This window comes from Mobula birostris, chromosome 14 (assembly GCF_030028105.1).
Source record: "Mobula birostris isolate sMobBir1 chromosome 14, sMobBir1.hap1, whole genome shotgun sequence".
Classification (NCBI taxonomy): Eukaryota; Metazoa; Chordata; class Chondrichthyes; order Myliobatiformes; family Myliobatidae; genus Mobula; species Mobula birostris.
The window spans coordinates 31,265,805-31,337,893 of record NC_092383.1 but is presented as its reverse complement, the minus strand read 5'-3'; the positions used below and the strand labels follow the sequence as shown (position 1 = coordinate 31,337,893).

The 72,089-nt window shown below is 43.8% G+C and overlaps 1 protein-coding gene across 4 annotated transcripts; it reads left to right on the top strand.

Moving 5' to 3' along the window:
• Positions 1-22,667: 22,667 nt before the first annotated feature.
• Positions 22,668-55,530, top strand: LOC140209475 (uncharacterized). Of its 4 annotated transcripts, XM_072277721.1 has the most exons (5): positions 22,668-23,973; positions 24,675-24,750; positions 25,995-26,308; positions 33,374-33,527; positions 55,515-55,530. In XM_072277721.1, the coding sequence occupies exons 1-4, from the start codon at positions 23,106-23,108 to the stop codon at positions 33,388-33,390; spliced, it is 1,275 nt and encodes a 424-aa protein (XP_072133822.1). In that variant the 5' UTR covers positions 22,668-23,105; the 3' UTR covers positions 33,391-33,527; positions 55,515-55,530. The 4 variants fall into 4 exon arrangements, with proteins under 4 accessions (XP_072133822.1, XP_072133823.1, XP_072133821.1 ...); XM_072277722.1 differs by lacking the exons at positions 25,995-26,308; positions 33,374-33,527; positions 55,515-55,530 and adding an exon at positions 25,444-25,719; XM_072277720.1 differs by lacking the exons at positions 25,995-26,308; positions 33,374-33,527; positions 55,515-55,530 and adding an exon at positions 25,444-25,719 and having other exon boundaries at positions 22,668-24,580.
• Positions 55,531-72,089: the final 16,559 nt, after the last annotated feature.

Here is a 72,089-nt window from a genome sequence, read left to right as displayed (position 1 = left end):
GAGGCAGAGACTGAAGACTGCAGCACCAGTAGCGAGGACCAAGAAGGTTTGGACAAGGAAAGCACAGGTGCGCTTACAGGACTGCTTTGAGTCAGGGGACTGGACTGTTTTCAGGGATACATCTTTCAGCCTAGATGAGCATGCGATAATTGTCACTGCCTTCGTTATAAAACCTGTGTGGACGAGTGTGTACCTACAAAAACCTACTGTACATTTCCAAACCAAAAGCCGTGGATGAACTAGGAAGTTCGTAGTCTGTCGAGAGCTAGATCTGTGGCATTCAAGTCTGCTGGTCCAGATCTGTGTAAGAAAAGCAGGTATGACTTGCAGAGGGCTATTTTAAGAGCCAAGAAGCAATTCTGGGAGCAATTAGAGGCAATATCAGATGACGTCAACTCTGGCAGGGTTTGCAGGCCATTACTCCTACAAAGCAAAACCCAACATCATGAATGTCAGCAACGCTTCACTACCAGATGAGCTCAACACCTTTTATGCTCACTTTGAAAGGGAGAATAAAACCACAGCTATGAGGATCCCTACAGCATCCGATGACCCTGTGATCTCTGTCTCAGAGGCTGGCATCAGACTGTCTTTCAAGAAGGTGAACCCTCATTCTGAAAGCCTATGCCAACCAGTTGGGGGCGGGGGGGGTATTCAAGGACATTTTCAATCTCTCGTTGCTACAGTCAGAAATTCTCACCTGCTTCAAAAGAGCAATAGTTTTATACCAGTGCCAAAGAAGAGCAGTGTGAGGGCCTCAATGACTATCGTCCAGTAGTGCTCTCATCTACGGTGATGAAATGCTTTGCGCGGTGGTCATGGCTGGAATCAACACCTGTCTCAGGAAGGACCTGGATCCACTGTGACTTGCCTATTGCCACAATAGGCCTACAGTAAACATAATCTCTATGACTCAGCTCGCAGCCTTGGATCACCTACATAATGCAAGTACCTATGTCAGGATGGTGTTTATTGACTATAGCTCAGCATTTAACACCATCATTCCTCCAGCCCTGATCAAAAAACTACAAAACTTAGGCCTCTGTACCTCCTTCTGCAATGGGATCCTCGACTTCCTAACCAGAAGACCACAAACTGTGCAGATTGGAAATAACACCTCCATGTTGCTGACAATTAACACTGGCTCTCCACAGGGATGTGTGCTTAGCCCAATGCTCTATTCTCTCTACACCCATGACTGTGTGGCTCCGCTTAGCTCACTCAAACAGCATCTATAAATCTGTTGATTAAACAACCATTGTAGAATTTCAGATGGTGACAGAAGGGTGTACGGGAGGGAGATATATCAGTTAGCTGAGTGGTGTCACAACAAGAAACTTGCACTCAGTATCAGCAAGACCAAAGACCTGACTGTGGATGTCAGGAAGAGTAAGATGAGGGAACACAAACCAATCCTCATAGAGGGAACAAAAGTGGAGAGAGCGAGCAATTTCAAACATTGCTGAGGATATAATTTTGGTGCAACATATTGATACAGCTATAAAGAAAGCAAGGGAGTGCCTATATTATATTAGGAGCTTGAGGAGATTTCATTTGTCATCTAAAACACTCAGAAACTTCTACAAATGTACTGTGGAGAGCATTCTGACTGGCTGCATCGCCATCTGGTATGAGGGGTGGGGGCTACTGTACAAGATCGAAATAAGTTACAGAAACTTGTCAAATTAGTCAGCTCCAACATGGGTATATAGTCGCTTCCATAGTATCCAAGACACCTTCAAGGAGTAATGCCTTAGGAAGGTGGTATACGTCATTAAAGATTCCTACCACCCAGGACAAGCCCCCTTCACACTGTTAACATTGAGAAGGAGGTACCAAAGCCTGAAGGCACACATTCAGTGATGTAGGAACAGTTTCTTCCCCTCTACCATCTGACTTCTAAATGGATGTTGAACCAGAATTAGAATGTGTCGTGAAATTTGTTAACTTAGCAGCAACAGTTCAATGCAATACATAATATAGAAGAGAAAAAATTAAATAATAATAATAAGTAAATAAGTACATCATTTTACAGTATTACATATATTGAATAGATTTAAATCGTGCAAAAAACCAGAAAAAATGTATATTAAAAAAGTGAGGTAGTGTTCACAGGTTCAATGTCCATTTAGGAATCAGGTGGCAGAGGGAATGAAGTTGTTCCTGAATCGTTGAATGTGTGCCTTCAGGTTTCTGTACCTCTTACCTGATGGTAACAGTGAGAAAAGGGCATGCCCTGGGTGCTGAAGGTCCTTAATAAAGGACGCTGCCTTTCTGAGACACCACAATATTAAGATGTCCTGGGTACTTTGTAGGCTAGTACCCCAAGATGGAGCCGACTAAATTCACGACCCTCTGCAGCTTCTTTCGGTCCCGTGCAGTAGCCCCCCCCCCCGCCATATCAGACAGTGATGCAGCCTATCAGAATGCTTTCCATGGTACATCTATAGAAGTTTTTGAGTGTATTTATTGACATACCAAATTTGTAGTATACTGAAGTATAGCCACTGTTTTGCCTTCTTTATAACTGCATCGATATGCTGGGACAAGGTGAGGTCCTCAGAGATCTTGACACCTAGGAACTTGAAGCTACTCACTCTCTCCACTTCTGATCCCTCTATGAGGATTGGTGTGTGTCCTTCATCTTACCCTTCCTGAAGTCCACAATCAATTCCTTCGTCTTACTGATGTTGGGTGCAAGGTTGTTGCTGCGACACCACTCCACTAGTTGGCATTTCTCACTCCTGTACGCCCTCTCGTCTCCATCTGAAATCCTACCTACAATGGTTGTGTCGTCAGCAAATTTATAGATGTTATTTGAGCTATGCCTAGCCACACAGTCATGGATACAGAGAAAGTAGAACAGTGGCCTAAGCACACACCTGAGGTGCACCAATGTTGATCATCAGCGAGGAGGAGATATTATCTTCAATCCGCACAGATTGTGGTCTTCCATTTAGGAAGTCGAGGATCCAATTGCAGAGGGAGGTACAGAGGCCCGGCTTCTGTACCTTCTCAATCAGGATTGTGGGAATGATGGTATTCCCATGAACAATACCTCACTACTTCTTATTTCTGTTTTTGCACTGCTTATTTTAATTTAACTATTTAATATATAAATATACTTTATGTAGCTCAGCTTTTTTCCTTTATATTTATTTATGATGTATTTTATTGTACTGCTGCCATAAGGTTAACAAATTTCGTGACATATGCGGGTGATGTTAAATCTGATTCTGATGTCAGATTCAGTATAGTAATCTTGTGTGGACCATCCAGAAATCTGATAGCAGAGGGGAAGAAGCCATTCCTAAAACATTCAGTGTGCATCCTCAGGCTCCTGTACCTCCTCACTGGTGGCAGTAATGAGAAGAAGGCATATCTTGGATGGTGATGGGACAGTCCCTTATGATGGATATCACCGTCCTGAGACATTGCTTTTTGAATGCTTTCTCAGTGGTGGTGAGGCTAGTGCCCATGACGGAGCTTGCTGAGTTTAAAACTTTCTGCAACTTTTTCCAACCCTGCACATTGGCACCTCCATACCTGACACGATGCAGCCATTCAGAATGCTTTCCATGGTATATCTGTAGTAATTTGGTGACAAGCTCGTAATGAAATTTAGATACTGGCATGCCTGCTTCATAATTGCATCAAAATGTTGAGCCCAGGAAAGCTCTTCAGAGATGTTGCCAGGAAATTGAAGCTCCCCAAACTTTTCACTGCTCACCCCTTGATGAGAACTGCTGTGTGTTTGCCCAATTTCCCCTTCCTGAAGTCCACAATCAATTTCTTGGTCTTACTGATGATGAGTGCAAGGTTGTTGTTGTATCACCTCTCAGCTAGCCAATCTACCTCACCCCTGTACGCCTCATCGTCACCATCCCAGATTCTGCCCACAACTATTGTATCATTGGCGTATTTAGAGATGGCGCATGAGCTGTGCCTAGCCACACAGTCATGGGTACAGAGAAAGTAGAGCAGCGGGCTAAGCGCACATCCTTGAGGTGTGACTCTGTTGATTATCAGTGAGGAGGAGATGTTATTTCCAATGCGAACTGTCTGTGATCTCCATAAGTCAAGGATCCAGTTGCAGAGGGAGGTACAGGGGACCAGGTATTGACGTTTGTTGATTAGTGTTGAACTGTAATTGATGAGCTGTAATCAATAAACAAAAGCTCGACGTGGGCATTAGTATTCTCCAGGTGATCTAAGGCAGAGTGGAGAGTCAGCGAGATTGCATTCACTGTGGACTTTTGCGGTAATAGGCAAATTTCATTGGGTCCAGGTCCTTGCTTGGGCAGGAGTTGATTCCGGCTATGACTAACCACTCAAAGCACTTCATCACAGTACATGTGAGTGCCATCAGGTGATAGTCTTTGAGGCAGCTCAAACTGCTCTTCTTGGGCACCTGTATGATCGATGTGCTTTTGAAGCTGGTGGGAATGCCTGACTTCAGCAGTGAGAGGTTGAAGATGCCCTTGAACACTCTCACAGGTTTTCAGTTTCTTGCCAGGGAAACCACCAGGACCTAACGCCTTGCATGGGTTCGTGTTCTTGAAAGATGTCAAACACTGAGATAAATATCACAAGGCTGCCAGATTCTGCAGGGATTCGCACATCTATAGTTTTATTCTTTCTTTCAAAGTGCTTATAAAAGGTGTTCAGCTTAGCGGGGAGTGAAGCTACACAACCATTTATAATGTTAGGTTTTGCCTTGTAGAAAATAATAGCCTGCAAACCCTGCCAGAACTGACATACATCTAATTTAGTCTCCAATTTCCATCGGAATTGTTTTCCCACCCTTAAGATAGACTTCCATAGGTCATACCTGAACTTTCTGTATGTAAAATTATGAGTGACATGAAAAGGGGAGATATTCAATGACTATTAGATTATGAGAACATTCAGTCCTCTTTTATTGTCATTTAGAAATGTATATATGCATAAGGAAATGATACAATGTTCCTCCAGAGTGATATCACAGAAAAAACATGACAAACCAAAGACTAACACTGACAGAACCACATAATTATAACATATAGTTACAGCAGTGCAAAGCAATACCATAATTTGATAAAGAACAGACCATGGGCACAGTAAAAACAAGTCTCAAGTCCAGATCGTCTCCCGAGTCCCCAACAGCAGGTGGCAAAAGGGAGAAACTCCCTGCCATAAACCTCCAGGCACCGACAACTGTCGATGCATTGGAAGCACCCGACAACAGCTGACACTGAGTCCGTCCGAAAACTTTGAGCCTTCGACCAGCCCCTCCGATACAGCCTCCCGAGCACCTTCGACCTCGCCAAAACAAGCAAAGCCGAGGATTCTGGGCCTTCTGCTCCAGAGATTCCGGTTACCACACAGTGGCAGCGGCAGCGAAGCGGGCATTTCAATAGATTCTCCAGGTGTTTCTCCATACTCTCACGTCTGTCTCCATCAAATCAGAATTGTGCATGGTACCCTACTTGACAGATTACAGATATCATTCACCGGAGAGGCCGCGAGCACTGCATTGTGCCGCCATCCCTCCTCCTCCTCAAGGCATGATTACACAAGGCATAATTATCAATACCAGAGGACGTAGGTTGGGATGAAGGGGGAAAGCTTAAAGGAGATGTACAAGGCAACCATTTACACAGAGAATAACTGGTGCCTAGAACATGCCGCCAAGGAAAGTGGCAATAGCAAATATGATCTCAATGTTTAAAAGGCATTTAGACAGACCCCTGAACAGGTAAGGATGCAGACCATGTGCATGAAGACAGAATTAGTTTAGATTTACAATATGGCCAGTGCAGACGTGGTGAACTGTTCTATGTGCCATTATTAGCTGGCTCATTTTCCTCCAAGTTGTCCCCCACTTGCAGTTCTATGGGTATGTACTGACCTCTTCTGGTGATGGAAAATATTGTGGATTTAAAATGTACTTAAGATACTCAGAATCAGGTTCGGTATCACTGGCAAATGTCATGAAGTTTGTTGATATGTGGCAGTGGAACATTGCAATACACAATAATTAAAAACTATGAATTACAGTAAGTATATATATCTGAAATAGTTGAATTAAGTATGTAATGCAAAAGAAGTAGCGAGGTAGTTTTCATGGGTTTAATGTCCATTCAGAAATCTGATAGTAGAGGGGAAGAAGCTGTTCCTGAATCATTGAGTGTGTTTCTTCAGGCTCCTGACCTCCTTCCTGAGGGTAGCAGTGAGAGAAGGGCATGCCCTGGGTGATGGGAATCCAAACCTCCTTCTGCGTTTCAATGAACCAGAAGTATGTACAGTATTAGGGAAAATGTGCGAGAGATTTTCACCACTTACAGAAACTTTCAAAATATCTTAATGAAATATTTTTTGAAGTCTGTGTAATATAGGAAACATCACCATCAATTTACCTATAGCAAGCTTCTTCAAATTTTACTGTGACAAAGAAAACACTTAACTTGATTAAGGATGTTGGTTGAGAATTCAGTAGTGATGAGGACACCAGGAAAGAGGCTCTCACTGTTCATTAAAATTAGATCATTAACATCTTCCTGTCAGAGCAATATCTTTTTGATAAAATACTTATCTTTTTGCAGATGTATAGTTGTTATTTGTTAGAAGGAGGTGGTGGAAGGAGATACAATCACAACATTTAAGGCAAGCGCATGAACTGACAGAGATACAGACCACGTGTAGCCAGATTGATTAGTTAAATTCAAGTTTGTGACCAGCACAGACATTATGAGCTGAAGGGCCTGTACTCCCGTGCATTACTGGTCTATGTTCTATGCTCTGTAAGAACTTCGGTAACTGTTCAGAAAGAAACATACTGCTATGTTTTTCAAGGAATAACTGTTATGCTTTGTAACTTCAAACATTGCGACTAATTCAAAAGAAGACTCAGCAGGTCTAACTTTCAGTTTTACTTTAAGCAAGGTGTGCACATATCACATGGTAAGGTGATGATGTATGTAATTCATGTATTTATACATATGACCCATAATTAATTACTTAAAGGAACAAGAATGATTGATCCACCTATATAAATACATATGGGGTGTATGGGGCATCAGGGAGGGGTAGCACCTCTGGTGGGGGAACATGTCACGTCATTTTCAAGGTGGTTTGTCCACCTTTGGTCCCCACCTGGCACTCAGCTCTCACCTGTGGCTCCCCGTAGCTGTTTGCATGCGACAGCGGCCAGACCCTGGGCAACGGCTTCGACAAGCCGGTTAAACCAGATGAAGGTAGCGACAGGTCTCAAACCCTCGGTGAGATAGGGAGTTGCCTAACCCAGCATGTGAAGGAAGACTCTGGCGGATTGAGCAGATGAGACGAATGGAAGATCCAACGGTCAAGAAGGCGGTCTCTGCAAGCGTCGTGGAACGTATAGAGCAGAACAAGACACAGAAGACATCCTGGTCATCCACTGTGCCTAGCCCCATCTCCAGCCTTCTCAACTCTTGCCTTGCCACTGGATCCAGATGGGAATTAGGAAGAGAGAGTGAGGCTGACTCTCCCTCACTTAAATCCAAATCAAATGCTAGTCTCGACACCATGATAAAATCCAGCTGGTGGTGCCATGACATCAGCGCCAGACTCCGGAGCGCAGGTTCCTGAGTTCGAATCCAGTCGAGTCGATCCCGGGCACGCTTTCCATCCGTGCCGGGTTGAGTGTCGAGCTAGCAACTTGACCTCGTAAAAAGTACTAATGGTGTTGAGGTCTTCATCGATGACAATGGACGAACCTTATATATACATATAAATAAGATTACTCAAATTATTTTGAAATATTAAGTACACAACAGTAATAATTTTACATAAAATTTTACAAATGTTTATCAGATTATGGTGCTTACTGAATCATAAAAGATAAATTAGAAGAAAAAGATCATTTAAAATTCTGCTTTTACATTGAATGTGTTCTTCAGTGCTGAGTAAATACAACTACTTGTGTTTTGTTTATATTTGATCAATCATATATTTAATTAATGCAAACACAAGAAAAACTGCAGATGCTGGAAATCCAAGGCAACACACACGAAATGCTGGAGGAACTCAGCAGCCCAGGCAGCGTCTCTGGAAAGGAATAAACAGTCGATGTTTCGGGCTGAGACCCTTCAGCAGGATAGTTAGTTAATGCAACTGACATTGTCCATTATCATTGACTGCAATGTTGTGTCCCATAGCTTCCTGCCACCTTGAGGGGTGACACTTGGAAATGGTGACTTTTTTTTAAAGTCCGATCGTTTTTGGTAGGAGACCTTCAAGAAGCTTGTCCTTAATCATCACAGAAGACTCAAATTTCAAAGGTCAAAGTAAATTTATTATCAAAATACATAAATGTTACCATATACTACCCTGAAATACATTTTCTTGCAGTAGAGCAGAGAAATACAACAGAATAAATGAAAAGCTACACACAATCAATGTGCAAAAGACTCCTTAATTATGCACTTCACATCAAAGTTGTTGGTGAACGCAGCAGGCCAGGCAGCATCTCTAGGAAGAGGTACAGTCGACGTTTCAGGCCGAGATCCTTCGCCAGTCCTGACGAAGTGTGTTGCTTGAATTTCCAGCATCTGCAGAATTCCTGTTGTTTGCGTTTTAATTATGCACTTGTTAAACTTCTTTATAAAAATGTATAATTTATAATATCTTTCCATGGTTTTGGAGATGTAGAAAATATACCTTTAAGAATGTGCTAACAAGATTTAGACATGCTTGCTGCTGTAAGATAGAGATATTTCTGGTTTAAATCATGCGTATTCTGTTCAATAGCTCAACCATTGGCAGAACACAGCTGCTGTCTAATCAGTTGATGGGTTATGTCAGATTGTGAGACAGATTGAACAGGCTGCCTGTGTAAGAACTATTGTAAATGGATATGCAGAACCAACAACGGCTTGAACCCACGATCTCCTAAGGCCAAGCATCAAGTTTCAGAATTACTTTCTAAAAAGTGCCAAAGACATGTAGTGAAAACAGGGCCCAAAAGGGTGGCAGGGACTGTAAACTTGTAATTCAGGTTAGATTTTGGTGGGCCACTGCATTTCATTGTAACATAATTTAAGACTGGCTGTTACAACAGGATCTCAGCAACTTTAACTGAAACTTAACAGTTCAAAATTTAAATTACATTTATAATCAAAATTATTTCTGTAGATGTTATCATATACAATTTTGCAGGCATTTATAGGAAAAAAGAAATACAGTAGAAATTTATGAGAAATTATTCATAAACAGCTATGACCGACAAACAACCAGTCTGCGAAAAAAGACAAGCAATGCAAATAAAAATAATACTGAGAACACGGGTTGCAAAGAGTCCTTGAAAGTGAGTCTTTCAGTCAAGGGTTCACAACCCGGGGCTGACGGACCTCTTGCTTAATTATATTGATGCACATCATAAAACAGATTGGGAACCCCTGCTGTAGGTTATAGAATTAGATCAGAGTAGTGGTCTATCCACATCAGTACAACAGCCTGATGTTTGTAGGGTAATAACTGCTCCTGAACTTGGTGGTGTGGGACCTAAGGCTTCTGTACCTCTTGCCCGATGGGAGTAGTGAGAAGGGGGTATGGCTTGGATGGTGAGGGTCTTTGTTGGTGAATGTTGCTTTCTTGTGACAGTGCTCCATGTAAAAGTATTCAGTGGTAGGGAGGGCTTTGCCTTTGATGGATGGGGTTGTACTCAGCACTGTAGCTTTTTCCATTCCTGGGCAATCAAATCATCTTCAGTCCTCTTGACTGCATGTAATCAGCTAAACCTCTTTGATTCTTTATCTAATAATCTGCAAATCTGCAGCCCTTTGGAGTCTTCCTTCTGGTCAATCTCCTTGTTCAAACAAAGACATGTCTATCTTTGTCCAATTATAGTCTGTCTTCTGAATCTGCTTCACTTTGCTGTCAAATGTCTTCAATTATCAGTTCAATTGGCATCTTCCATATCATGCCCCCCCAAAATGCAGCAGTGCATGGGCAAGCTGTTATTGGATGAAATCCCAGAGCATGGGATGAAGTTTTCTGCAGGCAATGGATGTCAGATAAGCTTATGAAGCCAGAGCTTAAGAAAATTGATTTGTTTTCAACACGTCTTCCAACGTTTCATTAATCAACATAATTACTTGTTGAGTATTACTGTGGTAGTATTAAAGATGAGCATGCAGTATGTTAGATGGATATCTATTATTAATGAGGGCATAAAACACTCATGTCCATTGATGTCAATATTTGCATTGGACAAGAACTTAATTCTCCCTGTCTATATACAGTGCCTTGTAAAAGATTCAGCCCTGAAACCTTTGTTCATATTAACACCGAGGATTTTGATCAAATTAATTGAGAATTTTTATTTGTGAATCACATGTTCCTTTTTTTAAAACAGTGGAGCCCAGAAAAACTGGAAAAACTAAAAATTCAAAAACTGAAATGTCAGCAGTTCGGAAGTATTCATCCCCCTTTGCTCAGTACTTTGTTGAACCACCTCTCACAGCTATTACAGCCAGCAGTCTTTTTGGAATTGCATAATGTGATGGAGCAAGATTTGCCTATTCCTCCTAGCAAGGTTGCTCAAGCTGTGCCAGGCTAGTTGCAGAGTGGCAGGTGGACAGCAAGCTTGAGGTCTTGCCAGAGATGTTCGATTGGATTAAGTTCAGGACTCTGACTAGGCCACCCAAGGGCATCAATTTTCTTCATTTGAATCTACTCCATGGTTGCTCTGGCTGTGTGCTTGGGTTGTACAAGAAGAACTTAATTCTCTCTGTGCCTATACAGTAATTGTTGATGTAGGATCCAAACCTTTGGATAGAGTCTAAAGGGTCTTTTTTTTAAAAATAAGAATCTTTATGGACTATATAAATGAAGTAGCTTAATCTTCTTTTTTTCATCTTCACAAGTCTTCTTTGCATAGGGGAAAAGGTCAGTACAATTTGGAATAAGCAGCTTTCCACTTCCTATTTAAGGAATTATAAGAAAGATATCTCATAATATATAGAAAAATAAAAATCCATTTCCTATAGTTGGTGATACTTCTTGGGGATACAGTAACACCTTTGGACTGAAAAAAAGTTGGTAAACAGAAGAAAGACTGGAAAGAACTGAAGACCTAGAGTTGATTGAACACATGCAATTGTGATAAATGAAATTGCTGGAAAGAATTTACTGCAGTTCAGCCTATGGTACACCAAAAACAATTTTAACTGGCTCCCTTTCCCATGATAATAAAATCCAAAAGGAATCACAGGTACATTATCAAATAGGATATGAAATGAAGGCTCACAGAAGGATTTGAAGATGCTCTGTTGAGATACCAAAAGCATTAACAGCTTTGTAAATAGTTTAGAGTAGTGAAAATGTACATTCTACTTAGTTTATTAAAATATTTGTGTATATAATTAACATTGCTAAAATTTGTTGGTGTGTAGCATTGATTAGTAGGTCAAAATATGGTAAACAGCTTGATGAAAGCTGTTTGCTGCAGTGATATGTCACATGACAGGAAATACTTGGCCTTCCCTAACCTGAAGCATACATCTGTGCATACATCAAGAAAGGCAAGATGTAAGAATATAAATATTGAGTTTATTTATTTATTTAACTTTTAGTCACATAAATTCCATTGGAGTAAGCTTTATTCGGCATTTAAAACTTCTGGGAAGTGATTTGTGAATTCTGTAAAGAGAAATTTCCATTATCTGAACGGCTGTAATCCGGTAGATGCCGATATTACAAAGGTAATTAGATACTTACTTGCACACAAGAAACTCTGCAGATGCTGGAAATCCAAAGCAACACACACAAAATGGTGGAACTCAGCAGGTCAGGCAGCATCTATGGAAATGAATAGACAGCTGACGTTTTGGACCAAGCCCCTTCTTCAGACTGAGAAAGAAGGGGAAAGATGCCAGAATAAAAATTTGGTGGAGGTTAGCTGGAAGGTAACAGTAGATACTTACTTGACTCTGGGCAGATCTGTAATGCTGTTGTTTTTGAGTGATGTCAATGCAAAAACGGTGCATAGACTCTATCTGTGTATTATATTTTCAAAATAACTTATTTTAAGTTAAGGAATGCTATAGAGAAGAAATAGATAGATAGCACACACAAAAATGCTAGAGGAACTCAACAGGTCAGGCAACATCTATGGAGATAAATAATGTTTCCATCCTTTCTTCATCCTATGGTCCAATGATCAATATGGTGAAGCAGCACTGAGCGCTTGCAAGCGAAGGGCATCACATGCATGAGTTAGGAAATACGCAGTGGAGTTTAGGAGAGCATTTATGAGTATGGAAATTGTGGGAGAATGTGGTTGGCCCATTGGACTGGGTTGTTAAATTTGCAGGAAACAAAGGTGCAGATGAGGCTTTCAGCATCAAATGTTACGCAGAAGGAGCTAGTGAAAGAGGAGCAAGTGAGAGACTGTTGATCATATCCTTCTAACCCATCTCAAACAGAGGCGATTATTCTGACTTGGCATATCCAGGGAGGAGCTGAAGCATGTTGTAAACTGGTTGAAGAACGAAGCGGAGACTATCGGTGGGAAGAGAACAAAGGGATACCTCAAGCTCTGACAAAGGGAGAACTAAGAAATGGCGGTACAACAGAAAAAGTATTTCAGAATCATCGTCACAGAATAGTCCATATGGAAGCAGGCCTTTTGAACCAATTCATCCATGCTGACTGAGGTGTACATCTTAGCTCACCCCATTTGGCCTGGATCCCTCTAACCCTTTCCTATCCACGTACCTGCCTCCATCACTTCCTCTGGCTGCTAGCTCCCCCACATCCGCATCAACCTTTGCATGAAGAAGTTGCCCCTTTGGAACCCTTTAAATATTTGGCTTCTGTTTATATAGAAGAGGATACAAATAACCTCCCCAATATGCTATGGAACTAAGAGCCTAATGAAAAGGAGGCATTATGGAGGTATTGTGTTGGTGTGTGGCCAAGAGGTTAAGGCATCGGTCCAGTGATCTGAAAGTCGCTAGTTTGAGCCTCAGCTGAGGCAATGTGTTGTGTCCTTGAGCAAGGCACTTAACCACACATTGCTCTGGGATGACACCGGTGCCAAGCTGTATCGGCCCTAGTGCCCTTCCCTTGGACAACACCGGTGTTGTGGAGAGGGGAGACTTGCAGCATGGGCAACTGCCAGTCTTCCGTACGACCTTGCCCAGGCCTGCGCCCTGGAAACCTTCCAAGGCGCAAATCCGTGATCTCATGAGACTAACGGATGCCTATAAAAGGAAAATAATCATCCTGGAGAAATTAATGGCATTGAGAGGATAAATTTGCCACGAGGGCTGTGGATAAAATTCAACTCTGATTCCTGGGATGGTGGACAGTGGTATGAAGAGAGACTGGTTTTTCCAGACCTGTGTTCACTGCAGTTTAAAAGAGTAGGAGGCAATCGCATTGAAGAGTTCTGATGGTGTTTGACATGCTGGATACAAGGAGAATGTTTGCCCTGGTTAGGGGAGGTGAGTAGGCTTGGTGTGCAGTCTGTAGATTGCAATTTCGAAATAGAAGATAGAATGTAGAGCATAGAGATGTGCTGCGGAGGGCCATGCCCTTCAGCCCATCAATTATGTTCTGAACATAGTTCCAGATTAAATCTCCAGAGGAAGAGCTTGAGACAGGTATAATAGTGTCACTTAAGAAGCAGATTTATGGCTACATGGAGGGACAGGTCTACGAAGAATAACGATTGAACGCATGAAATTGGGACTAGCTGTGGTCGGCATGAACTGATTGGGCCAAAAGACATGTATGCATTCTGCATTGCTCTATGGCTCCCTTCAACCATCCAAATCAGCAGGTCGGGCCAATCTGTGAAAGAGAAGAGAAACAGAATCAACGTTGCAGCTCAGAGACCCTTGTCAGATCAAAAGATCCAAACAAACATAAAGTAAGGAGAAAAATAAACAAGCATTCGTGTTCAATACAATAACATTGGGGTTAAGCAATGGAAGCAGCTTAGATCCCACCATTGCAAAAGTGGAATTTAAATACAAGTAATTAAATAAAACTGTATTTGTCTCCTCAATAAAAGCTACCAGTAGTGTTCAGGAACCAACCAAATAGCCATAATAACTCATCAAGTTTATTAATCTTTCTGAGGGAAGAGAATTTAGATGCTTTCCTGCTCTAGCCTATTTGTCGCTTCAGTCTCACCAAGGTGGTTGTCTCTTACCTGGCATCACAGTTCTTGGGAAACCAGGGATAGACAAAAAGACATAAAATAGACCTTAACAACGCCAGTGATGCCCACATCCTATAACTAAAAACTAGAAACCTAAAATCAAAGTTTAAAGTTCAAAGTAAATTTAATATCAAAGCACATATACTTCACCATTTACAACCTTCAGATTCATTTTCTTACAGGCATACTCAATAAATCCAAAAAGCATAATAGAATCAAGGAAAGACCACACCAACTGGGCCATCAACCAGTGTGCAAAAGACAACAAACAGCAAACACAAAGAAGAACAATATAATAATAATAATAAATAACCAATAAATATTGAGAACATGAGGTGAAGAGTCCTTGAAAGTGATTCCATAGCTTGAGGGAACTTTTCAGTTATAGGGCAAGTGAATTTGAGTGAAGTTTGAGTTTGGTTCAAGAGCCTGAATAGTAATTGTTCCTGAACTTGGTGGTGAAAGTCCTGAAGCTCCCATATCTTCTCCCAGATGGCAGCAGCGAGAAGAGAGCATGTCCTGGGTGGTGGGGGTCCCTGGTGATGGATGCTGCTATCCTGCAACAGCTCTTCATGTAGATGTTCTCAATGGTGGGGAGGGCTTTACTCTTGGTGGACTGAGTTGTATCCACTACTTTTTGTAGTAGTTCCCATTCAGGGGCATTAGTATTTCCATATCAGACCAGTCAATATACTCTCCAGCACATATCTATAGAATTTTGTCTTAAGTTTTAGATGTCATGTTGAATCTTATTAAATTGATCTCTGAATACACACCTGCTGAAGAAGGAAGATTTTGTCAAAGGGAGGGTACTATTTTTTGGAAATTAAATAGGTGAGGGTATAAAGATATAGAAAAACAGCAACAATAAAAGCTGAATTTATCATTCAAATTTGAGTTTGTTTCAGCAAAACAAGAAGGAACAGTGAAGCATGTCTGCCCTCTGCTGGTGAGAAAGGTTCAGTTCTTCCCAGCAGCTTTTTATCAAAGAATCAATAAGGTGGGGCAGAGGTGAATTATGATGGGATTAAATCCAGATTGTTTCTTACTTTTCAAAAGCCAATATATAAAAAAGACATTGCAATAAAATGAAATGGCAATTGCAATAAAATAATAAAAATTAAAGAACTTAACAAATAAAGAGATTTACAGAATTATGTGGCTATAAATTAGGTCAACAAAGAAGCAAAGGGCCAAAGAGTTGAAAACAATATCAAACAAAACTAAATTAACTTATTAAAATGATAAAAGTACAACTCTGAAAGTATTAACACAAGAGATTCTGTAGATGCTGGAAATCCAGAGGAACACACTCAAAATGCTGAAGGAAATCAGCGGCTCAGGCAGCAACTATGGAAAAGAATAAACAGTTGACATTTCGAGCTGAGACCCTACATCAGGATTGGAAAGGAAGGGGGACAATGCCAGAATAAAAAAGGTGGAGAGAGGAGAAGGAGGACAAGCTGGAAGGTGATAGGTGAAGCCAGGTAGGTGGGGGGGGGGGTGAAGTAAGAAGCTGGAAGATGATAGGTGAAAAAAACAATGGGATTTTGAAGAAGGAATTTGGTAGGAGAATGGAACATAGAAGAAAGGGAAGAAGGAGGGGCACCTGGGGGAGGTGATAGGCAGGAGAGGAGAAGAGCTAAGAGGCCAAAGCAGGGTTTAGAAGAAGAGGGAAGGGGGAGGGAAAAATACTGGAAGGAGAAATCGATGTTCATGCTACTGGGTTGGAGGCTACCCAGACGGAATATAAGGTGTTGCTTCTCCACCCTGAGAGTGGCCTCATCATGGCGGTAGAGGAGGCCATGGACCGACATGTCGGAAAAGGAATGGAGATAGAAATTAAAATGGTTGGCCACCAGGAAACTCTGGAAATAAAATCATAAAATGCTGGAAACTCTGAGCAGATCAAACAGCTACCGTAAGGAAAGGATTAGTGAATATTTAAAGGTACAGAAGAATAATTGTCTGATACACTCATGGTTAAAAATTTATGGATACTGTACACTAAATTACCACTTCTTTAGGTACCTCCTGTACTTAATAAAGTGGCCACTGAGTGTACGTGTGTGTCAGGGTCTTCTGCTGCTGTAGCCCATCCACTTCAAGGTTTGACATGTTGTGCATTCAGAAATACTCCTCTACACACCACTGTTGTAATGCATGGTTACTTGAGTTACTGTCATCTTCCTATCGGCTTGAACCAGTCTGGCCATTCTCCGCGCACCTCCTTCAAGGCACCTTCACCCACAGAATCGTTGCTCACTGGATTTTTTTTTTTGTTTTTCGCACCGTTCTCTGTAAACTGCAGAGACTGTTGTGTGTGAAAATCCCAGGAGATCAGCAGTTTCTGAGATAATCAAACCACCCCATCTAGCACTATCAATCATTCCATGGTCAATGTCACTTAGATCACATATCTGATGCTTGGTCTGAACAAAAGCTGAACCTTTTGACCATGCCTGCATGCTTTTATGCATTGAGTTCCTGTCACATGATTGGCTGATTAGATATTTTTTAGATTAGATTATGAGGACACTCAGTCCTTGATTATTGTCATTTAGAAATGTATATATGCATTAAGAAATGATACAATGTTCCTCCAGAATGATATCACAAAAAAAAAGGAGAAACCAAAGACTAACACTGACGAGACCACATAATTATAACATATAGTTACAGCAGTGCAAAGCAATATCATCATTTGATAAAGAGCAGACCACGGGCACGGTGAAAAAAGTCTCAAAGTTCCGATCGACTCCCGTTAGTCCCGATAGCAGGTGACAAAAGGGAGAAACTCTCCCTGCCATAAACCTCCAGGCGCCGACAACTGCCGATGCATTGGAAGCACCAGACCACAGCCGACTCTGAGTCCGTCCGAAAACTTTGAGCCTCCAACCAGCTCCTCCTACACAGCCTCTCCAAGCACTATCCTCCGACTCAGGGCCTTCCCCTCCGGAGATTCTGGATCACACAGTAGCAGCGGCAGCGAAAAAGACATTTCAGAAGTTCCTCCAGATGTTCCTCCGTGCTCTCACGTCTGTCTCCATCAAATCAGGATTGTGCACGGCACCCTACCTGACAGATAAAGATATCATTTCACTGGAGAGGCCGCTGCATTGTATTTGCATTAGCGAGCTGGTGTACAGGTGGATCTAATTAAGTGCCACTGAGCGCATGTGGTGAACCTTTGGATTTCTCAGCCATAGAGTGGTCTGGAGGCTACATTTAAAGTAGAGCTAGATAGATTTTTTGGAAGATCAGGGGATTGAGAGCTATGTGGATCTGGTACAGAGGATTAGGATAGATCAGTCATGATTATATTGAATGGTGGGGGCTGGCCAAGTAGCCTCTCCCATTCCTACTTTCTTGGATTCTTGTGCTCTTGTGTTGCTCATCTTATTCAGAGTAAAAGCTCACTACATTCTGTATTATCTAATCTGAACTGCAGTCAATATTCAAACATAAAGAAATGCAACAAACTCACAAAGACAGAAATAAATAATGTTAAAATATAATTTAATCTAGATGTTAGCTAGGGAACCAAACCCGTCTGTCTACATTGGAATATTAGTCCAAATTCTGATGAAGTGGGATTTGTAACCTTGACTATTAACTCAAAGGCAACAAAAGCAGTCAACGTTGTTTGCAATTTCTTTTCTGAGACTCTCAGACATTGGCTTCCAACAAAACAACATTAAACTTGAGCACTGAAACCAGAATGCCAACTGAAGGCTTGAAATGTGACCCAGTCTGTCTGTAATGCCATGCATGTGGGTGGTAGCCTCCGAGTAACAGGCAGCAGTCAGTGACAAGGTCAGAATGTGGCAGCAGTTGCCTGGAGGAGAGAGCACCTTGTTTTCACAGCATCTTCAAGCATTTGGCAGCACATTGTTTTGTGTTGTATCAGAGACTATTTGAGCCTCCAATGTATAGTTCTTTGTGTTAGAACTTACTGAATGTAAATAGATCAAGGTTCAGTACACAGAGGAACAGGAGGTGAAATGGTGCGTATACTGTAATACTGTGTACTTGTTACAGTTCGCTCCTTTACTGAAACAGTTCTGTGACCCAATCACATTACCATGCTCTTAAATTCCAAAATGATCCTTTCTATTACCATCATGTTCTAACATTTAACCATCTGGTCCCACAACCCTACAATAGCTCAACATCAGCAAATCAAGGAGATGGTGATGGATTTTAGGAAGACTAACCCGCACTTGCCCCTGTTACCACTGATGGTGAGAACATGGATGTGGTGAGGACCTACAAGTACCTGGGGGTGAACCTGGATGACAGACTCGAGAGGAGCACCAGCACAGAGGCTGTGAACAAGAAAGGCCAGAGTTGCCTCTACTTCCTGAGGAGACTGAGGCCCTTTGGAGTATGCAGGCCTCTCCTTCACATGTTCTACCAGTGTGTTGTCGCCAGTATAATCTATGTGGTGGAGTATTGGGGCAATGGCATCAACATGGGTGATGCCAACAGGCTCAATAAACTGATTAGAAAGGCTGGCTCTGTTATAGGAGTCAAACTGGACACACTGGAGACTGTGATGGAAAATCCTGGTAATTTTGGACAATGTTTCTCACCCTCTGCATGCCACATTGGCAGAACAGAGGAGAACTTTTAGTAATAGACTAAGACAACTGTGCTGCTCCAAAGAGCACTATATGGGATCATTCTTACCCTCGGACATTAGGTTCTATAATGAGCCAACCTATAGCCGGGGAAGTGATGACCCCTTCACTCCGTTTAGGCTATTTGAGTTAACTTATTTTTATTCTTTCTTACTTCTCTTCTAATATTTGTATACCTGTGTACTTGTAGTACTACTGTGACACTTTCCTTTGGGATCAATAAAGTGTCTATCTATTTATCCCTCCAGCTTTTCCCTTGTTCTCTTCCCCCTTTGCTACTCTGATCTCAAAACCTACCCCTTGCCCTTTACTATATTCTTTATTGTCTGATTATCATTTCCTTCAGTTTTGCATTTCTGAGGAGTGAATTATTCCTGCCTAATATTTGGTCAAGGACTTCTACCTACCCTTTAGTTTTTTTAAGAGTACTTATGGACAGAATCAGCATCAGGTTTAATATCATCAGCATGTGTCGTGAAATTTCTTACCTTAGCAGCAGCAGTTCAATGCAATACATAGTATAGAAGAAGAAAACATAATAATAATAACAAATGAATAAGTAAATCAATTACAGTATACATATATTGAATAGATTAAAAATTAGGAGGAGGAGTTTAGGAGGAGACAATGGCACCTAACGATGACTCCTTTGCTCGCATCTCTGGAAACAGCTCTATTTCTATCTTTAATATCACTATTTTTCCCTTTCTGGGTTCTTTTGAAGACCCTGACCTGGAGTTACATGCTGACTACAGTTCTTTGCTGGAAAGGGACCTGCTCTCAGGGTTTCAAGACTGGCCATTATTCGGCATGCCAAGGGCACGTCCCAAGAGCTTCGCTTGCCTTCAGACGTCCGAGATTTCGTGGCTGTCGAGACGGGGGGGTTCGGAGGTCGGTGTCTGGCAGGAGATTGGTGTGTCGTGCAAGATGGAAGATCTAAGGCTGTGTGCCAGAGAACCAAGGTCTTTGGGCACAGAGCTCGGGAAAAGCGAAGCAACAGACTTTTAACATCATAAACCAGCGAGTTGTTTGTTATGTCTCCCATCTCACTGTGAAACGGAGACATCACTTTCTCCCTTATTAGGGAGAGAGAGAGCCTGTGGTATGTTGAATACTGGGTGAATAATGTAGTCTTTGGAGTACTGCAAGTCTGAGTCTTTGCTGTTGCTTTGCTCATGCTTGAGTGCTTGGCAGCAGGTTCCAATGCTTCTTTTTGCCAGTGGGGGGAGGGGGGTCATTGCTTGCTGCTGCTTATGTGTAGGAGGGAGGGGAGCTGGGGGTGGGGACTTTGGGGTTCTAACATTTAACTTTCATTCATTCTTTGGGGGCTCTCCTCTGTTTTTGTGGATGGTTGCGAAGAAAAAACATTTCAGGATGTATATTGCATGCATTTCTCTGACATTAAATGTACCTTTGAAACCTTTGAAAAACAGAAATAATATATATTTAAAAAGTGAGGTAGTGTTCACGGGTTCAATGTCCATTTAGGAATTTAATGGCAGAGGGGAAGAAGCTGTTCCTGAATCGCTGAGTGTGTGCCTTCAGGCTTCTGTACCTCCTATCCATTGGTAACAATGAGAAAAAGGCATGCCCTGGGTGCTGGAGGTCCTTAATATGGATGCTGCCTTTCTGAGATACCGTTCCTTGAAGATGTCCTGGGTACTTTGTAGGTTAGTACCCAAGATAGAGCTGACTAAATTTACAACCCTCTGCAGATTCTTTTGGTCCTGTGCAGTAGACCCCCATACCAGACAGTGATATAGCCTGTCAGAATGCTCTCCACGGTACATCTATAAGAAGTTTTTGAGTGTATTTGTTGACATACCAAATCTCTTCAAACTCCATGGGCAGCAATGGGGTGAGGCAGATCCCTCTTAGCATCCAGTCAAGTGTACTGAGAAGTTAATTTGCTCAAATAATGGAACCTAGTAAAACGATGGAATCAGTGGCCCATTTGGTAGAGCTGTTGCCTCACAACACGCAAGCCCTGGGTTCAGTCCTGACCGGTGCTGTCTGTCCATGTGATGTTTGTATGTTCTCCCTGTGACCACGTGGGTTGATTCTGGATGCACCAGTTTCCTCCCATATCCCAAAGACGTCCAGGTTGGTAGGTCAGTTGGCCACTGTATTTGTCCCTAGTTTTAAGTTAACTGGTAGTTTCTGGGCCAACTTGATGAGAATGTGGTGAAATTTTAAAACGGGATTAATTTAGGATTAGTGTAAATGGATTGTTGATGGTCAGCGTGGACTCGATGGGCCAAAGGGCCTAATCCCATTTGGTATCTGTTTACGCCTCAATGAAATACAAATGACAGCACCTTCACCCAACAAAAAGACATAACCAAGGTTCAATTCCCACTGCTGACTGTAAGGAGTTTGTACGTTCTCACCGTTACCCTGTGGGTTTCCTCCGAGTGCTCCAGTTTCCTCCCACAGTCCAAAGACATACTGGTTTGTAGGGTAATTGGTCATTGAAAATTGTCCTGTGATTGGGCTAGGATTAAATCGGAGGTTGCTAGGCGGCGTGGCTCAAAATGCCAGAAGAGCCTATTCCGTGCTTTATCTCAATAAATAAAATAAAATTTTTTAAATATATTGATTTCGCATTTCTCCAGAGAAATAAATTTAACAGAAAATCATAACATATAATTTATCACTTTTGTTCCAGCATTGTTTAATTTCTCTGTCCTTTGGTTTACAGAGGAATTGACTCATCTCCTATTCTCTGACTATCTGTTTGTCACTGTCCTGACCATTAATTCCTCCCTTTTCCCTGTGTTCTCCTGGGCACCTTGATGGCGGCACCTGATTCTCATCTAAACCTGCAGCATAAATACCCCGGCTTTGCATCCATTCATCGCCAGATTGTTGTTTCTGCCAGTGTGGTAATTCATGTTCCCGGCCACTTAGGATTATGTATTCTAAGTTTCATTTCAGTACTGTGGTTTGCCTGGGTTAACTCTGTCTCTCCGTGTCAAGACTAGTATTGCCTGCTGCCTGCTGCCTGCCTCCTGTTTGCCGTTCAGCTTTAGCAACGCTCCACTTCAAGGTAAGTGTTGCCTGCCGCCTGCCTTTCTGCTCAGCCTCGTTCGCTCCTCGGCCTTCCCTGCAACCGTTAATAAACACTCTTTAGATTACTCTACCTCCGTGTCAGTGTCCTGCCTTTGGGTTCACCTGTTCCACTCAACTGAACGATCTGGCCCAGCATGAACCCAGCGGACACAAACACCATCCAACAAGCCCTCGCCAGCCAGGCTTCCCTACTGGGACAGCACGACCGACTTCTCCGGGCGCTCATGGAGAACCTCTGTTCCCTGTCTGCTCACGTCACACAGATCGGTAAACAGGTGGACCGTGTCTCCACTCATCTCACTCAACCCACACCTGGAACCCACCCTAGCCAGCCCAGACAGCCTGTAGCGGCAACGCCCCATGCGTCCCAGAGAGCCTCACGTACCAGAGCCAGAGCACTACGATGGAGACCTGGGGAAGTGCTGGGGTTTCCTCCTTCAATGCTCCCTGATGTTTGAGCAGCAGCTGTCGACTGACTCCACAGATAAGTCTAAAGTTGCTTATGTCATGGGGTTGCTAAGAGGGAACGCATTAGTGTGGGCCACAGCAGTTTGAGACAACCAACATGATATCTACTCCTTTTTCGCCGGTTTCATTGCGGAGATGAGAAAAGTCTTCAACCACCCAGTCCGGGGTAAAGACGCCGCTAAGCACCTATTCATTCTCCACCAGGGCTCCCGCAGTTTCGCTGAATATTCAGTGGAGTTCCGGACATCAGCAGCCGACTCAGGGTGGAACGATGAGTCACTCCAGGGGGTTTTCTGAATGGACAGCGGCCTGATGAAGGTCGAGTTGACGGCTAGAGACAAGTCCGACCGCCTGGATTCCCTGATCTCCCCGGCCACCAGGTTGGACAATCACCCCCGGGAGCGCCGTAGAGAGAGAACTGGTCGTCCACCACCTTTGACCACTTCTCGGCTCTCTTTACTGCCTCCTGCCAGAACAAGCCTCTCTCGCCCTCCGGCACCCCGAGTAGCTCCCAGCCCTGCCGCTTCGCCCACCCCGGGAGAGGAACCCACGCTGCTGTGGCGGACCCGCCTTTCTCCCGCTGAACGCTTCCGGAGAATGAGAGCGGGCGAGTGTCAATCCGGCCACTTCCTTGCCACCCGTCCCCTTCGGCCAAAAAGGTTGGGGGCTCACCAGTAGCAGTGGAGACCCTGGTGAGCCAGACAGCCGTCTCTTTCATTCCCCGACCCCGAATGCAGCCTCAGGCCACTCTGTGTCATAACCAACAGTCCTTGCCTCTGTTAGCACTAGTGGACTCCGGCGCAGATGGAAACTTCCTGGACAAAAGCCTAGCCCTCCAAGCTGATAATTCCCGTGAGCCTCTGTGTACCCCACTGGACGTCAATGCGCTAGACGGTAGACTCCTGGCCCGAGCCACGCACTGCACGGAGCCCCTGCTTCTCCTTCTCTCCGGAAACCATCGGGAACAGATACGGTTCAATCTAATCTCCTGTCCTCGGGCCCCTTTAGTTCTCGGCCACCCGTGGCTAAGCCGACGTAACTTTCACATCAACTGGTCCACCAGGAAGATAGTCAGCTGGAGCTCGTTCTGCCGTCCCTCTTGCCAGCAATCAGACCTTCCCCCTGGGTCCTCATTACCCACCAGTCGGCTGTTTAGGCTGTCCCGTCCAGAAAGCATGCAAACAAAGTCCAAAGATAAAGCACAAGGTGGCGAGAAAGGATCTGAAGAGGGTAATTTTGAAACAACTCAGTCATATTCTAAGGATAAAGTGCCAGATTTGCTTTGTAATGAGAAATTAGAAGAAAAATCTGAAAATACATTCTCTAAGTCAAGTGAAAAGTTTGAAAATGATCAGTCTAATAATGAAGGAACTGATATAGAAAATTCCCAGTTGCATTTAAAAGAAAGCAGACTGGATACTGAGGAAATCGCACACGCTTCTCCAGGAAACATGGTGCAAATTGAAAATTTGATAAAATCTGAAGACAAATTAGAGGAGAAATTGGATGTCGTGAATGAACCTTTTGAATCCATACCAGTTCAAACACAAGAGAAGGAAAGTCCAACACAATCGCTAGAAAAGACGACAAAGGTTGAAGGTAAAGCAAGAAACCTGACCAGTGGTGTAAGTAGCCAGAATAAACCAGCCACTCGTGCAGCTAAGAAAGTAAGCAGTCCTGAGCATTTGTCAGTAAATAAGCAAGAAAAGCATTCACTGTCTTCCACGAAAGAGAAACCAACAACTGATTTAAAGTCGGGAAAATCTGCAGCACCAGTATCAGTTACAAGATCAAGAAATCAACCATCTCCTGTGACTAAAAGGGGTGTGAAAGAGAAGCAAGTCCAGAACGCAAAAGACAACAACAAAAAACTCAAGCTACCCAGACCCATGCGCATTCATCCCACGTTCCACGTCTCCCACCTGAAACCTGCATCTGTCAGCCCATTGTGCCCTCCTGCCGAACCCCCTCCACCCGCCTGGGTTGTCGACAATCCGGGCAAGCCTGGTGGTTTGCCTGGAGGCTCCCGTTGAGGGGAGGACACTGTCACGGTCCCGACCGTTAATTCCTCATATTCTCCTGATTCCCTTTTCTCCGTGTTCTCCCGGGCGCCTTGATTGCGACACCTGATTCTCATCTAAACCTGCTGCATAAGTACCCCGGCTTTGCATTCACTCATCACCAGATCATTGTTTCAGCCAGTGTGGTAATTCACGTTCCTGGCCGCTTAGGATTGTGTATTCTAAGTTTTGTTTCAGTACTGTGGTCTGCCTGTGTTAACTCTGTCTCTCCGTGTCAAGGTAAATATTGCCTGCCACCTGCCGTTCTGTTCGTCCTTCTGTTTGCCATTCAGCTGCAGCAACGCTCTGTGTCAAGGTAAGTATTGCCTGCCGCCTGCCTTTCTGTTCATTCTCCTGTTTGCCGTTCAGATCTAGCAAGGCTCCACGTCAAGATAGGGATTGCCTTTCCGTTCATTCTCCTGTTTGCCGTTCTGCTCAGCCTCGCTCACTCCCCGGCCTTCCCTGCAACCGTTAATAAGCACTCTTTAGATTACCCTACCTCCGTGTCAGTGTCCTGCATTTGGGTTCACCCGTTCCACTCAACACTGTTACTTTTAGGCTGCTTAAAGCTTTTCATCAGGTGCTGATGGGAATGTAAACACACCTTCCTGCTCCACAAATACCTGCCTTAAAGCTGATGATCACACAAGGTTTTGCCTATATTACTAACCACGGGGATAATTTTCTCTGGAATGAAAGCATTAAGTTTTCAATAAAAAGTTGTGACACCTGAGGGCAGGAATTGGGGTGAGATGGTTGCAGCATTGAAGTTCAGATCTCAGATGTCGAGTTGTAATCAGATGCCTTTTTACTTTCCTGTTCCTGGTTTGATAGGCTTCCACCATTATCCAAGCCCCATGACATCACTGGTAGATTATTCACCTGCCATGAGTCCAGAGGGGAATATTGAATATTGTAAAAACAGGCCAAACAGTAATGCAGTGAGTAGAGTTGTTGCTTCACAGTTCAAGTGACCCAGGTTCAACTTTGACATCTGATTGTTCTGTAGGAGTTTGCATGTTCTCCCTTGTGACCGTGTGGATTCCTCCTGGGTGCTTCAGTTTCCTCCTTCATCTCAAAGTCTTGTGGAGAGAATAAAATGGGATTGGAGCACCATGACTGTAAATGGCACTTGACGGTTAGTGTGGACTCGATGGGCTGAAGAGTCTGCTGTACACTGTATAACTCTATGACAATTGCGAGTAACATGCACTGAATCTCAAATAAAACATCCTGATGTATTTCACAATGACATTATCAAACAGAACTTGAGACCAAGTCTGACAGGGGGTTCAGGAGCTTAGGATCTATACAGCTTGTGCCACACTCAATAATTCGTGGCTGTGGACTCACTTTCATGAACTTCAGTTCTGAATGTTATTTATTTACTGTTATTGTTTGTACTGTTTGATTTTTCTGCACATTGGGTGTTTGATGGTCTTTTTAATAGGTTTCTTTGTTTTGTGGCTGCCTGTAAGGAGACAAATCTTAAGGTTGTATGTAGTATACCTACTTTGATAATAAATGTGCTTTGAACTTTGAACTTTGAATTACTTCTAGGGGATGCAAGAGGCAAGTAAAAACGGAGAGCAGAGATCAAAGGGATAGAGAGGTGGAGGAGGTTTCTGAGATGTGGGAGCGTGAGTCATTGAAGGTTGGAAAACCAAGCCAAGAGCACCTCTGGGGAGCAACCATATTCCCCAAGATAGATCGATGCAATGTTTACAACCTTGTTCACGTCCGAGAAGAGGACAAGTGGAAGACAGCATTCAACACCACCACTGGCCACTTGATGCCATTTGGTCTGGCCAACCACCACTCCACCCAAACTGCTTTTATGGCCCTGGTCAAGAATGTGCTCCTGGATATGTTGAGTAAGTGTTTTTTTTATGTATTTGGACCACATTCTTATCTATGTTCACTCTCGCCAGGAACACATCCACCATGCCTGGAGGGTTCTCAGACAGCTCCTCGAGGACAAACTTTATGCCAAGCCAGAGAAGTGTGAGTTCCAGAAGAAGACGGAGTCGTGCTTGAGCTACATGCTCACCCCTTCCAGTGTTCAAATGGACCACTGCAAAGTTTAGGCAGTCACAGACTGGCCCAAACCATCTATGGTCAAACAGGTGTGGTGCTTCATGGGGTTTGCAAACTTTTATCACCGCTTCATCGGAAACATCAGTTCCATCAAGGTTCCCATAAATACACTCACCAAGAGATCTCTGCAGAATTCCTACGAACAAGTGAAACAGACCAATCATTCTCAGAGATAAAGCGATGACTCTCCGCTGCACAAGTGCTGCAACATCCAGACCCATCCCATCCATTCACTGTCAAGGTTGATCCAGCAGATGTCAGCATTGGCGTTGTACTCTCCCAGAGCGCTTCTGCTGATAATTGTCTGCCCCTTGGGCTTTTCTTTCCCATCACTTGACTCTTGCAGAACCTTTGATTGTCAAGGAGGTGCTGGAGGCAATACAGGCTGCAGGAGCAGAGAATCTCTTTTCAGTATGGACAGAGCAGAAGAACCTCTCCTACATTTGTAAAGAGATTCTACTCCCTTCAAGCCCATTGGGCTTTCTTATTCACTCAGTTTAATTTCACCCTCACCTACCATCCTGGCAGCAAGAATACCTAGGCCAATGCTCCCTCCTGCCCATTTTGACATCTTGGAGGACAATGCCAATCCAGACTCCATCCTTCTTCATTTGTGCAAAGCTGTTTTGGTAATTTGGGAAACAGAAAAAGAGATGAAGGCTGCCCAACATTTGGATCCAGACCTGAATGAGGGAACTCCCAACCAGCTCTTTATCCCTGCAATTGGAATGGGATCACTCAGATTGACCAGTCTGGTTGACCAGCCAGCAATTCAATGGACCCTGGAATTTATAGATACGATTTTGGTGGCTGTCTATGTCCCAGGATGTCCACAATGTCTCCTCTGCCTGTCCCACTTGTGCCCAGAACAACATGTCACGTCAACACCCTGCTGGTCTGGTCTGTCCACTGCCTGTACCTCACTGCCCACAAGTCCCACCTCTCGGTGGAGTTCATCACTGGTCTGCCTCCATTTGATATGAACACTACTATTCTGGTAGTTGTGGAATCGATCTCCAAAGCAGCTCACTTTATTGCCTTCCCCAAGCTCCCATCAGCTCGGGAAACTGTCACCCTCATCACTTAGCACATGTTATTGAAGACCATAGTTCCCGTCACATTTTTGGAAGGCTTTCTGTTCTCTTTTGGGAGCTATTGCCAGCCTCTCATCAGATTTCCACCACCAATCTAAAGGCCAGATTGAGAGAGTGAATCAGGAGCTGGAGACAACAATGCGCTCCCTTATCTCTTCCAACCCTACAACCTGGAGCTCCCTGCTGGTTTGGGCAGAGATTGACCATGAAAGCTTCCGGTCATCCTCCACTGGCATGTCCCCTTATGAATACCCAAAGGGAATCCTGCCACTGCTCTGCCCTGAACACGAGATTGATGCGGGAGTTCCTGTTTCTGAACAGTTGGTCCAACACTACAAGAGCACATGAAGACAAGCCAGGGCTTCTCCGCTGTGCAATCAGAAACAGCTCCGCTGACAGATGAGGCTTCTCAGGCTAGGGGAAGAGGTCTGGCTGGCACCTAGAGATCTTCCTTTGAGAGAAGAGAGTCACAAGTTGACCCCACACTACAAAGGACCATTCACAGAGAAGAAGGCTACCAGGAGAGCTAATCAGTTCCCCTCTACCACCACTCTGCTCCGTCTAGCGGAATTAGTCCTTACTCTTAATAATTTCTCCTTTGGCTCCTCCCACTTCCTCCAAACTAAAGATGTAGCTATGGGCACCCGTATGGGTCCCAGCTATGCCTGCCTTTTTGTTGGCTTTGTGGAACAATCTATGTTCCGTGCCTATTCTGGTATCTGTCCCCCACTTTTCCTTCGCTACATCGATGACTGCATTGGCGCTGCTTCCTGCATGCATGCAGAGCTCGTTGACTTTATTAACTTTGCCTCCAACTTTCACCCTGCTCTCTAGTTTACCTGGTCCATTTCCGACACCTCCCTTCCCTTTCTAGATCTTTCTAGATCTTTCTGTCTCTGTCTCTGGAGACAGCTTATCCACTGATATCTACTATAAGCCTACTGACTCTCACAGCTATCTGGACTATTCCTCTTCTCACCCTGTCTCTTGCAAAAACGCCATCCCCTTCTCGCAATTCCTCCGTCTCCGCCGCATCTGCTCTCAGGATGAGGCTTTTCATTCTAGGACGAGGGAGATGTCCTCCTTTTTTAAAGAAAGGGGCTTCCCTTCCTCCACTATCAACTCTGCTCTTAAACGCATCTCCCCCATTTCACGTACATCTGCTCTCACTCCATCCTCCCGCCACCCCACTAGGAATAGGGTTCCCCTGGTCCTCACCTACCACCCCACCAGCCTCCGGGTCCAACATATTATTCTCCGTAACTTCCGCCACCTCCAACGGGATCCCACCACTAAACACATCTTTTCCTCCCCCCCTCTCTCTGCATTCCGCAGAGATCACTCCCTACTCAACTCCCTTGTCCATTCGTCCCCCCCATCCCTCCCCACTGATCTCCCTCCTGGCACTTATCCGTGTAAGCGAAACAAGTGCTACACATGCCCTTACACTTCCTCCCCCACTACCATTCAGGGCCCCAGACAGTCCTTCCAGGTGAGGCAACACTTCACCTGTGAGTTGGATGGGGTGATATACTGCGTCCGGTGCTCCCGATGTGGCCTCTTATATATTGGCGAGACCCGACGCAGACTGGGAGACCGCTTTGCTGAACACCTACGCTCTGTCCGCCAGAGAAAGCAGGATCTCCCAGTGGCCACACATTTTAATTCCACATCCCATTCCCATTCTAACATGTCTATCCACGGCCTCCTCTACTGTAAAGATGAAGCCACACTCAGGTTGGAGGAACAACACCTTATATTCCGTCTGGGTAGCCTCCAACCTGATGGCATGAACATCGACTTCTCTAACTTCCGCTAATGCCCCACCTCCTCCTCGTACCCCATCTGTTACTTATTTTTATACACACATTCTTTCTCTCACTCTCCTTTTTCTCCCTCTGTCCCTCTCACTATACCCCTTGCCCATCCTCTGGGTTCCCCCCTCCCCAGTCTTTCTTCCCGGACTTCCTGTCCCATGATCCTCTCGTATCCCTTTTGCCTATCACCTGTCCAGCTCTTGGCTCCATCCCTCCCCCTCCTGTCTTCTCCTATCATTTTGGATCTCCCCCTCCCCCTCCAACTTTCAAATCTCTTACTAATTCTTCCTTCAGTTAGTCCTGACGAAGGGTCTCGGCCTGAAACATCGACTGCACCTCTTCCTAGAGATGCTGCCTGGCCTGCTGCGTTCACCAGCAACTTTCATGTGTGTTACCAAGAGAGCTATAGACTGCACCTACCATCATCTATGTAGATTCACTCAGTTTTCCATGTTTCCCACCTCAAGCTGGCAACTCCCTGCACCGTTGCTCCAGTCAACCCCCACCACCCCACTTAGTGGATGTGTCCCTGGTATATTCTGTGCGATGCCTCCAGGCATCTCATTGGTGCGAGGCAGGGTGCAGAACCTCTTGCACTGTGAGCTGTATGGCTCAGATGAATGTTCTTGACTTCTAACCCACAGACAAGTCACTCTTCTGGGACTTCCAGAGGGCATATATATCTGGCACCTCAGGAGCTGAGCCTTGGGAGTGGGACCACGTCACAACCACGGAGAATGGGCGCCCCACAGACAGGCTGCTGAAGGGGGTTTGTAATCATGCTTGTGCAAGTGCACATTCTAGCCAATCAGGACTTTTAGGTGGTTGTATTTAACTCCCTTCTTTTCATTTCAGTCTTGTCAAGTCTTGACTGAAGCACAGCAATGACAATGCTCCCTGTTTGCTTTAGTCCACATTCCAGGAAGGAACATTACAATTTAGATTGACGCTGTAAAGGCGTGATATTAATTCAGTATTAAGTTACTGCTTCCAAGCCACAGTGACGGCGTTAGATATTAGTTTGCGGCCCTGTCGGCCTAGAGCTGTCTATTTTTCTTTTGTTCTGTACAGTTCTTATGAAAACTCAGTGAACTGTTCATTCCGCTTCAGTGTCTCTCCCCCTGCATTTGGGCCAACACCAACCACCGTGTCACCTATAGCCCTGCTGATCCTTATCAACAGGTGAAAGCCTCATCCATGTCTTTGATACTTGTACACTTGACATCCAATACAATCCAGAGCCCAACTTCCACAATCTCTACATCTAAAGGTAGAGAAGAAAATAGGATAGAATGCCCCACATTAAATGACTACGATTCTTTGCGGGAATGAGACCCGCTCTCGGGGTTCCACAATCGGCCGCTATTCGGCATGCCGAAGTCGCGGCCTGGCCAGTATGATATGGGGAGCAAGATGTTGCTCATGCAGCAGACTCCCCCTCCCATACAGCTGATGAATCCAATGGAACAGAGGTCGACACAGTTTGGCACCAGTGGTGTTGCACAAGTTGCCAAGTCAACCTTGAATTCAATGTCGGACTGACTTAGGACTCCAGCTCTGGATTTTTCCTTGTGATTTACTCCCAAAGTCTTCCCCATGGGTGGGTATAGCCAAAGTATGGAGAGTCCAACATGTTACATTGATTGGGAAGCCACAATGGAAAACCTTCTAAAATTTTAATATTATTGTTGTGGGGGTGGTATACAATGGCTCTCTGAGCAGCCATTGAAGAAACAGATTGAATGTTGCAAGATATCAGACACAATAATAAATAAATTGGAGGTATTACTTCAGTGCTAGCCAGAGATTTTCATTGTCAAACACTGTCAGTAGTTCCAGAACACATCACAGAATGCTGAAGAACTCAGCAGATCAGGCAGTATCTATAGATGGAAACAAACAGTCAACGTTTTGAGCCAATAGCCTTCCCAGGCCTTATGTCTATGTTAGTAGTTCCTCAAGGAGTCACAACACTATTTGAATAACCAATGTTTGTGTGAAAGCACAATTTTAGAACCAAAAAGTAATACAGAGTGAAGACTTTCTTCCAACATTTCCTAGACATACTCAACATTACAAATCGATTGACAGTAAGACTGACATTGTTCAGGCTGTATACTTTCTGTAGAATTGTTAAACTCTGCCACCACCCGGTGCACCATTACATTATCTTGAGGAAGAAGGAGCTCCAGTCATGCGATGGAAATTGGATCCATCAATACTATGCAATGCTTGGGTTGAGTTGTTCTCCACTCTTGACGATTTACTTGCAAATGGTTCATCACCATGGAGACATCATCAGTGCGCTGCTGATTGTGGTCTGTCCTGCAAAATACACTTTTTTATACAAACGTTTGTACATTTCAATCAGCTGATTGAACATAATTTCAGAAGCACAGTTGTGATGTGGTGAGGAAATCTCGTTGCTGATTGGTTGTGTGGAGAACCTCAAACATTGTGGTCTGGGATTTTGCCTGCACCAGCTCATAAATAAGATTAACGTCAATGTGTTTGTTTACGGAATTGGAGAAAACCATGCTTCTGGGAATTTTCTTGATCTCCTTGGTAGAGACTAGGAAGAGTTGGTCATGCTGCTTTATAGCCTGTTGATCTTCATGGATACTTGTGGATAGTTTTCTCCCAGCTTAGCGACATAATATTTGCTGCAGTCCCCGCATTGGATTTTGTGACCACATTGGTCTTGTCCAATAACTTGGTTTGTACACTACCCATGAAGGTTGAGAGGGGCACAAATTCGACTGGGCATCAGTGAAAGTCATGGCACAAGCAAACACATGGCATGCAAGAGAATTCTTTGAAGCGTGGTTTTCCGTGAACAAGCTCGTAAACCAACTCCAGACCACAACGCACAAAGTTCACCACACAGCCAATCAGCAACGAGATTTCTTCCCCACATCACAACTGAGTTTCCGAAATGACATCCAGTCAGCTGATTGAGAAGTATATAAAGGCCAAGCATTCAGACGACACACCACAATCAACAGCGCACTCACAATGTCTCCTCGCATAGTAATGAAATGTTTGCAAGTACATTGCCAAGATCAGAGAACAGCTCAACCCAACCATCAACCACCCGAGCAACACGTCTTTGGAATTATTTCATTACTATTCAATGGCACATGATTAGGCTTTCAGATGTTACTACTACATGTGGGCACGTGGCCAAGTGGTTAAGGCATTGGACTAGCTACCTGAAGGTCGTGAGTTCGAGCCCCAGCTGAGGGAACCTGTTGTGTCCTAGAGCAAGGCACTTAATCACACATTACTCTGTGACGACAGTGCCAAGCTGTATGGGTCCTAATGCCCTTCGCTTAGACAACATTGGTGTCGTGGAGAGGGGAGACTTGCAGCATGGGCAACTGCTGGTCTTCCATACAACCTTGCCCAAGCCTGCGCCCTGGAGAATGAAGACTTTCCAGGTGCAGGTCCATGGTCTCGCAAGACTAATGGATGCCTTTATTACTACATGTAATTGAGGCTGCACTAATGACTGGTAGTACTGTTTGGGAAAATATCTTCACTTGAATGCCAGTTGTCTCATCTAATTTACCTTTTCAATTCAAGTGACTTCCATTCCTTGTTCAACTTAGTTTTTCCATGAGCATTAATAAAGCGCAAGGTCAATCACTAAAAGCTGTTGGCATTAATCTCAAAACGCAATGCTACTCCCATGGTCAGGTATACAGCATATTGGTTGCTCCGGAGTTGAAGATAAAAATAAGCTGTATGAGTTTACACTGGGTTTGAATGAAAGAAATATGATGTATTCGGAAGTACTTCAACATAGGTGCGAACTACTTTAAGGGAAGTATATTCTGATAAGATGGCAAAGTGTTCGATTGCACCATCTTCTTTGGGGTCAACCAAAGGTGTTATTGTCCTTTTTAAACACATTTTTTACAATCACCAGATCCTGCTGGACACTAAGAACTTAAAATACTTCAGGTCTACACCACCAGCAAGCTGCTCATTGGCAGAGTAACTGAAGGAGCCAGACGCTGCGGATCGTGCTGCTGTCTGCGACAGAGAGAAGTCGGTGCACGAAGATGGTGTGCAGTCTAACAGTGAGTGGTCATCCTAGTTGCTCGTCATGTAATCACAAGACCCTGTTGGTTGCTGTTGAAGTGGAATGCTGCAACTCTGATTCAATGACTTATTGACGGATAGCGGGGTGGATGGTGGGGGAGCTGCACGGCCTCAGTCATAGTGAGGAGTCGGTCTCAAGCCGTGGTGTCGCCTGTTTACAGCTGCCCAGGAGACAGGCACCAGAGTCGGTGCTCTCCACCAGAAGCAGTGTGGTGCAACATGCAAACTGGAGTCGGTGCTGCCCACCAACACCGCTCCGTTTGGCTGGGTATTCATGTAACGTAATTAAACCACATATTTTAACTGCTTAACTATATTGTTCATGGAATATATATTTGTTAGATTGCATTTCACTTGCAAGGAGTGTTATAAAGTCCATTTCCATGGAAATAAATACAAGTATCAGGATTGGCAGCATAATGACTCAAGCAATGGCAAGCGTTGCAGCTAGTTGTTTAATAAAAACCAAAGAGATTAGAAGCAGGATTCAGCCACGTGGTCCCTCAAGTCTACTCCACCAGTCAACACGAAGATGGCTGATGAACTGCATTGGATGGTGGGCAGTACGTTGATTGGAGAGATGTAGTCAGGACAGCATAGAAAATGAATGTGGATTTGGGATTTAATGACATATTAAATAACTTTGGAGAGCAATGAGGCTGAAAATGGAGTAGGTTACTGAGATAAAACAAATACCTGTGGGTATATTTTAGGTCATGACAATGGATTTGAAAAAGAGAAGGTGAGTCCCTGAAGGGAGAAAATCACTAACACTATCACCTAACATATTCAATTACTGCCCATTACGCCTGCTGGCGTTTAGAGCAGCAATGAAGGTCCTCCATCTCTATCTGTCCTTGGCCACTCAGATGTAGAAGGATTCATCTTTGCTGTTTCCGTAATGATTTTGTTTTACCAGTCGGGGTTGTTAGCCCTGAGCTGAACCCCTGAACCTGGAGGACTGGTGGACCACTCTTCTTGTCCGACCTCTACCCTTTGACCTGTTTGGCATGAGTGACCCTACTGAGAGCCAAAGCATAAAGCCCTGACTCCAGCTAATATAGTTCTCTGGGTCATTAAGGCACACAAGCCTCCAAACCACAACAAGGTTGTGGTCCTCCGGGCCGCCTAGGGAGTTCACAGCTGTTATCATCACAGCGGTGTACATTCCACCGCAGGCTGATACTGACCTGGCTCTCAAGGAACCGTACAAGACCATCAACATGCTGGAGACTGCACACCCAGAGGCTGCCTTAATTGTTGTCGGGGACTTCAATCGAGCGTCGCTGATGAAAGTCTCTCTGAAGTTTTGTCAGCACATCCAGGTGAGCACTCGTGGAGATAACACACTTGACCACTATTACACTCCGTTCCACAACACTTACAAAGCTCTCCTTCGCCCAGCTTTTGGAAAATCAGATCACTCTTCGATCCTGCTTTTGCTGACATACAGGCAGAAGCTGCAGCAAGAGACGACCATAGTTAAAACCGTCCACTGTTGGTCCGACCAGTCGGCTTCCACGCTGCAGGACTGCTTTGATGATGTCGACTGGAATGTCTTCCATGATGAGGATGTCTCCGACTTCACGGAGGGAATCACGTGCTTCATCCGGAAGTGCATCAACGATATTGTCCCCCAGAAACTGGTCAGTCTTCTCGAACCAGAAACCCTGGATCAATAGTTCAGTGTGAGCAGCACTTCCAGCACGACATTGAGCTTACATTGTTGGCAATCAGCAGGAGCTCACGAAAAGCAGCTATGATCTGCGCAAAGCTATCAAGGCTGCAGAACAACAATATAGGGACAAGACTGAGTCAGGATTCACAACGAATAGCACACGTGACTTGTGGCGAGGGCTGCATACCATCGCAGACCTCAAAGCCAAACGTGTGGAGCCACCAACATCGCGGCCTCTCTCCCTGATGAGCTCAATGGCTTTTATGCTCAGTTCGATATCACTAACTCTGAGCCTCCGAGGAAAGCCACCGCTACAACCTGCAACCTGTTCATCTCTGAGGCTGAGGTACGCAGATGTTTCTAATGAGTGGACAGTCGCAAGGCTGCGGGACTGGACAGCACCCCAGGGTGGGGACTCAGGATGTGCACGGTGCAAATGGCAAGTATGCTTACAGACATTTTTAACCTCTCCCTCCCCCAGTGTAGAGTGCCTTCCTGCTTCAAAACATCCACCATGTCCCTGTACCAAAAAAGACCCAGGTAACATGTCTGAACGACTGACGTTCTGTCACACTCACCTCAATAATAAGCAAATGCTTTGAGAGGCTTGTCAAGGATTACATCTGCAGCTTGCTACCACCCAAACTGAATCCCCTACAATTCGCCTACTGACACAACCGATCGACAGATGACACAGTAACCACTGCTCTACACACCGTCCTTACACATCTGGAGAAGGATGCTTATGTGAGAATGCTGTTCTTGGACTACAGTTCAGCATTCAACACCATAGTTCCATCCAGGTTCGACGAGAAGCTCAGAGACCTTGGCCTTGACCCTGCCTTGGGCAGCTAGATCCTGGACTTCCTGTCAGATTGCAGTTTGTAAGAGTGGGCTTCCTCACCTGCAACCCTCTGACTCTCAATACAGGAGCCCCTCAGGGCTGCGTACTGAGTCCCCTCCTTTATTCCCTGTGTACCCATGACTGTATCGCCACCCACAGCTCCAATCTGCTAATTAAATTTGCTGACGACACTACATTGATTGGTCTTATCTCAAACAATATCGAGGTGGCCTACAGGGAAGAAAAAATCTCTCTGACACAGTGGTGTTAAAAAAACAGGCTCTCCCTCAATGTTGCAAAAACAAAGGAGCTGGTTGTGGATTACAGGAGGAATGGAGACAGGCTAACTCCTATTGATATCAATGGATCTGGGGTTGAGAGGGTAAACAGCTTCAAGTTCCTCGGCATCCACATACCGAGGGCCTCACATGGTCTGTACACACCAGCTATGTGGTGAAAAAGACACAACAGCGCCTCTTTCACCTCAGACAGTTGAGGAAATTTGGTATGGGCTCCCAAATCCTCAGAACTTTCTACAGGGGCACAACTGAGAGCATCCTGACTGGCTGTATCACTGGCTGGTATGGGAACTGTACCTCCCTTATTCGCAGGACTCTGCAGAGGGTGGTGCGGACAGCCCAGCGCATCTGTAGTTGTGAACTTCTCATGATTCAGGACATTCACAAGGACAGTTGTGTAAAAAGGGCCCATAGGATCATCGGGGACCCAGGTTATCCCAACCACAATCTGTTCCAGCTGCTACCATCCAGGAAGCGGACCACAGCATAAAAGCCAGGACCAATATGCTCCAGGACAACTTCTTCCACCAGGCCATCAGACTGATGAACTCACGCTGATTTGAGTGTGCTCTATATTACATTGACTGTTCTATTTATTATAAATTACTATGATTGCACATTGCACATTTAGATGGAGACGTAACGTAAAGATTTTTACTCCTCATGTACGTTAAGGATGTAAGAAGTAAAGTCAATTCAATTCTATTCAATTCAATTTGGCATGGTTTTAGGGTGCTTGGAAGTAGCTACAGACGAGATGTCAGGGGTAAGTTTTTTACGCAGAGAGTGGTGAGTGTGTGGAATGGGCTGCCGGCGGCAGCGATGGAGGCGGATATGATAGGGTCTTTTAAGTGACTCCTGGATAGGTACATGGAGCTTAGAAAAATAGAGGGCTATGGGTAACCCTAGGTAATTTCTAAGGTAAGGACATGTTTGGCACAGTTTTGTGGGCCGAAGGGCCTGTATGGTGCTGTAGGTTTTCTGTGTTTCTATGTTTCTAATTCAATTCTCTTGGAGGACCTAACATACAGACTAGGAAAAAATGTTTGTGAAATGTAATGAAATACATAAATGACATTTGGTTCTTTCTTGTTTTATTAGTTATACTGCGTCAAAACCACAGCAACTAAAGATTAGTTTACTTGATCTTTTACTGTGGCTGTGACTAATACTTATGAAACTTCTTTTTAATCTGATTGTTAAAACACTATAAAATTGTCAACTGTCATTAAACAAAGTTATGCATTGATAGTACCGATAGTTTATGGGCACAATTAAAGATTACAAGATGAGATAGTTGTGTTGTGGCTGAATCACACTTGCATTGAGCTAAAAGATGTCCCACTATTTCCACTTTGCCCTCCACCGCTACAGACCAGAAGAACATGTTGGGGAAAGGAATTTGTTCTGACCTCTAAAATGAATTTGACACAATGTTTAGGAAACTCCTGCTGTTTAATCTAAACCAAAACAGACTTTGCGGCTTATAAGAACAAGCTGACCACACTCTTGGTTAGTGCTGTCTGTTTTGAGAGGCTGTGAATTTCTATCACCTATCAAAGATATGAGCAGTAGTCGATCAGAAGTTATAGAGCATTTCCAGTTGAAATGCTATGTAACTTCTGAATTGGAACCAAAATAGGTTAATTATAGGTATTGCTCTAAGTTAAAGGAGGTCCATGAGATTGATTAAAAAGAAATAGAAGCTGTTTCTATTTAATGATAAATGTAGCATGATTAAGAAAACAATGGTTTTGAAAACTCACTTCCTGACCAGTAAAGGAAACCCATCAGCCAGTACGTTCATGTATAAATTATACAGTAGATTTTTTAAAAAACCTATTGCTTTGTTAATTATTGTTCAGCTTACATTTATTTTTATTAACAAAAGATTGTTACGCTTCAAACTTGTTTAATAAGATAGGAATCGCTGTCAAAATGAAGCAGTGGAATAAATTATAATTCTTTTAATCATTTCATGAAACCATAAGTTATGTTGATATTTGTATACTTCTGTCAATTTTTTTCCATATTGCTATATCTGTAAAGGTTGATTTGATTGAAGGTCATGAGACTATCAAGGATATGAATTCCAATGCTAGAAAAACTGTCTTGAAACATTCGTTGTCATTTTCATGTCTTTGGTTTATAGTGGTCTTGTCGTTCATTGAAGATAAAGGCAAATTTTTGCAATCAGAGATGGCCTGTCCATTTTATTTTCATTTTGAATGGAATTTAAAGTAGTTTCGCGGGCAAAGGACTGAGGCGACGCAGTATCACTTTTAACCAAAGCGAAAATTATGATCTAATGGCAGCCTGAATTGAAAACTAAAGCTTGTACAGGGGGAAAAAAAAGCAACATGGGATTCCCTACGTGGGGAGTGGCGCCCACATGCTCACAAATCCCATTCACAATCCAAATCTATTTAGTTATACAGTTACTCACATTAAGGACAAGGTCAGTTTTCATTGCTTGTCCCTATTGTTTTCAATTGTGTACTGACACCACACTCCCTCAGTCTGTGAAGGAGGGGGTTCCAGTACTTACACACAGCGACAATGAAGGGCCTGCAATATATGTCCAGCAAAAAGTAATATGCAGCTTGGGTGCAGTCCTGCAGATGGCGCTGTTCATATGCGTCAGCTGCCTTTACCTTTCTTTGTGAAGGAGGTCATAGTTTTGGGTAAAATTCTGAAAGTACCCTGGGTACGTAACTGCGTCCATTTTGTAGATAGTCAGACTGCAGCCACTGTGTGCCAATAGTGTAAAGTATGAATGATGAGGTTAGTGGATTAGGCTTCAGTTCAGTGGAATGTATTATCCTGGATGGTGTTGGGTTTCTTGAGAGTTGTTTGTACTGCACTCTTTTAGGCAAGTAAGAGTTAACAACAGAAAGATACATAATTTATATACTCTGCATTTAGATATATAAATGAATTTTATGTCACTTAAAGCAGTGCTAGTTTTGACTAAATGTTGTGCTCCTTCACACTGTACAAAAAATTAGAAATTTCTTTCCGTAGTTGATCTTCTTTCAAAAGGGTTTGAAAGCTTTTTAGTACAATTTTTATTTGTCAATTTTATACTTACATTTTCTCATTAACACTTTATAATTATACTCAAAGTAATTTGACTCTGAATTCCTAATGCCCTGCATTCACCATTGCAACTCCACTGGAAAATCAGTTAAACCATCATCGTCATTATGTGCCATGTAGATTGTCCATGATTGTTCTTGGCAAATGGTTCTACGGAACTGGTTTGTCATTGTCGCCTTCTGGGCAGTATCTTTGCAAGACGGGTGAGCCCAGCCATTATCAATACTCTTCAGAGATTGTCTGTCTGGCATCAGTGGTCGCATGAGAGCACAATTGTCCCTGATAACTACACCTGCGAAAGGTGCATCCAGCTGTAGCTCCGACAAACCGGGTTAAGGAACTGGAGCTGGAGCTGGATGAACTTTGGATCATTTGGGCGGCAGAGGCAGAAATAGAGAGGAGTTACAGGGAGATAGTCACCTCTAAGGGCCAGGAGACAGGTAGCTGGGTGACTGTCAGGAGAGGGAAGGGAAATAGACAGAATGAGCAGAGCACCCCTGTGGCCGTTCCCACCAATAATAAGTACATCGTTTTGGATACTGTTGGTGGGGACGACCTACCAGGGGCAAGTTGCAGTGGTTGCCTCTCTGGCACCGAGATGGGACCCTCAGCCCAGAAGGGAAGGAGGAAAAAGAGGAGAGCAGTAGTGTTAGGGGGACAGATAAGAGGTTCTGTGGAAGAGATCGAGAATCGCGTATGGTCCATTGCCTCCCTGGTGTCAGGGTCCGCAATATCTCGGATCGAGTCCTCAGTATTCTCAAGAGGGAGGGTGAGCAGCCGGATATCATGGTCTCAGAGTGCTTGAGGAAGTAGCCCAAGAAATAGTGGATGCATTAGTGATAATTTTTCAAAACACTTTAGATTTTGGACTAGCTCCTGAGGATTGGAGGGTGGCTAATGTAACCCCACTTTTTAAAAAAGGAGGGAGAGAGAAACCGGGGAATTATAGACCGGTTAGCCTAACGTCGGCGGTGGGGAAACTGCTGGAGTCAGTTATCAAAGATGTGATAACAGCACATTTGGAAAGCGGTGAAATCATCGGACAAAGTCAGCATGGATTTGTGAAAGGAAAATAATGTCTGACGAATCTCATAGAATTTTTTGAGGATATAACTAGTAGAGTGTATAGGGGAGAACCAGTGGATGTGGTATATTTGGATTTTCAAAAGCCTTTTGACAAGGTCCCACACAGGAGATTAGTGTGCAAACTTAAAGCACACGGTATTGGGGGTAAGGTATTGATGTGGATAGAGACAGGAAGCAAAGAGTGGGAATAAACGGGACCTTTTCAGAATGGCAGGCAGTGACTAGTGGGGTACTGCAAAGCTCAGTGCTGGGACCCCAGTTGTTTACAATATATATTAATGACTTAAATGAGGGTATTAAATGCAGAATCTCCAAGTTTGCAGATGACACGAAGCTGGGCAGCAGTGTTAGCTGTGAGGAGGATGCTAAGAGGATGCAGGGTGACTTGGATAGGTTAGGTGAGTGGGCAAATTCATGGAAGATGCAATTTAATGTGGATAAATGTGAAGTTATCCACTTTGGTGGCAAAAACAGGAAAACAGATTATTATTTGAATGGTGGCCGTTTAGGAAAAGGGGAGGTGCAACGAGACCTGGGTGTCATTATACACCAGTCATTGAAAGTGGGCATGCAGGTACAGCAGGCGGTGAAAAAGGCGAATGGTATGCTGGCATTCATAGCAAGACGATTCGAGTACAGGAGCAGGGAGGTACTACTGCAGTTGTACAAGGCCTTGGTGATATCACACCTGGAGTACTGTGTGCAGTTTTGGTCCCCTAATCTGAGGAAAGACATGCTTGCCATAGGGGGAGTGCAAAGAAGGTTCACCAGATTGAGTCCTGGGATGGCAGGACTTTCATATGATGAAAGACTGGATCATCTCGGCTTATACTCTCTGGAATTTAGAAGATTGACGGGGGAACTTATTGAAATGTATGAAATCCTAAAGGGATTGGACAGGCTAGATGCAGGAAGATTGTTCCTGATGTTGGGGAAGTCCAGAACGAGGGGTCACAGTTTGAGGATAAAGGGGAAGCCTTTTAGGACCGAGATTGGGAAAAACTTCTTCACACAGAGAGTGGTGAATCTGTGGAATTCTCTGCCACAGGAAACAGTTGAGGCCAGTTCATTGGCTATATTTAAGAGGGAGTCAGATATGGCCCTTGTGGCTAAAGGGATCGGGGGTATGGAGGGAAGGCTGGTACAGGGTTCTGAGTTGGATGATCAGCCATGATCATACTGAATGGCAGTACAGGCTCAAAGGGCCGAATGGCCTACTCCTGCACCTATTTTCTATGTTTCTATGTCGTGGTCCATGTAGGGACCAATGATGTGGGTAGGAAGAGTGAGGAGATCCTGAAAGGAGAGTTTAGGGAGTTAGGAGCCAAGTTAAAGGACAGGACCTCCAGGATAGCAATCTCAGGATTGCTACCACTGCCACCTGCAGGCAGGTTTAGAAATAGTAAGATAGTGCAGATCAACACATGGTGAAGACATGGTGCAGGAGGTAGGGCTTCAGATTTATAGATAATTGGGCAGTTTTCCAGGGAAGGTGGAACCTGTTCCAGTGGGATGGTTTACATTTAAACTGGAGGGGGACATATATTCCTGCAGGTAGGTTTGCTAGAGAGGCTCCGGTGGATTTAAACTAGATACAAGGGGGGAGGGGAACCAGAGTGTAGGAACAGGTGTAGGGAAGAAGGAAGAAAAAGGAAATAGTAAATTTGTTTGCACCGTTAGTGATAACCGGAGATTAAGAGGTGGAAAATTTCTTAATTGCATTTATTTTAATGCTAGGAGCATTATAAGAAAGGTGGGGGAGTTTAAAGCATGGATTGATACCTGGAAGTATGATGTGGTAGCTATTAGTGAAACATGGTTACAGGAGGGGTGTGATTGGCAACTAAATATTCCTGGATTTAATTGCTTCACGTGTGATAGAATGGGAGGGGCAAGAGGGGGAGGCGTTGCATTGCTTGTCAGAGAAAATATTACAGCAGTGCTCTGGCAGGATAGATTAGAGGGCTCGTCTAGGGAAGCTATTTGGGTGGAATTGAGGAATGGGAAAGGTGCAGTAACTCTTTTGGGGGTGTATTATAGACAACCAAATGGGGAGTGAGAATTGGAGGAGCAAATTTGTAAGGAGATAGCAGACATTTGTAGTAAGCACAAGGTTGTGATTGTGGGAGATTTTAATTATCCACACATGGACTGGGAAGCCCATACTGTAAAAGGGCTGGATGGCTTGGGGTTTGTAAAATGTGTGCAGGATAGTTTTTTGCAGCAATACATAAAGGTACCAACTAGAGAAGGGGCAGTGTTGGATCTCCTGTTAGGGAATGAGATAGGTCAGGTGACGGAGGTTTGTGTTGGGGAGCACTTCTGGTCCAGTGATCACAATGCTATCAGTTTCAATATAATTATGGAGAAGGATAGGACTGGACCCAGGGTTGAGATTTTTGATTGGAGGAAGACTAACATTGAGGAGATGCAAAAGGATTTAGAAGGAGTGGATTGGGACAATTTGTTTTATGGGAAGGATGTAATAGAGAAATGGAGGTCATTTAAAGGTGAAATTTTCAGGGTACAGGATCTTAATGTTCCTGTTAGGTTGAAAGGAAAGGTTATAAGTTTGAGAGAGCCACGGTTTTCAAGGGATATAGGAAACTTGGTTCGGATAAAGAGAGATATCAACAATAAATATAGGCAGCATGGAGAATATGAGGTGCTCGAGGAATATAAAGAATGTAAAAAGAAGCTTAAGAAAGAAATTAGAAAAGCTCAAAGAAGATATGAGGTTGCTTTGGCAAGTAAGGTGAAAATAAATCCCAAGGGTTTCTACCATTATATTAATAGCCAAAGGATAGTGAGGGATAAAATTGGTCCCTTAGAGAATCAGAGTGGACTGCAATGTGTGGAGCCAAAAGAGATGGGGGAGATTCTGAACAATTTCTTTTCTTCGGTATTCACTAAGGAGAAGGATATTGAATTGGGTAAGATGAGAGAAACAGGTAGGGAAGCTATGGAAACTATGATGATTAAAGAAGAGGAAGTACTAGAGCTTTTAAGGAATATAAAAGTGGATAAGTCTCCGGGTCCAGACAAGATATTCCCTGGGACCTTGAGGGAAGTTAGTGTGGAAATAGCGGGGCTCTGACAGAAATACTTCAAATCTCATTAGAAATGGGAATGGTGCCAGAGGATTGATGTATTGCTCATGTTGTTCCGTTGTTTAGAAAGGGTTCTAAGAGTAAACCTAACAATTATTGGCCTGTGAGTTTGACGTCAGTGGTGGGTAAATTGATGGAAAGTATTCTTAGAGATGGTATATATAATTATCTGGATAGACAGGGTCTGATTAGGAACAATCAACATGGATTTGTGCGTGGAAGGTCATGTTTGACAAATCTTATTGAATTTTTTGAAGAGGTTACTAGGAAAGTTGACGAGGATAAAGTGGTGGATGTTGTCTATATAGACTTCAGTAAGGCCTTTGACAAGGTTCCACACGGAAGGTTAATTAGGAAGGTTCAATCGTTAGGCATTAATATCGAAGTAGTAAAATGGATTCAGCAGTGGCTGGATGGGAGACTGTGGTGGACAACTGTTTGTCAGATTGGAGGTTAGTGACTAGTGGTGTGCCTCAGGGATCTGTACGGGGTCCAGTGTTATTTGTCATACACATTAATGATCTGGATGATGGGGTGGTAAATTGGATTAGTAAGTATGCAGATAATACTAAGATAGGTGGAGTTGTGGATAATGAAGTAGGTTTTCAAAGCTTGCAGAGAGATTTAGGCCGGTTAGAAGAGTGGGCTGAAAGATGGCAGATGGAGTTTAATGCTGATACATGTGAGGTGTTACATTTTGGTAGGACTAATCAAAATAGGACATACGTGGTAAATGGTAGGGCATTGAAAAATGCAGTAGGACAGAGGGGTCTAGGAATAATGGTGCATAGTTCCCTGAAGGTGGAATCTCATGTGGATAGGGTGGTGAAGAAAGCTTTTGCTATGCTGGCCTTTATAAATCAGAGCATTGAGTATAGGAGTTGGGATGTAATGTTGAAATTGTACAACGCATTGGTGAGGTCAAATTTGGAGTATTGTGTACAGTTTTGATCACCAACTTATAGGAAAGATGTCAACAAAATAGTGAGAGTACAGAGAAGATTTACTAGAATGTTACCTGGATTTCATCACCTAAGTTACAGAGAAAGGTTGAACAAGTTGGGTCTTTATTCTTTGGAACATAGAAGGTTGAGGGGGGACTTGATAGAGGTATTTAAAATTTATGCGGGGGATAGATAGAGTTGATGTGGATAGGCTTTTTCCATTGAGAGTGGGGGAGATTCAAACAAGAGGACATGAGTTGAGAGTTAAAGGGCAAAAGCTTAGGGGTAACATGAGGGGAACTTCTTTACTCAGAGAGTGGTAGCTGTGTGGAATGAAGTGGTTGAGGCAGGTTCGATGTTGTCGTTTAAAGTTAAATTGGACAACTATATGGAGGGTTATGGGGTGAGTGCAGGTTGGTGGGACTAGGTGAGAGGAAGAGTTTGGCACGGACTAGAAGGGCCAAGGTGGCCTGTTTCCGTTCTGTAATTGTTATATGGTTTATAACCAAGACTTGTGATACGCTCATGCTCCCATGGCGTCACCTGGCCCTGAACAGGGCGCTACAATTTTCCCAAGGCTGGCCTGCAGACTAGCAGAGGGAAGGAGAACCTACACTTCCTTTGGTAGAGATGTATCTCCACCTCACTAGCCAAAACTAAACCATAGAGAAACAATAAATAAGTCACATATACCCCAGTTACCTGGAGAGTATTCCAGGAAACCAACAGAAGCCTACAAAATAGCAGGCCTTTTTTTAGCTGCCTAGAGTACCAGATTTCATATTGTGGATATGCAAGATTGAGCAGTGGATGTGGTATATATAGATTTTAGTAAGATTCATTCAGAAAATCGGAACCATGGGATCCAGGAAAACTTGGTTGTGTGGATATAGAATTGGCTTGCCCATTGAAAGCAGGGGGTAGTTGTAGATAGAGCATATTCAGCCTGGTGCTTGGTGATCTGCAGAGATCCACAGGGATCCGTGCTGGGATCTCGCTCTTATTAACGTTCATAAATGACTTGGATGAGGAAGTGGAAGGGTGTGTCAGTAAGTTTTCAGATGTCGTGAAGGACGGGATAGTTATGGATAGTGTAGAAGGTTGTCGTAGGCCACAATGGAACACTGACAGGATGCAGATCTGGGCTGAGATGTGGCAGATGGAACTCAACCTAGAAATGTGCGAAGTCACTCATTTTGGAAGGTTGAACTTGAAGACAGAGCTAAGGAACGGATAATGCAAAAGATGCAGTTAAGTAATTGTACAGATGATTCAGAGGCTTGTGTGAACCAGCAGTAAAATAGAAAATTTCACGTCACATGCCGGTGATAATACTTTATACTTTATTGTCACCAAACAATTGGTACTAGAACGTACAATTATCACAGCGATATTTGATTCTGCGCTTCACACTCCCTGGATTACAAACATTAAATATTAAAGATATTAAAAATAGTTAAAATTAGTACATATTAAAAATTTAAATTATAAATCATAAATAGAAAATAGAAAAATGGGAAGTAAGGTAGTGCAGATCCGTTATGCGAGTTGCAAAGCGTCGAAGTTGACCGGTAGGCTGTCGTTGATGTGTGCCAAAACCAATCTGTCGAAGCACTTCATAGCAATTGATGTCAGAGCCACAGGTCGATATTCATTCAGGCATGCCAATAAACTAATATATTCTAATAAACCTGACTCTGAATTTATTACATGGTTTGCCACCTTTGGTTATCTAACTGGTACATGGCAATGTTAGGTATTCTTATATTGTTTAAACTACACTATAGACTCTGGTACTAGTAGTCAATATAGAGTCAGGCATCATCTTCAACCAAGAACAAGAGCTACTTTTCTTTGGACAGAGTGGTCTGGACTTCTGAGCAGAGTAACTGATATTGCTCTGTGAGATCCCATATTTCTGCATTGGCTCTATTTTCATAAGAAACATAAGAAATAGGAGTATGAGTAGGCCATTTGGCTCGTCAAGCCTGCTCCGCCATGCAATACAATCATGTCTGATCTGACCATGGGCCTGCCTTTCCCCAGAACCCTTAATTCCCCTACTATGCAAAAATCTATCCAACCTTGTCTTAAATATATTTACTGAGGGGGCCTCCACTGTTTCATTGGGCAGAGAATCCCACAGATTCACCACTCTCTGAGAAAAGCAGTTCCTCCTCATCTCCATACAACATCTACTCCCCTAAATTTTGAGGCTATGTTCTGTAGTTCTAGTCTCACCTACCAGTGGAAACAACTTTTCTACCTCTTTCCTATCTATCCCATTCATAATTTTATGTTTCTATAAGATCTCCTCTCATTCTTCTGAATTCCAGCGAGTAAGGTCCCAGGCGTCTTAAACTCTCCTCATAGTCTAATCCCCTCATCTCTGGGATCAACCTGGTGAATCTCCTCTGCACCATCTCCAAAGCCAGTATATCCTTCCTCAAGTAAGGAGACCAGAACTGCACGCAGTACTCCAGGTGTGGCCTCGCCAGTACCCTGTATTGTTGCAGCATAACATCCTTGCCCTGAAATTCAATTGGCTAGCATTGAAAGCCAACATTTTACTTGCCTTCTTGATAGCCTGCTGCACCTGCAACCCAACCTTTTGCCATTCATACACAAGCGCTCCCAAGTCCTTCTGCACAGAGTATTATTATTATTTAAATAATCTGATTTTCCGTTTTCCCTTCCAAAGTGAAGACCTTGCATTTACCAAGATTGTATTCCATCTGCCAGACCCTTGCCCATTCACTTAACCTATCCATATCTCTCTGCAGACTCTCCATATCCTGTGCACAATTTGTTTTTCCTCTCAATTTAGTGTCATCAGCAAACATAGATACACTACACCTGGTCCCCTCTTCCAGATCATTAATGTATATCATGAACAGTTGAGGGCCTAGCACTAACCCTTGTGTTGTTGTTGTTCATCCTTCGTAGTCGAAGATGACCATGGCTTCAAAGTCAAATGGGAGATTGGTGGCTGTGGGTCCGGAGGTGACTGATGAGGCCAATCCAGGCCCTGAAGGCTTGCCCACATGTGGGACACAAGTGGGTGGGTGCTGTCGTGGCAGTGGATGCTGCTCGGGCTTTGCGCACAGCATTTCGTTGCACCTCGATGATGCGCCTGACTTCAGCTGCACGGGCTCCTGTGGTGATCTTGCTGCGCCAAGCTGGACGGTCAAGGGCAAGCGTCTCCCACGTGTTGATATCGACACCCAGGCCTTTGAGGGACGCTTTGAGGCAGTCTTTGTAACGTTTCTTCTGCCCCCCGACTGAGCGCTTGCCCTGACACAGTTCTCCGTACAGCAGCTGCTTAGGCAATCGGCTGTCTGGCATTCTGACCACATGTCCAGCCCACCTGGCTTGGGCTTTCAGCAGGAGGGTGTAGACGCTGCAGAGCCCAGCTCGTCCCAGGATTTCCGTGTCGGGGACTTTGTCCTGCCACCTGATGTGGAGGAGTCTGCGGAGACAGCTCAGGTGAAAGTGGTTGAGCTGTTTGGCGTGTCTGCTGTAGACAGTCCAGGTCTCGCTGGCATAAAGGAGGGTGGTAAGGACCACTACACAGTAGACCTTCAACTTGGTGGTAAGGCTGAGTCCTCTCTGCTCCCAGGCGTTCTCACGGAGTCTCCCAGGCTTTAGCAATCCTGTTGTTGATCTCAGCGTCTATGTTCACTGCGCGAGAGAGTATGCTGCCCAGGTAGGTGAAGTTGTCGACTGCCTGGAGGTTCTGGCCCTTCACCGTGATGCGCGGCTCCTGGTATGGCTTTCCTGGGGCAGGCTGGTACATAACTTCGGTCTTTTTGGTGCTGATAGTGAGTCCGAAGTTGTCGCAGGCTTGTGAGAAGCAGTCCATTTCACGCTGCATCTCCTGCTCTGTGCTGGCGTTGAATGCGCAGTCATCAGCAAACAAGAAGTCTCTGATGACAGTCTCTCGCACCTTTGTAACTGCCTGCAGGCGCCTAAGGTTGAACAACCTGCCGTCAGTCCTGTACCTGACGTGGATTCCTTCTTCATAGTCACGGAAGGCATCTGTCAGCATGGCAGAGAATACCATACTGAACAGAGTCGGGGCAAGAACGCAGCCTTGTTTGACGCCATTTGTCACTGGGAAGGCCTCCGATTCGTCGCCGTCATCCAGAACTTTCACCATCATACCATCGTGGAACTGCCGGACGATTGTGATGAACTTGCTGGGGCAGCCAAACTTCTCTATGATCTTCCACAAGCCTTCTCTGCTGACCATATCGAAAGCCTTGGTTAGATCGACAAAGATCACGAAGAGGTCGCTGTGTTGCTCCTGGCATTTTTCCTGGAGTTGGCGCGCAGCAAAAATCATGTCCGCGGTCCCACGTTCAGCACGGAAGCCGCACTGGCTTTCTGGGAGCAGACCTTGCTCAAGATGTTGGAGAAGGCGGTTGAGCAGGACGTGGGCCAGAATCTTCCCCACAATGGACAAGAGGGAGATGCCTCGGTGGTTGTCACAAGACTGGCGGTTGCCTTTCCTCTTGTAGATGTGGACTATGCTGGCATCTTTCAGCTGTTGTGGGACCTGTCCCTTTTTCCACATGGACTGGAAGAGAACAGTCAGCTTTTGCATCATGACAGGGCCTCCTGCTTTGTATACCTCAGCAGGGATTGCATCGGGTCCTGGCGCTTTGCCACAGGAGAGTTGCTTCACTGCCTTCCTGACTTCATCTACTGTGGGGAGGGTGTCGAGGTTCCTGTTGATCTCTACCTGGGGCAGGCGGGCAATGGCTTCGTCGTTAATGTCGGCAGGGTGGTTAAGGACGTTGTTAAAGTGCTCAGCCCACCAATCCAGAATCTGCTTCTTTTCTGTCAGCAGCTGTGTCTCATCTGCGTTGAGGAGCCGGAGGACTAGGGTCCATATACAGCCTTAAGCGCATCGTAGAAGCGCTTTATGTCGTGGCTGTCTGCATAGCCCTGGATTTCATCGGCCTTCTTGCTGAACCAGCTGTCCTGCATCTCGCGAAGTTTTTTCTGCACCTTTCTTCTTGCATTGGTAAAGGCATCTTTCTTGGCTAGCGACGCGGGGTCGTTCTGATACACTCTGTGATGTTGATGTTTCTCTGTTAGTAGTGCCTGTATTTCTTCATCATTCTCATCGAACCAGTCTTGGTTTCTTAGGATTGCTGGTCCGAGATGTTCGAGGGCAGTAGTGTAGACAGCGTCTCTGAAGGCCGTCCACTGTTCCTCAACGCTGGTCCCGTCATCCTGTGGTGTGTCTGGCAGTCTGCCTTCAAGGTCATCGACGAGTTCTTCTGCAACCCTGCTGCTTTTCAGCTTGGAGATATTCAGCCTTTTTGCAGTCTTCTGCCCTTGGGGTCTTCTCATGGGCAGAATGCGAAGCCTGAACTTGGACACAATGAGGCGGTGGTCGGTCCAGCAGTCGGCACCACACATGGCTCTCGTCACTCTGACATCCATCCTGTCCCTCTTCCTGGTGATGATGTAGTCAATCAGATGCCAGTGCTTCGAGCGTGGGTGCATCCATGACGTCTTCTTACGGGTGGGTAGGCGGAACAGGGTGTTGGTGATGACAAGGTCGTGTGTGGCACATGTCTTGAGGAGCAGAAGGCCGTTGTTGTTACACTTGCCAGTGCCGTGTCTTCCAATGATCCCTTCCCAGGTTTGGTAGTCTGTCCCTACTCTGGCATTGAAGTCCCCGAGAACGATGAGCTTCTCTGACTGTGGGATTGCTGAGATGAGGGCGTCGAGTTCTTCATAGAACTTGTCTTTAATGTCATCTGGGTTGGTCATGGTGGGAGCGTAGGCACTAATCAGCGTAGCACTCTTCTTGTTTGCAAATGGGAGCTGAAGTGTCATCAGGCGGTCGTTGATGCTCTCTGGGTGCTTGGTGAGTTTACGGGCGAGGTTAGAATTGATGGCAAATCCCACGCCTGCTTCTCGTCGTTCAGCGCTGCTGCGACCGGTCCAGAAGAACGTGTATCCACCACTACGTTCTGTCAGCTGGCCCTTGTCTGCTAGGCGTGTTTCGCTGAGAGCTGCTATGTCCACGTTGTAGCGAGCTAGCTCTTTTGCAACCAGTGCAGTTCTTCTCTCTGGTCTGTCTGCCTTGATATTATCTCGCAGAGTTCTCACGTTCCACGTGCCAAGGTTGAGCACCATCACTTTCTTCTTCACTGTTGTAGGTCGACCGCTAGGAGGCATCCCCACCAGCCGCGGCAAGCTGGCCAGGGTGAAGTGAAGCAGACTATTTTGAGGCACCTTTTCCAGCCCCTTCCTCCATGGAGGTGAGCAGAGCGATCCTAAAGAGGGCTGCTCAGACACCCAGGGGGCTGCCGAACTCAACTGCTGCTTCAGTTCAGTAGAGAACGACCCTATGCCCTAGGCCACCTGTGTGCAGGTTTGTGACTACAGCTTCCCGTGTATCCATACCTGCTGCTTCGCCACTCTTCCAACCCCTGTAGCACACCGCTCACCACTGATTGCCAACCAGAGAAACACCCATGTATCCCAACTCATTGCTTTCTATTGGTTAACTGATCTTTTGTCCATGCTAATACATCACCCCCAACTCTATGCATTCTTATCTTATGGATAAGTCTTTTATGCAACACCTTATTGAAGCCTTCTGAAAACCCAAGTAAATAACATCCATCTGTTTCCCTTTATCCACTCCACTCATTATATTCTCAAAGAACTCCGGTAGTTTTGTCAAACAGAACCTACCTTTGCTGAATCCATGCTGTGTCTGCATGATGGATCAATTTCTTTCCAGATGCCTCACTATTTCTTCCTTAATGATAGCATCAAGCATTTTCCCAACTACAGATGTTAAACTAACTAGCCTATAGGTACAGGCCTTTTGCCTACATCCTTTTTTGAACAGTGGCGTGATACTGTATTCGTCTTCTTCCAATCTACCGGGACCTGCCCAAAGTCCAGAGAAGTTTGGTAAGTTATCACCAAAACCTCTATTATAACCTCTGCCATTTATTTCAGTACCCGGGGATGCATTCCATCAGGATCAGGGGACTTGCCTATCTTTAGGCCCACAAGTTTGCTCAGCACTACCTCTTTAGTGATAGCTATTGTATCGAGATCCTCACCTCCCATCTCATCCATATCATCTCTCTTCGGCATGTTAGACATGTCCTCCACCATGAAGACTGAAACAAAATTCAAAGCCTCGGCCATTTTTTCATTACCCAATATCAATTCCCCCTTCTCATTTTCCAAGGGACCTACATTCACTTTAGCCACCCTTTTCCGCTTTATATAATTATAAAAACTTTTACTATCTGTTTTTATATTTTGTGCTAGTTAATTTTCATAATCTGTCTTCCCTTTCTTTATTGCCCGCTTAGTGGTCCTTTGTTGCTTTTAAAGTTTTCCCAATCTTCCAGTTTCCCACTACTCTTAGTGACTTTGTACACATAAGCTTTTAGTTTGATGCCTTCCTTTATTTCCTTAGTTATCTAAGGCTGGCTCTCCACACTCTTACTGTCCTTGCTTTGTTGAGCACCATGAAAAATCTCTTTGAAAATCTACCACTGTTCCTTAACCGTCCCATCCTATAGCCCGTGTTCCCAGTTTCTGTCTCATGTTGCGTTTCATGTTCTTTTCTTCTTCTGGAACACCGTTCTCTCAGAGAGCAACTCAAAATATCTGAAAAAAATGAGTTTATCTAAGATACTTCCTGTAATTTTTCTTTATCTTGTACGTACACACACACACACACACACACACACACGCACACACACACACAAAACACACCATTAAACATAGTATCCTAGGCAGTTAATAGTTTAAAAGAGACTCTGATATTTTAATTGCTATATTTGCTACTAAATAGTTCTGTATCCTGAACGCTTAGTTTTGCATGTAATATTTTTACACTCCTGCCCTTCCACTCTTTCTCACTGTCCCTCCTATTCTTCTATCCCTGCAGTGATATGACAACCATGAGAAGCTTCATCCAAAGAGCGTAATTAAATTATTGGGTTAATCTAATATCAAATGTTACAAGCAACTCTTTCTCTCTCTCTCTCTCTCTGTCAAATAGCATTAAGTTACTGTTAAAGACTTGTATTTATACATTCAGAGTGACAGTTCCTAAGCAGATAGTTACTTAGCAACTGTCCTTCTGAATGTACAAAGACAAACCTTTAATAATTATTTACTATTTGACACTGAAAGAGAGAGGGAGGGAGAGAGAGGGAGAAAGAGAGAGGATGGGAGAAACACCATAGTTCCTTGAGAAAGACACTGTAATTTTTTTTTCAAAAGTAAACTTCATTCACTAAAATACACACTTAGTGGTCACTTTATTAGGTACACCTTTACTCCTGCTCATGAATGCAAATATCTAATCAGCCAATCAAGTAGCAGCAACTCAATGCATGTAAGTATGCAGACATGGTCAAGAGGTTCAGTTGTTGTTTACACCAAACATCAGAATGGGGAAGAAACATGATCTAAGTGACTTTGACCGTGGAATGATTGTTAGGGCCAGACGTGGCGGTTTGAATATCTCAGAAATTGCTGGTCACCCGAGATTTTCCACTCACAACAGTCTCTGGAGTTTATAAAGAATAGCATGAAAACTAAACACATTCAGTGAACAACAGTTCTGTGGGTGTAAACACCTTGTTAATGAAGAGATCTGAGGAGAATTGCCAAACTAGTTCAAGTTGACAGGAAGATGAGAGTAAAGCAAATAATGACGTATTACAACGGTAGTATGCATAAGAGCATTTCCAAATGCATGACATGTTGAAACTTGAAGTGGATGGGTTACAACAGCAGAAGACCACATGGATGTACACTCACTGGACATCTTAGTAGGTACAGAAGTACCCAATAAATTGGCCACTGACTGTATATGCAGGAAATATGAATCAGTGAATGGTTTTGCTTACACTCATATTGCTATCAAGTCAATATGTTCAGTGTCATTAAGGCCCCAATGTCACTCATGTGTCCTCACTGAACAACACACCTCTCTGTGAGGTTAATGCAGTGCTGAGATGGAGAATTAAGATGACAGGCAGCTGGAATCGCAGAGTCACTCTTACAAGTTGAATGGGGATGTTGTGCTTTGTGATCAATCAAGCAGATTCCGTTGTGAACACCAGATTGGAAGAAATGGGAGTGAATCCGTACTTCACCTGAACAGAGTGTATGCATCGATGAACGGTGAGAATGAAAGATGTAAGGTGGCAGGTGTTGCACTTCCTGTAGTTCTCTGGGAAGGGTATTGGTGGAGGTGGAGGAGTGAACCAGGAGTTTGCAGAAGAATGGTTGAAGTAGGAAACTGAGGTATATCCACTGGAGGCATTTCATTGTAGATGAAGGGCTGAATATGGAGGTGATTGCAAGGAAGGTGACTACAAACTCCCTCCTTGTTTTAGATGGAAGTGTGGGGAGGAGTGAGGACAGAGTGCAGGGAATGGAACAGAATACAGGGAAAGCTATGGTCATGGAGAAAGGAAGACATCTCAAAAGCTAATCAGAACCGATGTAACAGATACACAGAAACTGGGAGAATGGAATGGATTTCTCACAAGAAGCAAGGTAGAAGAAGGTGTTGCTAAGATGTCCGTGGGAATCATTGGACTGTATGTGACACCAGTTGCTAATCTCTTGATTTGAAGAAATCAAGAAGGGGAGAGATGGGGTTGGAGATGTGAAAGTGGGGATGGGTTGGAAAATTCAAGTGTCAGGCAAGAGGAGGCTCAGCTTCATAGATCTTATGGATCATATGGACAAGGTGCCACACATGAGGCTGCTTAACAAGTCCAACAAATCAAAGGTTTTGAAAATAACTCAAAAATGGTCCCCACAATGTACAAACGTATAAAAGTCTTGGCTAGATTCAAAACCTGAACAGCAGATCTTCTCTAAATTTAAGCATGACATAACATCACGTAACCGTTGACCATGAGTAGGCGGAACAGCATCATTCCATTTAAGCAAGAGTGCCCTCCTAGCTATAAGAGAGAGCAAGGCAAAAATATGCAAATCAGGTGTCTCCAAAGTAAAGTCTTTTCCTCCAACAATACCAAATAATGCAGTCAAAGGGTTAGGCTTAAAATTTACCTTGAGAAGTTTGAAATACTTCCTTCCAGTATCTTTCAAGGATCGGACATGTCCAAAACATGTGAATTAATGAAGCTTCTCCATTATTACATCTGCCACAGAAAGGAGATATATCGGAATAAAAACGAGATAGCTTATCTTTAGACATGTGAGCCCTATGAACCACTTTATATTGTAAGAGGGAATGATGGGCACATAACGATGAAGTATTAACCAATTTTAAAATTTCATTCCAAGTTTCCTCAGAGATTGAAATCTGTAAATCTTGTTCCCAAAGATTTTTAATTTTGTCTATAGGAACATTTCCCATCCCTAGCAACATACCATAAATATTGGATATTGAACCATTATAAAAAGTTGTCAAATTAAAAATTATATCTAATAAGTCCTTATCAGAACTTATAGGAAATGTATATAGTTGAGAACGCAGAAAGTCTCTAATTTGTAAATAACGAAAAAAGTGAGTTTTGGGTAAACTATGTCTAGTTGACATTTGTACAAGTGAAAGAAGACTTCCTCCAACAAACAAATCCTGGAAGCATTTAATACCCAAGAGTACAGATGGTGACTAATAATATATTTTATTATATGATAAGGGTTTTTCCCCTTTTTCTTGCTTTTCCTAACAGCTCTGACTTTGGTAGTGGGTTTAGATTTTTTTCTGTATCACAAAATTATTGTATTTCAATATTACGATTTAATTTAATTTTCATGAATACAGGGTTTTGTGATTGTAACTGTTTTTTATACAACGTATTTGGTACTATTTTGTTTTTTTCTTTTGACTTATAATATATATCTTCTTGTACTCAGGATAAGCAGAGCAGCGTGGGAGCTGAATTCTGAAGGAAGGCAGTTTTTTTTCAAACTTCTTCAAGTGCAAGAAGGACGAGACTGCGCAGGCGCGTGACATAACAGCACATAAAGAGAGTTTAAAAAGGAGTCAATCCGATACAGCGGGCAGCGGAACAGGAACAGCAGGGCTTACACAGCTAATGGTACGAGCTAACGATTTAATAACTTCGTCTGTTTGGCGAGGTAAGTGGGTGAGTAGACTTATTTTTCCTGTTTCATTCCTGTAGAATTAGATAGCATGCCTGCAGGGTTAGTGCTTTGTTCAGGGTGTCAGATGTGGGAATCCTGGGAGACCTCCAGCTTCCCTGATGGCCACATCTGCACCAGGTGCAGTGAGATGCAGCTCCTCAGAGACCGAGTTAGGGATCTGGAGCTGCAGCTTGATGACCTACTGCTTATCAAAGAAAATGAAGAGGTGATAGACAGGAGTTACAGGGAGGTAGTCATCCCTTGGCTACAGGGGCCAGAAAATTGGGTGACTGTCAGGAGAGGGAAGGAAAATGCCCGAATAGTGGAGAACACACCTGTGGCTGTCCCCCTCAGCAACAAATATCTTGTTCTGGATGCTGTTGAGGGGGATGACCTGACAGGGGACACCCACGGTGACCGGGTCTCTGGCACTGAGCCTGGCGCTGTTGTGCAGGAGGGAAGGAGGGAGAAGAGGAATGCGGTAGTCATAGGGGATTCCATAGTCAGGGGAACAGACAGGAGATTCTGTGAGCCTGATAGAGATACCCACATGGTGTGTTGCCTCCCAGGTGCCAGGGTATGGGATGTCTTGGATCAGGTCCAGAATATTCTGAAGGGAGAGGGCGAGCAGCCAGTTGTCTTGGTACATGTTGGTACCAATGACAAAGATAGGATAAGGGAGGAGGTCCTGAACAGAGATTTCCGGGAGTTAGGAAAGAAGCTGAGAAGCAGGACCTCCAGGGTAGTAATCTCGGGATTGCTACCTGTGCCACGTGCTAGCGAGGGCAAGAATAGTAGGATCAGGCAGATGAATGCATGGCTGAGAGACTGGTGCAGGGGCAGGGCTTCAGATTCTTGGATCATTGGGATCTCTTCTGGGGGAAGTATCACCTGTTCAAAATGGACAGGTTACACCTGAACCCGAAGGGGACCAATATCCTGGTGGGAAGGTTTAATAGAGCTGTTAGGAAGGGTTTAAACTAATTTGGCAGGGGGATGGGAACCAGAATGATAGAGCGGAGGAAGGGGAAAACAGAAATAAATCTAAGATAGTGACCAGTAAAGGTGTCAGGAAAGACAGGCAGGTGATGAGGCAAACTTATAGCCATTGGGATGAGTTGCAGTTTAATAAAGTTGCAGTGAAATCAAAGCGAAAAGTACCAAATACTGGCCTTAAGGTGTTATACTTAAATGCACGCAGCATTAGGAATAAGGTGGATGATCTTGTCGTACAGCTACAGATTGTGGCCATCACTGAGACGTGGTTAAAGGATGCATATCTCTGGGAGCTGAACGTCCAAGGGTACACAGTGTATCAGAAGGATAGGAAGGTAGGCAGAGGGGGAGGCGTGGCTTTATTGGTAAGAAATGATAGTAAATAACTAGGAAGAGGTGACATAGGATCGGAAGGTGCAGAATCTTTATGGGTTGAGCTAAGAAATCACAGGGGTAAAAAGACCCTGATGGCAGTTATATACAGGCCTCCAAACAGCTGCAGTGATGTGGACTGCAAATTACAACAGGACATAGAAAAGGCTTGTCAGAAGGGCAGTGTTATGACAATTGTGGGGAATTTTAACTTGCGAGTGGATTGGGAAAATCAGGTCGGCACTGGATCTCAAGAGAGAGAATTTGTAGAATGTCTGCGAGATGGCTTTTTAGAACAGCTTGTTGTTGAGCCCACTAGGGGATCGGCTGTACTGGACTGGGTATTGTGTAATGAACCGGAGGTGATTAGAGACATAGAGGTGAAGGAAACCTTAGGAGGCAGTGATCATAACATGACTAGTTCATTGTGAAATTTGAAAAAGAGAAGCCGAAATCTGATGTGTCGGTATTTCAGTTGCGTAAAGGAAATTATAGTGGCATGAGAGAGGAACTGGCCAAAGTTGACTGGAAAGGGACACTAGTGGGAAGGACGGCAGAGCAGCAGTTTATGCGAGAAGTGAGGAAGTTGCAAGACAGGTATATTCCAAAAAAGAAGAAATTTTTGAATGGAGAAAGGATGCAACCATGGCTGACAAGAGAAGTCAAAGCCAAAGTTAAAGCAAAGGAGAGGGCATACAAGGAAGCAACAATTAGTGGGAAGACAGAGGATTGGGAAGTTTTTAAAAGCTTACAAAAGGAAACTAAGAAGGTCATTAAGAGGGAAAAGATTAACTATGAAAGCAAGCTAGCAAACAATATCAAAGAGGATATTAAAAGCTTTTTCAAGTACATAAATAGTAAAAGACAGGTGAGAGTAGATATAGGACCGATAGAAAATGATGCTGGAGAAATTGTAATGGGAGATAAGGAGATGACGGAGGAACTGAACAAGTATTTTGCATCAGTCTTCACTGAGGAAGACATCAGCAGTATACTGGACACTCAAGGGTGTCACGGAAGAGAAGCGTGCGCAGTCACAATTGCAACAGAGAAAGTACTCAGGAAGCTGAATAGTCTAAAGGTAGATAAATCTCCCGGACCCTCGTGTTCTGAAGGAAGTAGCTGTGGAGATTGTGGAGGCATTAGCAATGATCTTTCAAAAGTCGATAGATTCTGGCATGGTTCTGGAGGACTGGAAGATTGCAATTGTCACTCCGCTATTTAAGAAGGGGGCAAGGAAGCAAAAAATGAAATTACAGACCTGTTAGCTTGACATCGATGGTTGGGAAGTTGTTGGAGTCGATTGTCAAGGATGAGGTTATAGAGTACCTGGAGGTATATGACAAGATAGGCAGAACTCAGCATTGTTTCCTTAAAGGAAAATCCTGCCTGACAAACCTATTGCAATTTTTTGAGGAAATTACAAGTAGGCTAGACAAGGGAGATGCAGTGGATGTTGTATATTTGGATTTTCAGAAGGCCTTTGACAAGGTGCCACACATGAGGCTGCTTAACAAGATAAGAGTCCATAGAATTATGGGAAAGTTACATAGTGGATAGAGCGTTGGCTGATTGGCAGGAAACAGAGAGTGGGAATAAAGGGATCCTGTTCTGGTTGGCTGCCGGTTACCAGTGCTGTTCCACTGGGGTTCGTGTTGGGGCCGCTTCTGTTTACATTGTACATCAACAATTTGGATTATGGGATAGATGGCTTTGTGGCTGATGATATGAAGATAGGTAGAGGGGCCGGTAGTGCTGAGGAAACAGAGAGTCTGCAGAGGGACTTGGATAGATTGGAAGAATGGGCAAAGAAGTGGCAAATGAAATACAACGTTGGGAAATATATGGTTATGCACTTTGGCAGAAGAAATAAACAGGCAGACTATTATTTAAATGGGGAGAGAATTCAAAGTTCTGAGAGCGATGGGACTTGGGAGTCCTCGTACAGGATACCCTTAAGATTAACCTCCAGGTTGAGTCGGTGATGAAGAAGGTGAATGCAATGTTAGCATTCATTTCTAGAAGAATAGGGTATAGGAGCAGGGATGTGATGTTGAGGCTTTATAAGGCGCTGGTGAGACCTCACTTGGAGTACTGTGGGCAGTTTTGGTCTCCTTATTTAAGAAAGCATGTGCTGACATTGGAGAGGGTACAGAGAAGATTCACTAGAATGATTCGGGGAATGAGAGGGTTAACATATGAGGAACGTTTGTCTGCCCTTGGACTGTATTCCTTGGAGCTTAGAAGAATGAGTGGAGACCTCATAGAAACATTTCGACTGTTGAAGGGCATGGACAGAGTGGATGTGGCAAAGTTGTTTCCCATGATGGGGGATTCTAGTATGAGAGGGCATGACTTAAGGATTGAAGGGGGCCCATTCAGAACAGAGATGCGAAGAAATTTTTCTAGCCAGAGGGTGGTGAATCTATGGAATTTGCTGCCATGGGTGGCAGTGGAGGCCAAGTCATTGGGTGTATTTAAGGCAGAGATTGATAGGTATCTGAGTAGCCAGGGCATCAAAGGTAATGGTGAGAAGGCAGGGGAGTGGGACTAAATGAGAGAATGGATCAGCTCATGATAAAATGGTGGAGCAGACTCGATGGGCCGAATGGCCAACTTCTGCTCCTTTGTCTTACGGTCTTTGTCTTTGTCTTATGGTATTCTTTTATGCAGAAACTAATAAAAATATTGAAAGAGAGAAAGAGAAGTCCATGGTACTACAGGAAAGATACTAGCATTAATAAAACAGTGGCTATTTGGCAAGAGGCAAAGAGTGGGACTAAAGGTAGACGTTTTTGTTTGGTTGCCGGTGACTAGTGGTTTTCCAGAGGGTTCTATGTTGAGATCACTTCTCTTCACGTTATATGTAAATAACTTGGCTTTGTGGGAAAATTGGCGGATGATATGAAAACACATGGAAGGCAGGTAGTTTTGAGGAGGTAAAGAGACTACAAAAGGATAAAAAGAATGGACAAAGAAGTGCCAGATAGAATACAGTGTTAGGAGTGTATGTTCATGCACTTTGGTAGAAGAAATAAAAGAGTAGACTATTTTCTAATTGGAGAGAAAATTCAAAAATCTGAGGCACAAAAGGACTTGGGAATCCTTTTGCAGGATTCCCTTAAGGTTAATTTGCAGGATGACTCACTGGTGAGGAAGGCAAATGTGATGTCAGGATTCATTTCAAGAGCACTAGAACATAATGTTGAGGCTTTATAAAACCTCACTTGGTGAGGCCTCATTTAAAGTATTGTGAGCAGTTTTGGGCCCATTTTCTAAGAAAGGACTTTCATGAAAATGATTCTGGGATTCAATGGCTTGTCATTTGAGGAGCATTTGATGGTTCTGGGCCTGTACTCACTAGAATTCAGAAGAATGAGGGGTGACCTCATTGAAACCTGTCAAACATTGAATGGCCTCAATAGAGTGGATATGGAAAGGACGCTTCCTATGGTGAGGGACACAACCTCAGAATAGAGGGTGTCTTATTAGAATGGAGATGAGGAGGAATTTCTTTCGCCAGAGATTGGTGGATCTGTGGACTTTGTTACCACAGGCAGCTATGGAGGCCAAGTCATTGGGTATATTTAAGGCTGAGGTTGATAGATTCTTGATTAGTCAGGGTATGAAAGGATAAGGGGAGAAGGCAGAACATTAGGGAAAATGGATCAGCCGTGATGAAATGGTGGAGCAGGCTCAATAGGCCAAATAGCCTAATTCTGCTCCAAATCTTATCATCTTATATGGTCCTTAGTGTCTTACAGTTGATCGCAGTAAGTGGAAATAATGGTCTATATAATTTTAATTCCAATGGGGCTGCGATGGACTTCCATTTGAAAGGAACAGGACCTTCTAAATACAAGGCAAGTGTTGTCAACAATATTTTCATCCAATCTAACACAAAAAACATCTCCATGCCCCCTCACATTTTTATACGGACCTTTGATGAATCATGGTTTGCTGCTTCAGGTGACCTGGGATGTGTCAGGAAATGTAGAGGAGGCTTGACCCAAAAGCAGAGCAATGGGGAAGATTTAGCAGTTAACAATAATTTACTTACAAACTGCAAAATAACAATCTATAAGGGGCCACAAAGCAAGAGAGAACAGATACTTAATTTGACAAGGCAACAAGGTAACTGAAGGCTAGGCGCATCTACTTGTGGCTAGTTGGTTCATATGAGTAAACAAGGATTGTCGCTGAGAGCAGGGTTTAAATAGGCTGCAGGTGATGAGTTGGAAATGAGTGGCAGGTAACTGTTAACTGGGTGGATAATGTGAGGAGGCTACATGTGCAGGCCTGAAAGGATGTTTCTGATCACTACTGTTTAAAATAGGTTGTTAAAACCCTAATCTAAAATTCGTAATCTCAATTAAACTGAAAATTAATTTGATCTCTATCACATCTGAAAATTCATTGTATACCAAAAATAATACTCGACATTAATAGTAAAGCTATTGTTCTTTCTGACTTAGTTACCTGGTACTACTATACGTTCTACACTACTGAAGGTCTAAATGTCGTCTGTCTCTAGTTGTTTAATTTATTTATTATAGGGGTGTATGGGGTGTCAGGGAAGGGTAGCACCTCTGGTGGGGGAAAATGTCGCGTCCTTTTCAGGGCGGTTAGTCTACGTTTGGTCCCCACCTGGTACTCAGCTCTCACCTGTGGCTCCCCGTAGCTGTTTGCATGTGACAGCGGCCGCACCCCGGGCAACGGCTTCGACAAGCCAGCTAAACCAGGTAAGGGTAGCCGACGGGTCTCAGACCCTCGGTGTGATAGGGAGTTGTCTATCCCGGCATGTGAAGACAGACTCCAGCGGATTGAGTGGACGAGACCAATGGAAGGTCCAACGGTCAAGAAGGCGGTCTCTGCAAGCGTTGTGGAACGTGTAGAGCAGGACAAGACACAGAAGACGTCCTGGTCATCCACTGCGCCTAGTCCCATCTCCAGCCGTCTAGACTCTGCCTTGCCACTGGATCCAGATGGGAATTGGGAAGAGAGAGTGAGGCTGACGCTGCGCAACTCTCCCTCACTTAAATCCAAATCACGTGCTCGTCTCGACACCGTCATAATGATGTCGAGGTCCTCATCGACGTCAACGATGGATGAACAACCAACCAATTTATTATATCAAACACTTACCCTGCACTGCTTTTGTTCAAACATTCATAAAGGCTTTCCGATATTGGTGTCAATGACATGATCTGCCACCTGCTGGTGCCTTAACCCACCTTCCTGTCGATACATCATGCATTAAAGGCAAAAAGAAATCCTTTTGCGTAAAAGTGCCCACCAACTCTTCAGATAACATTGTATGGTACCACAACCATTATTGCTGACTGGCATAATCTGCTCTGTGAAATCCCAGCCTCTTCTTCTCATCCTAGCCCACAGCATCACATTTCCTTTTTAAGGGAAAGATGTCTCTTGACCCACAATGAGGAAACTATTAATAACCTGCATTAATAAAATACGTTGTTCAATCAGGAGGGAGGGGATTGTCAGCTGAGAAAAGACTGTGCAGGATAGACCTATACTTGGGAAGTTAGCAGAGAGAGAAGTGATCCCATTTAAAAATATAACAGTCTGAAACACCTTGATAGGGTGGATGCTGGAACATTTCTTTTTGTCTGGCCGGAGAGCCTATGGTTAGGGAGCAGAACTGGAGGTCAAGAAACATTTCTTTACCAGTATGACTGTGAACGCTTGGAGTTTCCTCACCCAGAAGATGATGGACGCTCAATCACCGCATATGCTCAAAGTGAAGAATGACATAATATTTGGACTCAAGTCACATAGGGATTAGGCAAGAAATTGTACTTAGAGTTGGAGTCAGTGTACAATATCATTAATTAAACAGCTTGATGAGAATAAGGGACATCATTGAAAAGACAACACAAAAAAATTTTGTAGTACAAAGATTACAGGAGTACAGTGTGCTTGACTTAACAAATGTCTCTGTGCATCTTATAAAGGGAACAGTAGCTTTACCACCAGTGATATGTACTGTTATTTGTCCACAATTAATTCTTCTGTGTGATAGAGGCTAAGGAATGGCAGAGCAAGTTTGAGGAACATACCTTCTACTCCTCCTATTTTAATGCCCTTATTTTGTTAATGCAGAACAGGAATGTGTGTAAGAATAAATATGCTACTTTTGTAGGGTAAGTTTAAACACATACATATAAGCACACACACACTCACACACTCTTAACTTTCTTAATGGCTTTGGGAGCTGTGTACCTCTGCTGCCCATCCTATCCAATACCATTACCACTACTGTGCTCGTTCCTCATACAGTGAAGAGGACAAGAGAAGCAGCAACAAAACAGCAAGAACTTCAATACTTTTAAATCATTTGCATGGAATCTAAGCATAGGCAGTAAGGAATCATTTAGACATTGGACCAATGAGAATTTAGAGAAAGAAAGTGACAAAAATCAAACAATTCTCATCCTGGTACTTGTGGCAGTGAGCTGGTGCCAAATCTGTTTGAGCTTGTAGCTAAAGGAAATAATGAAGGTAAGAGTTCTCTTGTAGATAGAGAAGAACAGGGAAGAGCAACAACAGATGAAAGACAGCTGTCAGTCAAGGCATATTTCTATTGAGAAAATTCTTCAGTTGTTGCACCTATCAACTGTAATGGCAAAGAAAGGCTTCGACTTCGCAAAATTCCAACCAGAGTGACATGCAAGGAAACATGATCCCTCCTTCAGTTTTCTTCAAAACTCCTTCAAGTGACGAGAAAATCTAATGTGATCAGACAATACTGAGAGAGATGTTTGTTGGGTCCAGAAGATCCAGCAGTTCAAATTTTTCCTCCAACCTTAGCCTCACCAATAGGGTGGATTGCAGATGAAAAACAGCAGTGGCTGAGTAATAAATTCCATCAAAATAATTCACCCAAGTAATGTTGTATTGGATTGATGCAAGAAGAAAGTTAAAAACTGTGATTAAAAACTATTTTCTCAAAATATTTAAAGTAAAGAAGTTAGTTGTGTTACCTCCGATTTTGGAGAATGAGGATTAGCTTCAAGTGCAAAAATCCTGTGTTTTATTAAGCCATTAATTAAGTTTGATGGGTGGCCACATTATTCATGTGAAAGAGTCATCTCTGCTGCTCCTATCCTGCTACCCAGCAATATTCTGCTGTTCCTTATCAGCCAACTGGAGAACAAGAAAGGACTTTGCCAAAGATAGATGCAGCAAGTCACTTGCAAAGCCAACAGACTGTAGTCATCGTTACACTGGCCAATACAGAGGGGAGGATGTTCTGCTTTGCTTACACATGATAATAGTACAATATAGAGTATTGGTCCCATTACTTCATGAAGGATATGAATACTTTGGAGACAGCTCAATGAAAGTTTACTAGACAAGTACCTGGAATGGTAGAGACACAAGAGCCTCATCTATTATTTGTCTGCTTCTGCTCCTCCCCCTTCCTCTACCTTCTTATTCTATCTACTGCCCTCTTTGTTTCCAGTTGTAATTAAAGGTCTTGGCATGAAAAGCCCTCCATGGATGCTGCCTGATCTACTGAGTTCCTCCAGCAAAGTGCCCTGGAATGGTAGAGTTATATTCTGAGGAAAAGCTCAGCAAGACAGGTTTATATCCTCTGGAGATTAGAAGAGTGAGGTGTCTGAGAATCTGAAGGGTATTGACAAGGTAGATGTGGGGTGTGCAAGAACATAGAACTAAGGAACACTTTATAAAAAGGTCAACCACTTTAGGTGGAGATAACATTTTCTGCAGTGAGTTGTGAGACTTTAAATCTCTATTGTGGCAAATCTAAACGACCTATTGGTCAACTGACAACTAAACCCAGGCTAACTTTCACTAATTGATCATTGTTCCAATCAATGTCTTGAATGATGTTTGAGTAAACCATTTAATTAGTCATGCTTTGAGATGTATAGTTTAGTTTTGAGTTTGACACTTGTAGTTGAGTGCTTTTATTGACTAAAGGAGTATTCGAGTTCAGGCTTTGCCCTGTCTCCTGGCTTTGGGTCTCATTGGTAGCTACAGGTGGGCGAACACAACAAATTGGCGGTGAGGTGCTGCATTACATCAACGTGGCAATTCCAGGAGAAGACTTGTGCGCAATTCTACAATGAAAACAAGCACAACTTGAGGCAGCCCAGCTGAAGTTCATTGAAAGTTTGACCAACAGGTTAGCAGTGAGTCCAATGACATAGGTGTCAAACACTGAACAGAACTCATGTGAGTCAGTCGTCATGTCCATGATCAACTTCCAATTCAGAATCAGAATCAGGTTTATTATCATTGGCATGTGACGTGAAATTTGTTAACTTTGCAGCAGCAGTTCAATGCAATACATAGCCTAGCAGAGAGAAAAAATAATAAATAAAATTAAAATAATAATAATGCAAATCAATTATGGTATAGGTATATTGAGCAGATTTTTTTAAAGTGTGCAAAAACAGAAATACTGTATATTAAAAAAAAGTGAGGTAGTGTCCAAAGATTCAATGTCCATTTAGGAATGGGATGGCAGAGGGGAAGAAGCTGTTCCTGAATCGCTGAGTGTGTGCCTTCAGGCTTCTGTATCTCCTACTTGATGGTAACAATGAGAAAAGGGCATGCCCTGGGTGCTGGAGGTCCTTAATAATGGACACTGCCTTTCTAAGACATCGCTCCCTGAAGATGTCCTGTGTACTTTGTAGGCTAGTACCCAGGATGAAGCTGACTAGATTTACAACCTTCTGCAGCTTCTTTTGGTCCCATGCAGTAGCCCCTCCATACCAGACAGTGATACAGCCTGTCAGAATGCTTTCCACAGTACATCTGTAGAAGTTTTTGAGTGTATTTGTTGACATACCAAATTTTTTCAAACTCCTAATAAAATATAGCCACTGTCTTGCCTTCTTTATAACTGCATTGATATGTTGCGACCAGGTTAGATCCTCAGAGATCTTGACACCCAGGATCTTGAAACTGCTCTCTCTCTCCACTTGTGAACCCTCTATAATGTATTGGAGCTGTGTTTAGCCACACAGTGATAACTGTAAAGCAAGTAGAGCAGGGGGCTAAGCACACAGTACAAGTGAGGAAATTGAAGTCTTGAAGCTTCTTGATTAGTTTTGAGGGGATGATAGTCATGCTGCAATGAAAATGAAGGTTTGGAGGATACAATCGTTGAAAGCATTGTATGAAGGCAGTCTTCATCTGCATTAGGTGTCCGTGCTGACTTTGTTCATTTACAGTTAATCAAGAGAACTCGGCAGTGAACGCTGGATGAATGCCTAGTTGAGAACTGTTGCTGGTTGTCTGTCGTATCCAACAATGATGGGCGACCTGCGTGTGAGAATCTTTAAAGTGGAAAAGCCATTATACTGGGGCAGTTCCACTCTCTCGACTTCAGACATCTTGGTCCAGTGGTACGAGTACTCGCCACAGACTAGGGTCTTCCTTGGTTGCAGTGGATGAAACTATTATACTGCCTATAGACATTCACAACATAGTAAATTTTAGATTGTCCTATTCAGTCGTAAAGATTTAATCGCTGTGGAGGCTTTCTTACTCTTTTTGGATAACGGTGGTGGGGGGGTGCAGGGGAAGAGGGGTCACTCTGTTTGGCAATGAGACTTGGGGCTGTGAAACAATTTCAGGTTCTGGGGTCCTCCATGGTGGTTGTAGGAGCTGACCCTGGGACTGTAGGAAGTGGTTCTCACAGCGGTAGCCACCTCTGTTCTCTAACAATGGACTCTGCTCTCCTCAACTGATTGTTGAGTCATTTCCAGATGACATCAGATGGAATCTCTAACGTGTAGGAGAGTGGTCCAGTTCTGTCCTTGGATCCCAAGTACCCACTTTGATCACCTCTGCAGTCCCTTGCCAGGACTGCTTGTTCAGGAGTGAAACATTGAGCCTCCTTGTTTGAGAAGCCTTCACTTTGTCTCAGCTGTTTTCCCTGCACACTCCTTCTGAGATTGGGGTTTTGGAGATCCAAGTGTGAACACAAGGGATGAGTTGTTTGTTGTGGAGTGTGCTGCATTGCAATATGCAAAAAGGAAATTGGTGAGCTTCTGGTTCAGTGATAGTGTAGTGTGTTCTACTGACATTGCTCACAGAGTGTTCTTTAGACACTGGACAAACCATTCCACCAAGCTGAGTAGCATGGTGCTGAAGTAATATGTCTGTCATAAAGTGGGCGTTGAGAGGCGGACCCAAATGCAAGACACAGACACTGAAGTACTAGGAACTGGACTGGACTAGAGTTAGGGACGGGACAGGACACATACTAGGAGCTGGGACAGGACAAGGAACTGGGAACTAGGAGCCTGGGCTTGAACTCCAAGCCATAGACTGGACAAGGACCCAGAACCTGGGTCTTGACTCAGGCTCGGACCCCGGAACTAGGCAAGGACTTGACGTGGCTACAGGACTGAGCATGGTTTGGGTTCTTCGAGGCTTGGCTATAGGACTAGACAAGGCTTAGGTTCTTTGAGGCTTGGCTACAGGACTAGACGAGGCTTAGGTTCTTCGAGGCTTGGCTACAGGACTAAATGTGGAACTTCTGCACAGGATGAGGCAAATGGACAGGATGAGAACCGGAAACCTTGACTTAGTCCCGGCAGGACAAGAACACACACAGAGTCTTGGGCCTGGCAGGACAGGAACTTAGGGCCGGGACTCATACACGGAACACAGAGCCAGGACCCCTCCTAGGGAGCAGGACGTAGGGCCAGGACTCATACACAGAACACTAAGAGATAGTTCTCCACTCAAGGTAGCGGCAAACAGCCAGACCTACCCAGCGGAGGCGAGGGCACAGAGACGGTTCCCAACACAAGGTAGCGGCAAGTGGCCAGACCTACCTAACAAAGGCATGGACACAGGGACAGTTCCTTATCTAGACACAGCAAGGCTCCAGTCTTGCTCCGGCAGTGGAACTTGACAACGATACAGACAAGGACACAGTCGAGGTTGCAAGCAAGGCATCAGGAGAAAGGTGAAGGGAAGGGAACAGTCCAGCAAATGAAGCTGAACCCAGGAGCTATTTATGTAGCCAGCCCAAAATGAGAATCAGGTGCCTCAATTAGAGAAGAACAAGGGAAAACCAGAAAACCTGGAATAAGGAATGAAGGACCGGACTGTGAACTGGAATGCGGACTTCACAGACCAGACCATGACAATGTCTTATTCCAATCATTTTCAGGAGTGACTGAAACTGTTCTCCAACAAACTTGGTGGTCCATTATCAGTATTCTGGAACACCAGTTCTTACAAAGAGGCTTCTCAGCACATAGGCAGTGTGCGAGGCTGTAGTGAAGTTTATTGGAAATTCTTCTGTCGACTTTGTAGCTGCATCTACTACTGATAAGAAGGTTGTTCCCTTGAGTGGTCCAGCAAAATCCACATGAGTCTTCTGCCAGCGCAATGCAAGCCATTCCCAGGGATGGAGAGATGCTATTCTTGGTATTTTCTGGACTTGCTGTCACCCTAACAATGCATGGCAAGCTGTACAATCTGCTGATATATCCCAGGCTGCCTGACAAAGCTTCGAACCAATGCTTTTATTTTCATTACCAATAGATGACTGGCATGTATCTACTCCAACACTTTCGCTCTCAGCTTGAATGGTACAACTCTCAATCCCCACATAAGGCAACTTCCATCAAGGGCTAGTTCATTCTGGTACTGGGGATCTGGAGTTTCTTCTGCACATTGGCTGGCCATGTTGACCTGAAGCAGTTTGGAGTCCTTTCTGGTTTCCAATTTGATCATCTCTGCTGTAATAGGGAGAGACTTACGTTAAGGAGCATAGGTCAAGAGGAGTGTCCCGTTATTGTAAATTTTTCTAGTATTTCCTTTTCTAAGAGTGAACAGGGCAATCCATCAGCATCTGCAGGACTAGTCGCCCTCTTGAACTCAATCTTGTAACTGTGTCCTCCAAGAAGCAGAGCCCACCCCTGCATTGGTACTACTGCTGTTAGTGGACACAACACACTTCTGTGGATTGAAAATGGGCACTAGTGGCTGATGATCAGTAATGAGGGTAAACTCTCTCCCAGACAAGTACTGGTTGAAATATTTTACACCCCAAACCAGAGTCAAGGCTTCTCTGTCAACCTGTGCGTAATTTTCCTCTACAGTGGTAAGGAAATGTGATGCAAAGGCTATGGGATGTTCATTTCCATCGCTCGTAACATGTGACTGACTGCATCTATAGCATAAGATGAGCGAGGTGTCACAGGCAAGCTTCACTGGATGGCGTGGGTCATAATGTGTGAGTACAGTGTCTGACATCACCATTTCCTTTACCTTTTTGAAAGCCACCTCACACTGCTTTGTCCATTACCATTCCTTCCCAATCTGTAGTACTGAGTTACTACTATATTCGTTGATATATCCTAAAAAGGACTGCAACTGTGACACGTCCATTGGCCTTGGAGCAGCCATCCCTGCTTGAATTTTCTCAGCACACTTGTGTAAATCTTGTGCATCAATAGTGTGACCACACTAAGTGATGCTTGTTTTAAAGAATTCACACTTGTTGCATTGTGCTCTGAACCCATAATCTTCTAATCTTTTTAACACTGTCTTGAGATCTTGGAGATGTTCCTTGTTATCCTTACTGGTAACAATGAAGTCATCCAGATAACACTGAGTGCCTTGGCAGCCTTTGCAGGACCTGGTCCATAGCTTTCTGCCAGAGTGCAGATACAGATGCCACTCCAAAATTAAGTCTATTGTAGCAATAAAGCCCTTTGTGAATGTTTATGCTGAGAAATATTTTGGACTCTTCTTCCATCTCCATCTGTAAATAGGCATAAGGCAAGTCCACTATGTTGAAGTACTTTCCTCCAGAAAGATTTGCGAAGATATTCTGGGCAGAAGGTATTGATCTACTTTCAGTATTGGTTGATGGTAATCTTAAAATCTCCCAGATCCTAACAGACCCATTATTCTTGGCTACTGGGACCATTGACATTGCTCAAGGGCTCCACTCAACCTTGGAAAGAATTCCCTCAGCATCCATGTGATCTAGCTCACTGTTTGGGATGCTACTTTGTCACAGATGGTATAAATAACTGGACGGGCTCTGCAAAACTTGGGTGTGGCATCTTCATTTAACATTACTTTACCTTTGATAGGTTTGAGTTTTCCAATGCCATTCTTGAACATGACGTGTCATCTTTGAATATCTTTCTTAATTTGCTTTCAGGGGATGTGATGTGCAAATGGTAGACGGATCGCCAATCAACTTGTTGTCTCAGCCAAACATGACTACACAATTCTGGCCCTCCTGTTTTTACTACATACAAGCTCAATGTAGCTTGTTGATTATTATATCTTATTGTTACAAATGTAATTGCTACAGGAATTACTTTTTTTATCAAGTATACTTTTTAGTTGGATAATTGCAGGCTTTATTTTCATATATTTAAGGTGCCATTCAAAGTCGTTTTGTGGAATGACTGAAATAGCCAAGCCAGTGTCTAATTCCATTTTAATTAATTTGCTGTTCACTTCTGGTATTGCTTGTCAATTGTTAATTTTCACATAATAAATTTGAAGGCTACCCATTCCTCTATCACTCTCATAATTACCAGATTTTTCATTAGCAACATGCAGATTAGTGATCTTTTTGAAACTGTAACTTGACTTTTTTGCTTTTTCTCTTTCCTGTGAAATCCATTCTGTTTGTCTGTCCTACATGCTCTTCCTTTGCGTCTTACTTTGTTGTATTTTCTGCAGGTCTTGCCTTTAAATCTGCTGTTATCTGGTGTATGTAAGCTCCTGCCACAACTGCAACACTACTTCAACTGTAATACAATTTGTTTTGCAAACTCAGCTGTGTCTCTATCTGCTGCTTCCATTGATACCATGATTTTTAAATATGTGTTGTGCATCAGTTAGGAGCTGTTTTTGAATGTATTCTTGAATGATTCCACAAATGAAACAGTCTCTCAGTGCATCATTAAGCCCACTACTGAAATGACAATGCTCAGACAATCTCTTCAATTCAGCTACAGATGGACCTGTCCCCTAAAACCCTCACTAATTTTTATAGATGCACCGTAGAAAGCATTCTTCTAAGGTGCATCACAACCTGGTATGGAAGTTGTCTTGTCCAATACCGGAAGAAGCTGCAGAAGATCGTGAACACAGTCCAGCACATCACACAAACCAATCTTCCGTCCTTGGACTCACTTTACACCGCACGCTGTCGGAGCAGTGCTGCCAGGATAGTCAAGGACACGACCCACCCAGCCAACACACTTTTTGTCTCTCTTCCCTCCGGGAGAAGGCTCAGGAGCTTGAAGACTCGTACAGCCAGATTTGAGAACAGCTTCTTTCCAACTGTGATAAGAATGCTGAACGGATCCTGACCCAGATCCTGGGCTGTATCCTCCAAATATCCGGACCTGCCTCTCGGTTTTTTTGCACTACCTTACTTCCCATTTTTCTATTTTCTATTTATGATTTATAATTTAAATTCTTAATATTTACTAATTTTTACTATTTTTAATATTTAATATTTGTAATCCAGGGAGCGGAAAGCGCAGAATCAAATATCGCTGTGATGATTGTACGTTCTAGTATCAATTGGTTGGCCACAGTAAAGTATAAGGTATAAAGGTGCTGAAATTGACTCTCCTTCCTTTTGATTCCACTAATGAAATCTACAGTTCTACAAACAACAATGGTTTCAGTTCTGACTTTCCTGCATTACATTCACAATTTTAGCAAAGCTCATTTCAGTTGATTTAGTTGGAACAAACCATATGCCTTTAAATCCATTGCACTCAATAAAATTGGTCGAGTCATAGAGTCATACAGTCATAGAAAAGTACAGCACAGAAAGTCATTGCCAAGCTATTAATACTGCCTACTCCCATTAACCTGCACTGGGTCCATAGACCTCCATATCCCTACATCCATGTACCTACCTAAATTTCTCTTAAACATTGAAATCAAGGTTGCATACATCACATTCGCAGG

What these genes read in the sequence shown, in the direction of transcription:
- LOC140209475 (XM_072277720.1), top strand. Translation starts at nt 23,106, where the DNA reads ATGCAGCCTCAGGCCACTCTGTGTCATAACCAACAGTCCTTGCCTCTG.